The 72,089-nt window shown below is 34.3% G+C and overlaps 1 protein-coding gene and 1 pseudogene across 1 annotated transcript; one reads left to right on the top strand and one right to left on the bottom strand.

Annotated features, from left to right (window-relative positions):
• Nucleotides 1-52,029: 52,029 nt before the first annotated feature.
• LOC149783111 (E3 SUMO-protein ligase ZBED1-like) lies at nucleotides 52,030-53,362 on the bottom strand. The gene is made up of 2 exons (XM_089933348.1): nucleotides 53,099-53,362; nucleotides 52,030-52,920 (listed from the first exon to the last, which is right to left on the bottom strand). Exons 1-2 carry the CDS (start codon nucleotides 53,360-53,362, stop codon nucleotides 52,030-52,032), a joined length of 1,155 nt encoding a protein of 384 aa, XP_089789474.1.
• Nucleotides 53,363-68,068: 14,706 nt separating this feature from the next.
• On the top strand, nucleotides 68,069-69,775 carry LOC149783110 (uncharacterized; annotated as a pseudogene).
• Nucleotides 69,776-72,089: the final 2,314 nt, after the last annotated feature.

Here is a 72,089-nt window from a genome sequence, read left to right as displayed (position 1 = left end):
GATGTAAAATTTTACTCGTGTAGTAAAATGCATTCACTTAGGTAGCGAAATTATGGTGATAAAAAAGGGGCAGATATACAACTTATCTTTACAGTCCCGAAAGATACACAGGGTTTTACGAACCCCAAAATTAGCCCACGGCTAACAAATTACATGTATGGAGATACACTCCGTCATCAGTACACTGTTTAAGCTCCACGGCTGCTACAGTTCAGCTCCACAGCTGCTACAGACTCCGGACACTCGGAACACTCCGAAACGCTCGGACACTCCGAAACTCTCAGATACTCCGGACATTTCGACACTCCGGACGCTGGACATTATAGACAGCTTAAAATATATCCAATACCATGTACTATACATGACACGGGCATAATAACGTAATGACGTTATACACTGTAAGTTATATAGATTACATTATCAGCACAATAATTATAAAATGACAGGTTCAAAAATAAACCTAACCCTGCTCCATAAGAATCTTACTATATTAAACAGTTGTTAAAAAAATGTAACTTTACATTACTAATATAAATCCCTTGCTAAGTCGCAAACAAGAATAGAAATACGTGCATTATATTGCGTACACCAAAGCTAGATAGAAACATTCAAAAATAAACGTGGTAATGCAGTAGTTATAACTTATAGACTAGAAATTAATAAACTTACATACCTCTACAGCTGAAGATGTGCAAGTCCTTGAAGTAGACTGCCGGCTTACAAGACTATTCCGTATTGTAAAGAAATTTACGTACGGAGAGGTATTTATACACAAACATAGTCTGTGCATTGGGGCATTCGGTTCGTCCCATCGAGAGCACTTCGCACGTGCGGCATGGAATGAACCGAACTCACTATTTCAAAATACGACACAATATACATAAATCATCCTCGGGTATCGTTGTACACAAAATACGAAACCCGAGTACATGTATTTAATAAATAAAAATTTAATTCTGTGACAATACCTCCCCCTAAAAAGAAAGTGGTAAACACTTTTAGAGCAATCACGGAATGTGAAAATAGTTGTTAAAACTTCCAAATTGAATACCGAACGAAAATGATCTGCTAATTACACCCTACTTAAAAAATCAGCACCCACATTTTCCGATCCTCGAGTCGTCTCGATTCGTAAATGCAAGAACGGTTCGTCCAGTCATTCTTTCTGACTAACACAACGGGGGACGAGTACGGGGAACTGGAAGGTTCGATCACTTCCTAGTCTAACATTTTTCACACTTCTTCGTTGATTGTCTTCCGCACATTAAAGGGTATTGGATATTCTTTAATCCTGATCGGCTCAGAGGTATTCAACTTGATCTCGTGTTGAATCAATCCAGTACAGCCCGGTTTGTCCATAAACACGTCAGGGTATTGGGACAAAACCTCCAAGATCTGTGTACACTGACCCGCTGATAAATCCGGGCATACACTGATCTGGTCAATACCTTCTTTCCCTACGTCAATGGGGTATCGAGAGGCATTTCTGTACTGGAGACGAATTCCGATTCGTCACACGACCTATCTTCTATCGCCGCTACGCATACTACATTCAAGACCCCTTTATCAATATAAAGATGAACAATCTAGGATGGATAAAGCTTATATTAATAATAGGTATACACATAATCTTATTCATAGTAAAATACTAAATTTCAGACCACAAACCAATAGTAATAACTTTAAAATTGCAAAAAAAAAAACAAAAAAAAAACAAAAAAAAAAAAACAATGGGGAAATGGAACTTGGAAGATGAATAACTCTATACTTGATCTTCCTAAATACAAACAAGAGATAATAAATTTAGTACAAAACTTAGACTATAAATAGTCATACTATTACTGGGATGAAATCAAAAAGAATTTGCTGACATAACAAAGAAATATTCTAAAATGATTTTACAAAATAACAAACTCACTGAACAAGAATGCAAAAAAATAATTGAAAACCCTAACACACAAAATAATCAGAAAGAGACCGCACAAAAAATCTTAAATAAATTAGAAGAATACAAATTGCAAGGCACAAAATTAAGGGCAGGGAAATTTGACTGCCTATACGCAACAGGAAGAAACATATATTCAAAAAAGAAATAAAAAAAGCTACAGAAAGAAATATTTCAAAATTAATTGACAATAAAGAATTCTTGAAGGAAAACATGCACTCATACAATACAAATCTTTATACATTTCAAAACATTAGTGATGAAACAATTAAAAAATATTTGGAGAAAATTAACCTACCCAAAATTCCTAATGAAACTAAAGAAAATTGTGATTCCCCAATAAAAGAAATGGAAATCTCCACAGCAATAGACCAATTAGCAATAAATAAATCTCCAGGATCAGATGGTATTACAGCTGAATTTTATTTTAAAAAACTTGCGTTACATCTAATCCCTATCTTAAAAAATGTCTATGATACATCTTATTTTAATGGAGAAATGACCAATACAGTGAAAGAAGGAATCATAACCTTAATATACAAAAATAAAAGAATACCAGAAGATATAAAAGATTGGTGGCCCATCTCTTTGCTCAATCTGGATTATAAAATTCTAAGTAAATAACACCCTGTCAATAAAAACCATACTAGAATATATGGAAACAAACAAAGTAAGGGGAGCTCTAATTTTATTTCATCAGGAAAACGCTTTTGGTAGAAACAACTACATCATCAATGTTATAAAAAAAAATTGGCTTTGGCAATGGTTTTATAAAATGGATTATAACTCTTTATAATGATATAAACTCCCAAGTTCAAACAAATGGTGCTAAAACTCTTTTGAAATTTCAAGGTCAGTAAGGCAAGGATGCCCCACATCCATGCTACTATATGTATTAGGAATTGAAGTTTTACAAAGTGTGATTCATGCTACTATATGTATTAGGAATTGAAGTTTTACAAAGTGTGATTCATGCTACTATGTGTATTAGGAATCGAAGTTTTACAAAGTGTGATTCATGCTACTATATGTATTAGGAATTGAAGTTTTACAAAGTGCAATACAACAAGATAACTGAATTAAAGGAATCAAGATACCTAACATGGCTACAGAATGTGAAACATTTCAACCTGCAGATGATTGCTCTAATATAATAACAACAAAAACATCTTACTTTTATTTAGTTAATCAATATACCAATTTTGGAAAAGCCTCTGGCTCTCAATGAATGCAACTAAAACAGAAATCCTACTAATTGATAATTGGAAACATAATTCCACAGGTCTCCCAAATGAACAAATTAGGCATCAAGTGAAAGTACTTGGAATCGTTCATGGGAAAGACAGTAAAATACTCAATTAAATACAAAAAAAAAAAAAAAGAACATCATAAAGAAATTTGGACTGATAGAAATCTTAGTTTTGCTAATAAAATTCAAATTGCTAAAACATATCTGTATAACTATATGGTATCAATTCAATGTAATAGACTTTGAAAAACTATATCTTGGCAAATTGGAATCAATAATGAAATTCCTATGAAAAACAATTCATAAAATATCAAAAGATACACTACAAAAAAGACCAGAGTTGGGTGGACAAGGTCTTCCTAATTTAGTACAAAAACAACAAACCAACATAATGTATAGGCTAAATAATTTATCCCACCTACTACTGGCAAGGACTATTGGTTTGGGAAATTACTAAAAAAACAGAGCTGATATTCAGTAAAAATAACATTTCAGGAATGACAGATAAAACTCCTCCCAGATGTGCATACAGAATAACCTTGACAATAAAAAAATTTCAACCAAATACAGAACTATGGCAATCCTTAGAAAAAAAGTTGATAGAAAAACAAATTTCAGACATAACTATCTCTAAACCCAATCATATTGAGACTCCTTCTTGAGAAGTACAGTCTGTTGTTGTGACGAGGCCACCCCCAATAACCAGGATTTTTGAAAGAAAATTCATAGATATCTATATTTCAAAATTCCCACACGAAATCCCTCTCTCAGTCTGTAGAGAGGGTTTCGAGCAAAGGACCAAAATCCCAGTTCTCGACATTAGAAGAGACACATACAAAGCCATGACGGGCCTCCATAATGGCAAAATAGTAATCAAGATAGAGGCCCAAAACGCACCAAAAGTGGCAGAATTCTTTAAGATATATGGAATACCTATTACTACATGGTTTTACAATTGTCACAAAACCAGAACATGTACTACATGCAACAATATGGGTCACAACAAGTGGAATTGCCCCCACAAAAACAACAACCAACAAAACAAAGACCCAAACACACCACCAACATATGCACAAACAGTAGCAAACCCAAACAGAACAAACAACACTGATAGTTCAGAGGAAGATGACTATGAGGAGGAGATGGATATCCATCCCCCCTTGCCCACATTATCACGTTCATCCTCACCAACACCACCCACATCACCTTACGAAGAAACACAAGACATACAAAATACGAAAGATTCAGAATCTGACGACACACTACCCCCCCCACAATGAGGACTCTCAAACACAAACATTTGAAAACATGCAACAAGAAGCCATATAAATACCACAAAACACAACATCCAGAAGGAGGAAGAATAAAAAATGAAAAGCAAACTCTCCACAATCAAACCAAGCAAAAAACCCCTCACGTACACCACAACAACTACCCACACTAAAGCTATCAAAGGACTCCTACAAAAGCTTACCATCAAACATATGCCTGCAACTGCAACACCACCACCACCACCAACAACAACACTGTCTAAATCCATCACCTTCACTACTGACACACCACCACCACCACCAATACCACCAAGTACACAAACACAAAACCCATAACACAAAAAGGACAAACCACCTTTCACTACCCCCCAACAAACCCTCAAAGACAATCCAAAAAGACAAACAACAACAACAACAAAGAACCCCCAACAAAGAAATCAACTAACAACAACAACCAAACACCAATGACAACATTAACACCACCACTATCAACAATGACAACCCAAAGTATACCGTACACATAAATCATAAATAATCTAATATATGCAGACTCTAACCACTTCCAATAACGGAAATGGAAACTGAAACCAAACTGAAAATTCTGTCCATCAATAGTAATGGACTAAATCTCAATAAAGCCAACAAACTTATTGACATTGCAAAAAACTATGACCTGATATGTATACAGAAACTTATTGACATTGCAAAAAACTATGACCTGACATGTATACAGAAACTTATTGACACTGCAAAAACTATGACCTGATATGTATACAGAAACTTATTGACATTGCAAAAAACTATGACCTGATATGTATACAGAAACTTATTGACATTGCAAAAAACTATGACCTGATATGTATACAGAAACTTATTGACACTGCAAAAACTATGACCTGATATGTATACAGAAACTTATTGACATTGCAAAAAACTATGACCTGACATGTATACAGAAACTTATTGACACTGCAAAAACTATGACCTGATATGTATACAGAAACTTATTGACATTGCAAAAAACTATGACCTGATATGTATACAGAAACTTATTGACATTGCAAAAAACTATGACCTGATATGTATACAGAAACTTATTGACATTGCAAAAAACTATGACCTGATATGTATACAGAAACTTATTGACATTGCAAAAAACTATGACCTGATATGTATACAGAAACTTATTGACACTGCAAAAACTATGACCTGATATGTATACAGAAACTTATTGACATTGCAAAAAACTATGACCTGACATGTATACAGAAACTTATTGACACTGCAAAAACTATGACCTGATATGTATACAGAAACTTATTGACATTGCAAAAAACTATGACCTGATATGTATACAGAAACTTATTGACATTGCAAAAAACTATGACCTGACATGTATACAGAAACTTATTGACACTGCAAAAACTATGACCTGATATGTATACAGAAACTTATTGACATTGCAAAAAACTATGACCTGATATGTATACAGAAACTTCTTGACATTGCAAAAAACTATGACCTGATATGTATACAGAAACTTATTGACACTGCAAAAACTATGACCTGATATGTATACAGAAACTTATTGACATTGCAAAAAACTATGACCTGACATGTATACAGAAACTTATTGACACTGCAAAAACTATGACCTGATATGTATACAGAAACTTATTGACATTGCAAAAAACTATGACCTGATATGTATACAGAAACTTATTGACATTGCAAAAAACTATGACCTGACATGTATACAGAAACTTATTGACACTGCAAAAAATTATGACCTGATATGTATACAGAAACTTATTGACACTGCAAAAACTATGACCTGATATGTATACAGAAACTTATTGACATTGCAAAAAACTATGACCTGATATGTATACAGAAACTTATTGACACTGCAAAAAACTATGACCTGATATGTATACAGAAACTTATTGACACTGCAAAAAACTATGACCTGATATGTATACAGAATCTTATTGACATTGCAAAAAACTATGACCTGATATGTATACAGAAACTTATTGACATTGCAAAAAACTATGACCTGATATGTATACAGAAACTTATAGACATTGCAAAAATCTATGACCTGATATGTATACAGAAACTTATTGACACTGCAAAAACTATGACCTGATATATATACAGAAACTTATTGACACTGCAAAAAACTATGACCTGATATGTATACAGAAACTTATTGACACTGCAAAAACTATGACCTGATATGTATACAGAAACTTATTGACACTGCAAAAAATTATGACCTGATATGTATACAGAAACTTATTGACATTGCAAAAAACTATGACCTGATATGTATACAGAAACTTATTGACACTGCAAAAACTATGACCTGATATGTATACAGAAACTTATTGACATTGCAAAAAACTATGACCTGATATGTATACAGAAACTTATTGACACTGCAAAAAACTATGACCTGATATGTATACAGAAACTTATTGACATTGCAAAACATTATGACCTGATATGTATACAGAAACTTATTGACATTGCAAAAAATTATGACCTGATATGTATACAGAAACTTATTGACATTGCAAAAAATTATGACCTGATATGTATACAGAAACTTATTGACATTGCAAAAAACTATGACCTGATATGTATACAGAAACTTATTGACATTGCAAAACATTATGACCTGATATGTATACAGAAACTTATTGACATTGCAAAAAACTATGACCTGATATGTATACAGAAACTTATTGACATTGCAAAAAATTATGACCTGATATGTATACAGAAACTTATTGACATTGCAAAAAACTATGACCTGATATGTATACAGAAACTTATTGACACTGCAAAAAACTATGACCTGATATGTATACAGAAACTTATTGACATTGCAAAAAATTATGACCTGATATGTATACAGAAACTTATTGACATTGCAAAAAACTATGACCTGATATGTATACAGAAACTTATTATCATTGCAAAACATTATGACCTGATATGTATACAGAAACTTATTGACACTGCAAAAACTATGACCTGATATGTATACAGAAACTTATTGACATTGCAAAAACTATGACCTGACATGTATACAGAAACTTATTGACACTGCAAAAACTATGACCTGATATGTATACAGAAACTTATTGACACTGCAAAAACTATGACCTGATATGTATACAGAAACTTATTGACACTGCAAAAACTATGACCTGATATGTATACAGAAACTTATTGACATTGCAAAAAACTATGACCTGATATGTATACAGAAACTTATTGACACTGCAAAAACTATGACCTGACATGTATACAGAAACTTATTGACATTGCAAAAACTATGACCTGACATGTATACAGAAACTTATTGACACTGCAAAAAACTATGACCTGATATGTATACAGAAACTTATTGACACTGCAAAAACTATGACCTGATATGTATACAGAAACTTATTGACACTGCAAAAACTATGACCTGATATGTATACAGAAACTTATTGACACTGCAAAAACTATGACCTGATATGTATACAGAAACTTATTGACATTGCAAAAACTATGACCTGACATGTATACAGAAACTTATTGACACTGCAAAAACTATGACCTGATATGTATACAGAAACTTATTGACACTGCAAAAACTATGACCTGACATGTATACAGAAACTTACTGACATTGCAAAAAACTATGACCTGATATGTATACAGAAACTTCACCAAATAACACAAACAGTTATTAAACACATAGAAAACAAATTAAATGTATTATTTCTAACTAACTAACACAAAAGAAAAATATTCAGTAGGTATTATAATAAACAATAAATGGATAACCTCTAACTGGAAAATCCTTGAAACACCACATGACTTAAAAGGAATTAGAATTATCCATCCATAACCTATGATGTTATAAATATATACGCACCAACTCAAACAAAGATTGTTATATTACAACAAATTAACATGATATACACAAACGTATAGTGCAGAGTATACCTTGATTTTGGGAGACTTTAATCCAGTAGCTGAAGATGTTGACAGAACCATGGGTTTGTCACGCTACGACATAAAACAACGTAAACAAATTAAAGAATTCATAACTAATAACAACTTAATAGACACATATGGAATAAAATACCCTCAAAATAGAGAATACACCTATATATACACAGCATTAAGGAAATCACGAATAGATAGAGCATATATAAATAACCAGTATAAGGGAAACCTAATTGAAAGCAAAATTCTAGACACACAAATTTCAGGTCATAAGCCAATTGAAATAAGTCTCAAATTAAATAAACAAAAAAAATGGGGAAATGGTACCTGGAAACTAAACAATTCGATTTTAGAACTACCCAAATACAGAGAGGAAATAGTCAATTTATTACAAAATCTAGACCACAAACATATATACTACTATTGGGGTGAGACAAAAGAAGAAATCACAAACATAACTAAAAAATACTCGAAAATGGTACAACAAAATAATAAAATTGTAGAACAAAAATGTCAAAAAATAATTGAAAACCCCAACACATCCAGTAACCCAAAAGAAACCTCACAAAAAAATCTTAAACCACATAAAGAAATATAAAACACATGGCACCCAAATAACAGCAGGAAAATTTGATCCATTATATACCACGGGAAAAAACATATACTCAACAGAAAACTTAGGAGGGCTTCGGAAAGAAACGTAACCAAACTATCTGAAAACATAAAAATAATAGAAGACAAAAAAATCCATTTTAAACCATATCCACTCCTACTATACAGATTTATACACATCTCAAAATATCAATAATCAAACAATAAATGAATATTTAGGAAAATCTGATTTACCCAAAATCTCGGATGAATCCAAGAAAACCTGTGAATCAATAATTACGGAAACAGAAATTGCCACAGCAATAGACCAACGGGCCCCAAAAAAATCAGCAGCAGCAGATAGTCTAACAGCTGAGTTTTCAAAAAAATTCAAGTCCCAATACTAAAAAATATATATGAAACAGCCCACATTAATGGCGAACTAACAGACACAATCAAAGAGGGCATTATAACCCTAATATACAAAAAAAAGGCCTACCGGAAGACCTTAAAAAATGGCGACCAATATCACTGCTTAATCTAGATTACAAAATACTAAGCAAAATATTAGCAAATTGAATTAAGGAAACGATGGAAGAAATAATAAACCCCCACCAAACTTGTGGAGGGAAGAAAATAATATAATAAAACATTCTAGAGTACTTGGAAAATAATAAAAAAATAGGAGGTGCACTTATTTTATTTGACCAGGAAAAAGTAATCGATATGATAGAATTCAACTATATTAATAAAGTGCTAAACAAATTTGGATTTGGAAATTTTTTTATCAACTGGATAGACACGCTTTACAATAATATAAACTCAAGAGTACAAGTAAATGGAAGAAAAACAAAACCCTTTAAAATACTACACTCAGTAAGGCAAGGATGCCCAATATCTATGCTACTCTATGTTATAGGTATTGAGGTCCTACAAAGGGCAATCCAACAGGATGATAAAATTAAAGGAATTAGGATACCCAACATGGAAAAAGAATGCAAAACCTTTCAACATGCTGATGACTGCTCTAACATCATAACAATCAAGGCATCATACACCTTTCTCATAAATCAATACAATGAATTTGGTAAAGGATCTGGATCCAAAATCAATACAGACAAAACAGAAATCTTATTAATAAACAACTGGAAAAATAACCCAACAGGACTACCAAAAAACCAAATATTAAATTACATGCATGTAAAGAAGAAACTAGACCACCACAAGGATTTTTTTGTTGTTGTTGTAGGGTTTAATGCCATTTTTCAGCACAAGATAGGCTATACATGGCGGCCAGTATAATTGGTGGAGGAAGAACCCTGGAAAACCCCGGGAAGAACCACCGACCCATGAGAAGCTACTGGCAGGCTTTCTCACGTACCAACATTAGCCGAGGCTGAGACTCGAACTCACTCAGACAGAGGTGAGATGGCAGTGATCCGTAACGGTGAGCGCTTTAGACCACTTGGCCACTCGGGGCCCCCCACCACAAGGAAATCTGGACAGACAGAAATATCAGCTTTTCACACAAAATACAAGTAGCCAAAAACAAATTTATATAATTTATTATGGTATAACTAAAAACAATAGAATTTGAAAAAATGGATCTCAACAAATTAGAATCAATTATAATGAAATTCCAATGGAAGAAAGTACACAGAATAGCGAAAACACACGTTAAAAAAAAAGAAAAAGGGGGACAAGGACTCCCAAACTTAATCAACAGACAGCAAACATAATGCACAAACTAAACAATCTAACCCCAAACCCAATCTTCTTTTGGCAAGACTTATATATATACTGTTCAGGAAACTACTCGACCAACAAAATGAAATACAAAAAAATTCCCTTCTAGAAATTGACTAATGAAAAAACCAAGATACTTTACAAAATATACCTTCTAATTAAAAAATCCCAACAGAAAGCAGAAATATGGCAAACGACAGAAAAGAAACAAGTAGAAAAATACATATGTGAACTAAACAATAACAAACCAAATAATAAGAGAACAATAACAATGAGAAATTTTTTAACTGGACGAAAATTTGGACACAATGCAAGGGAATAAAAGAACCCGCCAAACAAGGAAATATATACCTCTATCTACACAATGCATGGTGGACAGGCGAACATGCATACCTAAAAAAAGTAATACCCTTTATTCCAATATGTCATTTATGTAAATCTGCAATAGACAGCAAAAAACATATTATAGAATGTAAATAGTTCTCGGATACAAGACAGAAACTAAAAAATGAAATCATTAGGAAATTTTTTTTTTTACCCATCTAACCGTAGACCAAATTTCAGATAAAAAACTATATTCAGATATAACTAATTTTATTAATAAAGCAATAAATGAAAGTAGGAATAAGAAATGGACAAATGAAACTCTACAATAACCCTGGAAAGCTGAAATGGCTAGTTTGAGAAGAAAGAAAAAAAAAAAACCAAAAATACCACAAGACCAAAAGGATGTTTTCCATCACATCCGCGTGATGGAAAATTTCAACCCTCTCACAAATGTAAAACCATGTAATGAATATGTGGCTTTGTCACCGAATACCAAACTAATACATATACACATTTATTCAGTGAAAGAGGAGCATTACTACACCTGCGAATAGAAATTATTCGCCGCTATAGCCTCCCCATAATACAGGGTCCTTAGTACATGTGTATTTCTTTCAAGACCATCTCAACAGCCATATAGATAAAGATGAGGAAATTAGTGGCAGAGTATAGTAGTGGAAAAGTCATACAGTGACACCCAAATGGGCCCCACACACACACCTCCAATAAAAAATAACAAACTCGGATCCAAATTCAAAATTATACATTCAAAATATGCAATTACCCCTTTGCTTATTGATACAATTAAATATAATGGAAAAGGCGGAGTTTTCCAACAGAGATGTCAGACTTTGACTCCTATAAAGGACTCTGTACAAGATCTCTCCACTACTAACCATTAGAAAAATACTATCACAATAAATATTTACAATGAGTACAATCTAACAAATTTAGAACAACACAATTAAAATAGTGGAGACCTCAGATAAAGATGTCAAATTTGAACCCTGTCAAAGATTTCTCCATTATTATTTAAAGAAAACTCTCCAAAAATTAACTGAAAACTTTTCAGAAATTATAAACTAACTGAAATTTCTATACACTTTCTACTCTTGAATGAAGAATACAGATACCAAACAATAAGACAAAACGTGAATGTTTTCAATCACGTCCAAGCCCGAGGTTATTTCAATCCGTTTTTGGATTCAAGCTTGAACATAAAAGAAATGTTACTAATTTGAGAAAAATATAGTGGAGGCTTCAAACACAAGGTCAAAGATGACGCCCTATAAGTGATCTGCCTTTGGAATTTCCACTATAATATCACAAATTTCATAAACTATCCAAATTCAAAATTACAACACGAAAAGAATTAATAGCAACCGTGATAGTGGAGTTTTCAAGCAGAAAATCAAGGATGACTCCCTATAAGGGGTCTGCATTTGGAATCTCCGTTGTATTTCCATTAAGATCTACAAATTATCCAAACTCAAAAACAAGAGTATAAATTTTAAATACAGCAACTTCAACTTAAATGATTTTAAAAGATAGAAACAAACAAGGATAACCCCCAAATGACCAATCCAAACAACGGATACTTCAAATGAATAGCAAAGTGCCAAGGCGCTAACCCTCTTCACACAAACCAAAGATGAAAAAAGGAATAACAACCATATGCCAAGGGATATCCAAATTAAAACTTAAATAATAACTGAATGTTTTGCATCACGTCCGCGTGTTTGGAAACTTTCAATCTCCCGCGCTAGACCCAAACCATGTGCCATGGCACATTCAAGTAAAACTAAAAGATGGGATGTTTTCTAACCATACCTGTGCGATGGAAAATTTTAATCCCAAACCCAGAATAAAAGTATCCAAAACCCCAATATGCTAAGGCACATATATTACTATACAGACACAGAACACACACTCACAAGAACAATTAAACCACATTAGTCACTTCTTATTCTTGGGAACCATTAAGAAAAGATTTTTAACTCTAACGATATGACCTTAGTAAGCCGTCCGACATAACAACAACATAAGATATCAACAAAAATAACACTAAACAAACATACGGACAGTTGACTCTGGCAAAGTCACTTTTAAACAAATATAACAATAAACCAAGGGAAGGAAACTATCCGATGGTTGAAAATGGGATAATAGTACAACCCTAAATCTGATGGAAATTAAGACCCACTGTCAGCCTGGACAAAGAGAAGAAAGTACATCACTTTATGGAATAAAAAAACTCAAGTATTTGATGGATAAAAAAAAGAGAAAAACCCTGCTAAATTGTATACTGCATTATTGTTTTAAATACAAAAACACTTACAGACCTTATGGAAAGACAAGGGAAACATATAGCACACCCATATTTTGAAAAACAGGGTGTCATTTCTAGGTCTCTAACTAGCCATATATGCTGGGATGGGGCAAAGGAGTGTCAAGAAAACTTACACAATGCATGGTGGACTGAACTGCAAAAGGTATTGTATTGCAATCAACATGCCTGGACGTGGAAAAGGAGGAGAGTGAGAAAACTGAAGAACACAGACCTACATCCAACTATCAACCTATCACATCACTCTAGACATCCTAATTCATCTACCCCAAAGAAAAGGAAAAATTGTTGCCAGAAGGCAATATAATTATCCATAATCAGGTAGGGGAATATTTCTCATCTACCCAAAAAAAGAGGAAAACTTGTTGCCAGAAGGCAATACAGTTATCCATAATCAGGTAGCAAAAGTTACTAAACCTCCTCCCATTACTAAGTTAATAGAAATAAAATATACTGACATCTATCTATCCAAGTTTCCCCATGAGATGCCCCAATCAGTATAGAATGGTTTGAAAAGAGATTACAAAGAGGGGTCTGAACAGCGTCTACAAATTCAAGTTCATGACATAAAACGGGATACATACAAAACAATGCCAGAACTGCATAATGGCAAAATAATATTAAAGATAGATGCAAGACAAGAAAGCAAAGTCCCAGAATTTTTTAAGATTTATGGGTTACCAGTTACCTGGTTCCACAGTTGCCACAAGTGCAGACCATGCACTAATTGTAACAACCTTGGACACAATAAGTGGAAATGTACAAACACCACTACTCCAAACAACACAACAATATAAACCTATGCACAAATAACCAATACAAATATGCAAGGCCATACAGACAGTGATCCAGAATTCAGTGAAGAGGAGATGGAAATCATGCCATCTTCACACACTAGCTCAAGATCAAGAACACCATCAACCTCACCAGCCATCTCACCCGAAAGGGAAACAACACCACCCACCATGACAACACCAACCATGGACACACAACCACAAACCACACAATCTGATGATATCATACAACCTACACCAACTACTACTCCTCCCAAGAAACAAAAAAAAAGGAAGGCATCAACACCACAAGCGAACAAAGCGAAAAGACACTCACCACAACAACCAGAACAGCAACAACAGGACACACCCAACACCAAAACCATCAAGTCACTACTTAGAGAGATGACACACAACCAAATGAAAAAGAAAACACTACATCACCCCCCACATAATCCACAACTCCACTACCACTACTACTACACCAGCACCTCCAACCTTTGACCAGGAGAAGGCTTTTGACAGGATCGAAACTAACTATACTATAAAAAAATTGGATTTGGACAGGGTTTTATTATATGGATTTTAACATTATATCAGGACAAAGTGAAAAGACACTCACCACAACAACAACACCCACACAGGACACAACACAGCAACAACCAAAACAACAAACCCAAAACAAACCAGGAACCTCCAAAATAGGAAAACAAACCTTCTCTACCCAACCCACTAGCCCAAAGAAAGAAATCACAAAAAAAGCCCAAAAAACAAACAAACAGGAGAAACCATCTCCACTAAACAACCTAACAGCAACAACAACAAAAACTAACCAAGTAATTATAACCTTATTCATATCCTGCCAATAAATTTTTATATTTGATCTTGAACTCTAGACATACCTCCCCCCTGATGAGAAATGGATTCGAATTCTGAATTTAACATTATTTCCCCTAACAGCATGGAATAGACTCATTTAAAGCGGATAAAATAATTGAATTAGTACAAAACAATGACATTGTCTGTATACAAAAACTACACCTAGTACCTTCCAAAACAATTAAATACATAGAAGACAAATCAGAATCAATCTTACAGCACCAATCCAATAGAAATCAAATCTGGGGTAGGAATAATAATCAATAAAAAATGGATAAATTCCAAATGGAAAAGATTTGACACTCCTAATAACCTCCAAGGGAGACTACTATGCCTAAATATAAATAATACAAACATAATCTCAATTTATGCTCCTGCAAAAGGGAAAATAAAAAATCCATTCTAAAAAAAACTAAACTCATATATACAACCCTTCAATACAGAAAACACTATACTTATTGGTGACTTCAATAACATAATTGAAGACTGTGACAGAACTAAAGGCCTAACAAAAACTGACAAGCAATTTAACAAAAATATCCAAGAATTTGTCATCAAGAATAACTTTGTAGATACCTTTAGATACAAATATCCAAATAGAAATGAATTCACCCATGCATATAAGAATGAATAGTCTAGGTTACACAGAGCGTATATAAATCATATAAGAATGAATAGTCTAGGTTACACAGAGCATATATAAATCATATAAGAATGAATAGTCTAGGTTACACAGAGCATATATAAATCATATAAGAATGAATAGTCTAGGTTACACAGAGCATATATAAATCATATAGGAATGAATAGTCTAGGTTACACAGAGCATATATAAATCATATAGGAATGAATAGTCTAGGTTACACAGAGCATATATAAATCATATAAGAATGAATAGTCTAGGTTACACAGAGCATATATAAATCATATAAGAATGAATAGTCTAGGTTACACAGAGCATATATAAATCATATAAGAATGAATAGTCTAGGTTACACAGAGCATATATAAATCATATAGGAATGAATAGTCTAGGTTACACAGAGCATATATAAATCATATAAGAATGAATAGTCTAGGTTACACAGAGCATATATAAATCATATAAGAATGAATAGTCTAGGTTACACAGAGCATATATAAATCATATAAGAATGAATAGTCTAGGTTACACAGAGCATATATAAATCATATAGGAATGAATAGTCTAGGTTACACAGAGCATATATAAATCATATAAGAATGAATAGTCTAGGTTACACAGAGCATATATAAATCATATAAGAATGAATAGTCTAGGTTACACAGAGCATATATAAATCATATAAGAATGAATAGTCTAGGTTACACAGAGCATATATAAATCATATAAGAATGAATAGTCTAGGTTACACAGAGCATATATAAATCATATAAGAATGAATAGTCTAGGTTACACAGAGCATATATAAATCATATAAGAATGAATAGTCTAGGTTACACAGAGCATATATAAATCATATAAGAATGAATAGTCTAGGTTACACAGAGCATATATAAATCATATAAGAATGAATAGTCTAGGTTACACAGAGCATATATAAATCATATAAGAATGAATAGTCTAGGTTACACAGAGCATATATAAATCATATAAGAATGAATAGTCTAGGTTACACAGAGCATATATAAATCATATAAGAATGAATAGTCTAGGTTACACAGAGCATATATAAATCATATAAGAATGAATAGTCTAGGTTACACAGAGCATATATAAATCATAAATACATATATAATCTTATTGATAGTAAAATACTGAACTACACAGATCATAAACCAATACACATCACTATTAAGATAAAGAAATCCAATAACTGGGGAAATGGAACTTGGAAAATAGACTGGCCCAACATTTGGAAACATTGTAAAGGAATAAAGGACCCCATTAAACAAGCAAACATCTATTTATATTTAAACAATGCTTGGTGGACAGAAGAAGAAGCATTTAAAAGGAAAATTTTACCTAATATCTCTAAGTGTTACCTATGCAAAAATGCAATTGATAGCAAAAACCATATTATTCTAGATTGTACATATCTAACTTATCATAGACAGAAATTGACTAACCAACTCATCAGAAAACAGGGTAACTACAACGCCTTGCAACTACTGTATACTGACCAAATAAATGATAAACAGCTATATATAGATACAATCAACTTTATAATTAGAGCAATAAATGAAAGGAAAATAAAGAAAGGCTTTCAAACATAATCCAATCTGGAGAGCCCAATGGCTAGTTTTGATGACACCAGAAATAAATAAATTATTATCACAACACATACAACAAACTCTGGAGAGCCCAATGGCTAGTTCTAGTGACACCAGAGCATGAGTCATTCTTTACATCACATGTCATAATTTAATCCAATCTGGAGAGCCCAACGGCTAGTCGTACTGACACCAGTACTTTAACTTTGACTTATTATTATAATTACCCAGTGGAACCAGGAAAAATATAAGAATCACACACAGACTTTTTCCTTGAAAGCCAATGCAATTGTGGAACCAGGAAAAATATAAGAATCACACACAGACTTTTTCCTTGAAAGCCAACGCAATTGTGGAACCAGGAAAAATATAAGAATCACACACAGACTTTCTCCTTGAAAACAAATGCAATGGGTACTATGGAACCCACCGCTGCAGCTTTCAGTAGGGACAACTTTTGGACTACAACCAAGTTAGAATAAACCGAAAATCCATGAAGACCAACAAAAAAAAAAAAAAAAAAAAAGGGCGGGGCTGGTGTGGGCAGGTCAATAGTGACTCCTATAAGGAACCCACTCTCGCTTCTCCATTTACAACTCAATAAATAACAACAAATATGACGCTTCAAAATTTTTAATAAAATGAGTCCTATGTTCAGGACTGCAACAATAATAGAAACATATATATATATAGTAGTTTGGGGGATGGATCTTGCACCATTACAATATATACCCATCACATGTATTGTCGTCAATTTAAGACAAATTTGTCTAAAAGATACGAAATGAAAAATCTTTGCTTCCTGGTCACAGAATTATCCTCCTTTAAAGTTGTATTTCAAGTTCAGATGAAGAATGTATTGAATCTGACATCAATTCTTCACAGAGAAATAGTTTAGGTAAGTATAAGTGCATTTCAAAGCACGTATGTTGTGTTCTGTGCAAGGAAGACAGTGTGAAATTATGGTTGAGAAACACATTTTTTAGCACAATTTTTAACACGAAGTTCTCTCTACAGCATGGATGTTTTCAATCACATCCGCACGCCACTATATGTACACTATAGGTGACTCTGTGTTAACTTGTTATTCTGTAAGTGCCTGTTATTCATATCGGACGTTTCCATAATGGCAGATACCGCAACAGCTCCTGCGCCAGCTGCCACTGCCCCCTTGTTGTAGATGCCAAATTAGTAAGGAATCAGAAATAGTTATTGATTAGCAAGAAACGACAGGTATCTCTTCCCTTTCTTCTTTTACAATACATTACACTACACACTAGGTTTTGCGCCAAATTTTCCCGTGCCCACGTAGTGAGTCCTTGTAAGGACTAACAAATATTCAAATAAACCGACTAGAATCATTTCAAATGGCTGAAGCCATTAATAATCTTGGAGAGGAAATCCTCTCTAAATTCTTCCAGATGGAAGAAGAAGAAATTGACAAAGGCAGACCCATAAAGGCCTTCAGGGCCCCATGGGTACAGGCCCTTGATTTTTCAGATGTTCATGCCTCAGAGAGACCCACAGCAGCCCAAATAGTAGCAGCTCTTGCTGCTAGAGGTCTAGCAGAGAAGATAGAGAATGTAAACTCAATAGGTAGAGGAATTTTCCTAATTTACCCCAAGAGTCAGGAAAAACTATTACCTGAAGGGAACATAATTCTACAAAATAAAATAGGGAAAGTAGTAACCCCTCCTCCTATCACCAAACTCAAAGAGAAAGTATGTAGACATTTACTTAAAGATCGTCGTGCACGAAATTAAGAGAGACACATACAAAGCAATGCCTAATGTACACAATGGCAAAATTATATTGAGGATTGATGCCCAACAAGCACCAAATGTGCCTGAATTTTTTAAAATATACGGTTTACCCGTAATGACATGGTTCCATAATTGCCATAAGTGCAGGGCCTGCACTACCTGCAAAATTATAGGCCACAACAAGTGGAAGTGCCCCACCACAACCACACCCAGCAGCAACAAGGCTACTACCAAAACATACGCAGCAGCAGCACACAACAACTTACCAAATACACAAACAGACACAGATACAGAACCAGAATCAGAAAACAGTGAGGAAGAAATGGAGGTAACCATAACCTCCACCCCCAAATCTAGGTCAAGAACACCCTCCACATCACCTGCAATATCACCTGTCAGGGACATCACTCCAGAAGCTTCCAACACACAAACAACAGCACCCATGACTGACACCAACCCACCTACACCCAACTCTGTCTCCCCCAAAAATGGAAAAAAAAAGAGGAAGGCATCAACACCACAACAAAAAAAAAGCTAAAAAACGCACACCACCACAACAACAAAAAGAAAAATTGGACACTCCAAAGACAAAAGCAATTAAATCACTACTTAGAGAAATGACAATCCAACAACAAGACATATCTGACCCCCCCCCAACTATCACAACACCTACAACAACAAAAACAGAACCACAACAACAAACCCAGCAAACAAATGCAGACAAACCAGGACCATCACAAATGGAAACTCCAAACCTTCCAAAACCTCCAAACAAGGAACACAAAGGAGATCCCAATCCAACAAGCACACAAAAACACCCCCACAAGCAACAACTAATACCACAACAACAACTAATACCACAACAACAACACCCCCACAAGCAACAACTAATACCACAACAGCAACTAATACCACAACAACAACACCCCCACAAGCAACAACTAATACCACAACAACACCCCCACAAGCAACAACTAATACCACAACAACACCCCCACAAGCAACAACTAATACCACAACAACAACACCCCCACAAGCAACAACTAATACCACAATAACAACACCCCCACAAGCAACAACTAATACCACAATAACAACACCCCCACAAGCAACAACTAATACCACAACAACACCCCCACAAGCAACAACTAATACCACAACAACACCCCCACAACAACAACTAATACCACAACAACAACTAATACCACAACAACAACACTCCCACAAGCAACAACTAATACCACAACAACACCCCCACAAGCAACAACTAATACCACAACAACAACACCCCCACAAGCAACAACTAATACCACAACAACACCCCCACAAGCAACAACTAATACCACAACAACACCCCCACAAGCAACAACTAATACCACAACAACAACACCCCCACAAGCAACAACTAATACCACAACAACACCCACACAAGCAACAACTAATACCACAACAACAACACCACCACCACCAACAACAACAACAAACAACTAATTATGCATACCATTATCTACTACCTGTTAACCAAACACCCCAATACGGAAAATGGATTTGAACTTGGAATTTAACATAATTTCGTTAAACAGCAATGGACTAGACCAAGCCAAATCTGATAAAATTATTTAATTAACTAAAACAAATGACATTGTATGTTTACAGAAGCTTCATTTAATACCCACTAAAACTATAAAATACATTGAAGACATGTCAGGAGCAATCCTAATTACAAGTACCAACCCAACAGATGTTAAATCTGGAGTGGGTATTATACTAAATAAAAAATGGATTAATTCAAAATGGAGGAAAATAGATACCCCTGACAATCTCAAAAAAAGACTAATACATTTAAATATTAATAACCTAAATATAATTGTTGTATATGGACCTGCTAAAGGGAAAAAGAAAAATCCATTCTACAAATTATTAGACAAATATATACAACCATACAATACTGATAACACAATACTTATAGGAGATTTTAATAATATAACTGAAGACATTGATAGAACAACTGGCTTAACAAAAAACGACAAAACAATTCAATAAAAAATTCCAGGAACTTATCCAAAAAAATAATCTTATGGACACATTTAGACACAAATACCCAAATATGAAAAAATTCACACACAAATATAGACAAAAACAATCTAGACTTGACAGGGCATATATAAATAAAAAATACATGCACACCCTTATTGATAGTAAAATACCTGACTTCTTAATCTCAGACCACAATCCAATTCAAATTTTGGTTAAGATCAAAAAAGCTAATAATTGGGGAAAAGGATCATGGAAAATGAACAATACAGTACTTAGTTTACCTAAATATAGACAAGAAATTTTAGATCTACTACAAAACGTAAACAATCAATATGCATACTACTTCTGGGAAGAAATAAAAAAAGAAATTAAAAATATTACCAAGAAATATTCTAAATTCTTACAAGAAGATAACTCAAGAAGAATGTGAGACAAAAAAGTACTACAAAAAATTGAAGACTATAAAGTTCAAGGTTTAAAAGTCAGAGCGGGGAAATTCGATTCACTATATAACATGGGAAGAACCATATATGCGAAGGAAGAATTAAAAAAAGCAACCGAAAGAAACGTTTTAAGATTAAAAGATAATAACACTATCTTAGAAGGAAAAAAAACCTATACTGGACTACATACACACATACTACCAAACACAAAACATTAGTGACGAAATAATAGATAAGTATCTAGAGGAAATTGACTTTCCTCATATTGAAAAAAAAAACACACAAGAAATAGCAAACGCAACTGACTAACTAACTACTAACAAATCACCAGGATCTGATGGAATTTCACCTGAATTTTATAAAAAATTCAAAAATGAGCTGCTACCAATTATACAATACTTCTTTCATATTTCATGAAATGACTGATTCTATGAAGAAAGGAATAATTACTTTAATTTATAAAAATAAAGGATCCCCTGAGGAACTTAAAAATTGGAGACCAATTTCTCTACTCAACATAGATTACAAAATTCTAAGCAAAATCCTTTCTAACAGGATTAAAGAGTCTATGGAGGAAATTATTAATAATCAACAAACATGTGGAGGAAAAAATAGAAATATAACTACCAATACATTATCTATAAAAACAATAATTGAATATATGGAAGCAAAAAAAAATAGGAGGAGCACTACTCCTTTTCGACCAAGAGAAAGCATTCGATAGAATTGAAATTAATTATTGGGAGGGACAAGGTACAAATACACCATAAACAATTTAGATATAAAAGGGTGTCACTCTAAAGTCGCAACCAGCTATATATGCTGGGACGGGACTTAAGGGTGTCAACAACCCCACGGCCGCTTTGTAAAGAAACATAATTGAAGAAAACTGAAGAAAAACTGAAGTATATGAACAGCAACTAGGACATTTGGAAACTCCAGAAAAAAAAACAAAAGGAAAGGTATTTCTTACTCTTCCACTTTACAGACAACAACACACACACTAGTTTCGTGCCAAATTTTCCCGCGCGTTATAATAGTGAGTCCTTGTTAGGGCTACCGTAATCCAAACACAATGTGGCAGAAGCCAATAATATGACCGGAGAGGATTTCCTCTCCCATCTCTTTCAATTAGAGGAAGAAGAAATAGAAAAAGGAAAACTGATAAGAGCATTTAGAGCCCCATGGGTCCAGGCCCTAGACTTTTCTAATGTACAGGCTCAAGCAAGGTCTACAGGTGCCCAAATTATTGCAGCCTTGGCTGATAGAGGCCTTACTGAAAAGATAGAAAACCTTCACTCCATAGGAAGAGGCATCTTCCTGATTTACCCAAAAGACCAGGAAAAACTTTTGCCATAAGGCAACATCATAATACATAATCAAGTGGCCAAAGTCACTAAACCTCCCCCAATTACGAAACTAAAAGAAAGAAAATACATAGACATCTATCTGTCCAAATTTTCACATGAGATTCCCCTCCAAGTGTGTAAAGAGGGTTTTGAGAAAAGGTTACAAATCCAATGTACACGACATTAAGAGAGATTGCTATAAAACAATGTCAGGCCTCAACTACAGGAAGATAATTCTAAAAATTGACGCACAACAGGCAAACAAAGTCCCGGAATTTTTCAAAATTTACGGCCTCCTGGTCACAACCTGGTTCCACAATTGTCACAAGTGCAGACCATGCACTTCGTGCAATAACTTGGGACATAACAAATGGAAATGTCCCAATACTACCACCCCTTGTAGTAACACCACAGAGAAAACCTATGCAAAGGCAACACAAAACAACATACAAGAACAAACAGACAGTGAACCAGAAAATAGTGAGGAGGAAATGGAAGTGATGCCATCCTCCCATTCTAGAACACCCTCAACCTCACCGGCTATGTCACCCGAAAGGGAAACTACAACCACAACTACAACTCCAATAACAACACAAACCCTAGAATCACAACACTCAAACATGCAAACAGAGGACATCATCCAACCCACTCCCAACTACACTCTACCCAAGAAACAAAAAAAGAAAAGGAAAGCATCCACACCACAATTAAACAAAGCAAAGAGACGATCCCCGCAACAACAAAAACAGCAGCAAGACACACCTAGCACCAAAACCATCAAATCACTGCTTAGGAAAATGACAATACAACCTAACAAACAACAGGATACAAAAGAAAATGCCACACCACAACCAACACATTCCATAACATCAGAAACACCCACCTCCACAACAGACACATCCACACCCCCAGCAGATACAGCACCACCACCAACAACAACAGTAACTGCACAAAAAGTTACACAACAACAACCCAAAACAAACCAGAACCATCCAAAATAGGGAAACAAACCTTCTCCACCCCCCCCACTAGTCCAAAAAAAGAAACCACCCAGAAAATTGAAACACAAAAGAAATCCAAAACAAACAAACAGGTGAAAATACCCCGGCAAAATAACACAACTGACCCCACAACAACAACAACAAATTAACCATGTGGAATAACAACACTCATCCCCTGCTAACAAATTTTAAAACCATAAATTAACACTCTCCCTGGAAAAATGGATTTGAACCCTGAATTTAACATTATTTCCCTAAATAGCAATGGACTAGACCTATCTAAATCTGATAGAATAATTGAAATGATAAAAACTAATGACATTGTCTGTTTACAAGAACTTCACTTGGTACCTCCCAAAATAATTAAACACATAGATGACAAATCAGGATCAATTTTTCTGACAAGCACCAACCCAACAGAAGCTAAATCAGGAGTAGGCATAATACTTATAAGAAATGGATAAATTCCAAATGGAGGAGATCTGATACTCCTAATAACCTTAAAGGGAGATTACTACACTTAAACATAAACAATACAAACATAATTTCAATTATGCACCTGCAAGAGGGGAAATGAAAAACCCATTTTACAAAAAACTTGACACGTACATACACCCCTTTAACACAGAAAACACAATACTCATAGGAGACTTCAATAACATAACTGAGGACAGTGATAGGTCAACAGGTTTAACAAAAACTGACAAACAATTTAACAAAAACATCCAAGAACTTATCCAAAAGAATAATCTTATAGATACTTTCAGATATAAATACCCAAATAAGAAGGAATTTACACACAATTACAGGAATGAACAATCCAGGCTAGATAGAGCAGATATAAATCAGAAAATTTTACACAGTCTTATTGATAGCAGAATAATGAACTACACAATCTCAGATCACAAACCAATACAAATCACTATCAAGACAGAAATCTAACAATTGGGGAAACGGCACATGGAAAATGAACAATACAGTTTTAAACCTACCTAAATACAGACAAGAAATTTTGGAGTTACTGCAAAACCTGGATACACAATATGCATACTATGTTTGGGAAGAAGCAAAAAAAGAAATTAAGGATATAACAAAAAAATACTCTAAAATGATCCAAGAAGACAACAGATTGATAAAATGTGAAAAAAATATTAAATGATCCCCAGATACCACAGGAACAAAAAGAAATTACCCAGAAAGTTTTGGACAAAATTGAGGACTACAAAATTCAAGGATTAAAAGTGAGGGCTGGAAAATTCGACTCCCTGTACAACACGGGGAGCAGTATATATGCAAAAGAGGTATTAAAAAAAGCCTTAGAAAGGAACATTTCTAGACCCAAAGACAATAATACAATCTTAGAAGGAAAAAGACCCATATTGGAGTACATACACTTATATTATAAAAAACTATATAAATCCCAAAATATTAGTGATGAAATAATAGATAGATATCTAGAAAACATTGAAATTCCTCAAATAGAAAAAAACTCTAAAGAAATTTGCGATGCATTAGTAACAGAAATAGAAATCTCAAATGCCATAGACCAACTGACCCCTAATAAATCCCCAGGATCAGATGGGATAACACCTGAATTTTACAAAAGATTTAAAAATAATTTAACTCCTATCCTAAAAAATATTTATAATACTTCTTTAATGTACAACGAAATTACTGACTCAATGAAAAAAGGAATAATCACCCTAATATATAAAAATAAAGGGACCCCAGAAGAACTCCAAAACTGGAGGCCAATTTCATTACTTAATATAGACTACAAAATTCTAAGTAAAATCCTTTCCAATAGGATAAAGAAAACTATGGAAGAAATTATAAACACACAACAAACATGAGGAAAAAACAGAAACATTGTTAATAACACACTCTCCCTAAAAACTATTATAGAATATATGGAATCCAAGAAAATAGGCGGTGCCTTACTTCTATTTGATCAAGAAAAAGCATTCGATAGAATTGAAATCAACTATATTATTAAAGTTTTAAAAAAATTTGGATTTGGACAAGGCTTTATAAATTGGATAAAAACTTTATATAATGATATAAGCTCTCAGGTACAAACCAATGGAGCGAAAACACTTCCTTTTAAAATAACCAGATCTGTGATACAAGGATGTCCAATTTCCATGCTTTTATATGTCATTGGTATAGAGGTACTACAAAAAGCCATCCAACAGGACCAAAGAATTAAAGGGATAAAAATACCCAATAATGAAAATGAATGTAAAACTTTCCAACATGCGGATGATTGTACCAACATTATTACCACTAAGGCTTCATTCCAACATTTAAAAAATCAATACTTTGACTTTGGAATTGCTTCAGGCTCACAAATTAAACCTAATAAAACTGAAATACTATTAATTGCAAATTGGAAAAACAACCCTCAAGGCTTACCTAATAAATCAATCAGACAACAAGTGAAAGTCCTAGGAATCTACCTAGGAAAGATCAGAAAATCATAAATTATGAACAAATTTTAAAAAAATTGGAAAACATAGAAACCTGGACAGATAGAAACTTAGGCTTTGCACTTAAAATACAAATTGCAAAAACATATCTCTACAACTCTATATGGTATGAATTTAACACCATAGATTTTGAAAAGATTTACTTAAATAAGCTTGAATCACAAATTCTGAAATTCATATGGAATAAAGTATATAGGATATCTAAAGAAACTCTTTAAAAAAAACATGAAAGGGGAGGAGTGGGCTTGCCCAATCTATCTCTCAAACAACATGCCAATATTATTAATAGACTTAATAGCTTGTCAACTAAACCAATCTATTACTGGCAGGGACTTTACATTTACTGATTTGGGAATTCCATACCAAAGAATACAAAAATATACCAAGATATCCTTAAATTGAAAAATCTCAAAATGCAATACCAAACCCCCCCAAAAGAGTACCTATAAAGTAACCTTGACAATAAAGAAATTTTTCAATAACACAGAAGTTTGGCAAAAAATGGAAAAGAAAGTCCTAAAAACAAAATTGGAAGAACTACTTAACTACGAACCCAATAATATAGAAACTACAATTACCAATGTAGATTGGATTAATATTTGGAAACACTATAAAGGGATAAAAGATCCCACTAAACATGCAAATATCTACTTATATCTAAATAATGCATGGTGGACAGAAGAAGAAGCATTTAAGAGGAATGTATTACTGAATATCTCTAAATGCTACCTATGCTAGAATAGCAAAAATCATATTATATTAGATTGTACATACCAAACATATTTTAGACAGAAACTAATTAACCAATTTATCAGGAAACAAGGCAGCTACTGTATAGTGACCAGAACTATATACAGATACAATTAATTTTATAATTAAAGCTATAAATGAAAGGAAAAAAAAAAGAAAGGTCTAAATACATAGCATATTCCATCTGAAGAGCCCAATGGCTAGTTTTGGTAACATCCGTATATCACGTTTGTGTATAACTACATGTATTTTCTAGCAATGGACACTGAGTATTAGACACAGTTTGGTGCCCTTCCATGATGTATATCATAATATTTTGGCAATGATGTTTATTGTGTTTTATACCTATTTTAAAAATGCTTTTCACTTGAAAGTGTGTGCATGATCGACACTGAAGTTGAAAATAGTAGTTTGGGGGATGGATCTTGCACCATTACAATATATACCCAACACATATATTGTCGTCAATTTAAGTCAAATTTGTGTAAAAGATTATGAAATGAAAAATCTTAGCTTCCTCGTCACAGAATTATCCTCCTTTGAAGTTGTATTTCAAGTTTTAGATGAAGACTGTATTGAATTTGACATCAATTCTTCGCAGAGAACTAGTTGAGGTAAGTATAAGTGCATTTTAAAGCATGTATGTGGTGTTCTGTGCAAGGAAGACAGCGTGAAATTATGGTTGAGAAACACATTTTTGATCACAACTTTTACCAAGAGGTTCTCTCTACAGCACGGATGTTTTCAATCACGTCCGCATGCCGCTATATGTACACTATAGGTGACTCTGTGTTAACTTGTTATTTTGTAAGTACCCGTTATTCATATTGGACGTTTCCAAAATGGCAGATACTGCAACCGCTCCAGCTCCCACGGCCACTTTGTAAAGAAACATAATTGAAGAAAACTGAAGAAAAACTGAAGTATATGAACAGCAACTAGGACATTTGGAAACTCCAGAAAGAAAACAAAAGGAAAGGTATTTCTTACTCTTCCACTTTACAGACAACAACACACACACTAAGTTTCGCACCAAATTTTCCCGCGCGTTACAATAGTGAGTCCTTGTTAGGGCTACCATAATTCAAGCACAATGGCAGAAGCCAATAATATGACTGGAGAGGATTTCCTCTCCCATTTCTTTCAATTAGAGGAAGAAGAAATAGAAAAAGGAAAACTGATAAGAGCATTTAGAGCCCCATGGGTCCAGGCCCTAGACTTTTCTAATCTACATGCTCAAGAAAGACCTAGAGGTGCCCAAATTATTGCAGCCTTGGCTGCTAGAGGCCTTACTGATACGATAGAAAACCTTCACTCTGTAGGAAGAGGCATCTTCCTGATTTACCCAAAAGACCAGGAAAAACTTTTGCCAGAAGGCAACATCATAATACATAATCAAGTGGCCAAAGTCACTAAACCTCCCCCAATTACGAAACTAAAAGAAAGAAAATACATAGACATCTATCTGTCCAAATTTTCACATGAGATTCCCCTCCAAGTGTGTAAAGAGGGTTTTGAGAAAAGGTTACAAATCCATGTACATGACATTAAGAGAGATTGCTATAAAACAATGTCAGGCCTCAACTACAGGAAGATGATTCTAAAAATTGACGCACAACAGGCAAACAAAGTCCCGGAATTTTTCAAAATTTACAGCCTTCCAGTCACAACCTGGTTCCACAATTGTCACAAGTGCAGACCATGCACTTCGTGCAATAACTTGGGACATAACAAATGGAAATGTCCCAATACTACCACCCCTAGTAGCAACACCACAGAGAAAACCTATGCCAAGGCAACACAAAACAACATACAAGAACAAACAGACAGTGAACCAGAAAATAGTGAGGAGGAATGAAGTGATGCCATCCTCCCACTCTAGAACACCCTCAACCTCACCGGCTATGTCACCCGAAAGGGAAACTACAACCACAACTACAACTCCAATAACAACACAAACCCTAGATTCACAACCCTCAAACATGCAAACAGAGGACATCATCCAACCCACTCCCAACTACACTCCACCCAAGAAAGAAAAAAAGAAAAGGAAAGCATCCACACCACAATTAAACAAAGCAAAGAGACGATCCCCAAAACAACAAGAACAGCAGCAACAGGACACACCTAACACCAAAACCATCAAGTGACTGCTTAGGAAAATGACAATACAACCTAACAAACAACAGGATACAAAAGAAAATGCCACACCACAACCAACACATTCCACAACATCAGAAACACCCACCTCCTCAACAGACACATCCACACCCCAGCAGATACAGCACCACCACCACCACCACCAACAGTAACTGCACAAGAAGTAACACAACAACAACCCAAAACAAACCAGGACCATCCAAAATAGGACAACAAACCTTCCCCACCACCACCCCAATTAACTATGTGTAATAACAACACTCACCCCCTGATAACAAACTTTAAAACCTTAAATTAACACTCTCCCTGGAAAAATGGATTTGAACCCTGAATTTAACATTATTTCCCTAAATAGCAATGGACTAGATCTATCTAAATCTGATAGAATAATTGAAATGATAAAAACTAATGACATTGTCTGTTTACAAGAACTTCACTTGGTACCTCCCAAAATAATTTAACACACAGAAGACAAATCAGGATCAATTTTTCTGACAAGCACCAACCCAACAGAAGCTAAATCAGGAGTAGGCATAATACTTATAAGAAATGGATAAATTCCAAATGGAGGAGATCTGATACTCCTAATAACCTTAAAGGGAGATTACTACACTTAAACATAAACAATACAAACATAATTTCAACCTATGCACCTGCAAGAGGGAAAATGAAAAACCCATTTTACAAAGAACTTGACACGTACATAAAACCCTTTAACACAGAAAACACAATACTCATAGGAGACTTCAATAACGTAACTGAGGACAGTGATAGGTCAATAGGATTAACAAAAACCGACAAACAATTTAACAAAACCATCCAAGAATTTATCCAAAAGAATAATCTTATAGATACTTTCAGATATAAATACCCAAATAAGAAGGAATTTACACACAATTACAGGAATGAACAATCCAGGCTAGATAGAGCAGATATAAATCAGAAAATTTTACACAGTCTTATTGATAGCAGAATACTGAACTACACAATCTCAGATCACAAATCACCATCAAGACAAAGAAATCTAACAATTGGGGAAACGGCACATGGAAAATGAACAATACAGTTTTAAACCTACCTAAATACAGACAAGAAATTTTGGAGTTACTGCAAAACCTGGATACACAATACGCATACTATGTTTGGGAAGAAGCAAAAAAAAAAAATTAAGGATATTACAAACAAATACTCTAAAATGATCAAAGAAGACAACAGATTGATAAAAGAAGAATGTGAAAAAATATTAAATGATCCTGAGATACCACAGGAACAAAAGGAAATTACCCAGAAAATCTTAGACAAAATTGAGGACTACAAAATTCAAGGATTAAAAGTTAGGGCTGGAAAATTCGACTCCCTGTACAACAGAGGGAGAAGTATGTATATGCAAAACAGGAATTAAAAAAAGCCTCAGAAAGGAACATTTTTAGACTCAAAGACAATAATACAATATTAGAAGGAAAAAGACCTATATTGGAGTACATACACTCATACTATAAAAAACTATATAAATCCCAAAATATAAGTGATGAAATAATTAATAGATATTTAGAAAACATTGATCTCCCTCAGACAGAAAAGAACTCTAAAGAAATCTGTGATTCACTAGTAAAAGAAATAGAAATTTCAAATGCCATAGACCAACTAACCCCTAATAAATCACCAGGATCAGATGGACTAACCCTTGAATGTAAAAAAAATTTAAAAACACCCTAACCCCTATTTTGAAAAATATTTATAATACTTCTTTGATGTACAACGAAATGACTGATTCAATGAAAAAAGGAATCATCACCCTGATATATAAAAATAAAGGGGCCCCAGAAGAACTCCAAAACTGGAGGCCTATCTCATTACTTAATATAGACTACAAAATCTTAAGTAAAATCTTCTCTAATAGGATAATGGAAGAAATTATAAACATACAACAAACATGCGGTTGAAAGAATAGGAACATTGTTAATAACACACTCTCCTTAGAAACTATTACTGAATATATGGAATCCAAGAAAATAGGCAGGGCCTTATTATTATTTGACCAAGAAAAAGCATTTGATAGAATTGAAATCAACTATATTATTAATGTTCTAAAAAAAATTGGTTTTGGACAAGGTTTTATAAATTGGATAACAACTTTATACAATGATATTAGCTCCCAAGTACAAACCAATGGAGCAAAAACACTTCCTTTTAAAATAACCAGATCTGTGAGGCAAGGATGCCCAATATCCATGCTTTTATATGTCATTGGTATAGAAGTGTTACAAAAAGCCATTAAAACAGGACCAAAGAATTAAAAACTACCCAACACTGAAAATGAATGTAAAACTTTCCAACATGCAAATGACTGTACCAACATTATCACCACCAAGGCATCATTCCAACATTTAAAAAACTTTGACTTTGGAATAGCTTCAGATTCACAAATTAACCCCAATAAAACTGAGATATTACTAATTGTAAACTGGAAAAACAACTCACAAGGCCTAATGAATCAATTAGACAACAAGTGAAAGTTCTAGAAATCTACCTAGGAAAGGACCAGAAAATCATAAATTATAAGCAAATTAAAAAGAAAATAGAAAAGCATATAGAAACTTGGATAGATAGAAACTTAGGTTTTGCACTAAAAATACAAATTGCAAAAACATATCTCTACAACTCTATATGGTATAAATTTAACACCATATATTTTGAAAAGATTTACATAAATAAGCTTGAATCACAAGTTCTGAAATTCATATGGAATAAAGTATACAGTATATCTAAAGAAACTCTTCAAAAAAGACCTGAAAGGGGAGGAGTGGCTTTGCCCAACCTAACTCTCAAACAACATGCCAATATTATTAATAGCCTTAATAGCTTGTCAAATAAACCCACTTATTGTTGGCAAGGACTTTATATTTACTGGTTTGGAAAATTTATACCAAGAAATCTTTAAATGGAAAAATCTTAAAATGCAAATCCAACCCCACCCCCAAAAGCACATATAAAGTAACCTTAACACTAAAGAAATTTTCCAAGAACCTTGAAATTTGGCAACCAATGGAAAAGAAACTCTTAGAAACAAAATTAGATGAACTACTAAATTGTAAACCCAATAATATAGAAAGTAAAATCAGAAATGTAGACTGGATTAATATTTGGAAACACTGTAAAGGAATAAAGGATTCCACTAAACAAGCAAATATTTACTTATATTTAAACAATGCTTGGTGGACAGAAGAAGAAGCATTTAAAAGGAATATCCTACCAAATATCTCTAAATGCTACCTATGCAAAAGTGCAATGGATAGCAAAAGTCATATTATTTTAGACTGTACATATCTTACGTATTATAGACAAGTCATATTATTTTAGACTACATACCTAACGCATTATAGACAAGTCATATTATTTTAGACTGTACATACCTAACGTATTATAGACAAGTCATATTATTTTAGACTACATACCTAATGTATTATAGACAAGTCATATTATTTTAGACTGTACATACCTAACGTATTATAGACAAGTCATATTATTTTAGACTGTACATACCTAACGTATTATAGACAAGTCATATTATTTTAGACTGTACATACCTAGCGTATTATAGACAAGTCATATTATTTTAGACTGTACATACCTAACGTATTATAGACAGAAACTGATCAAACAATTTATCAGGAAACAGGGTAACTACAATGCCATGCAACTACTGTATACTGACCAGATACATAACAAACAACTTTATATAGATACAATTAACTTTATAATTAGAGCAATAAATGAAAGGAAAAAAAAAAGAAAGGCTTACAAACATAATACATGACAAGTACTCAAGCATATTCCAACCTGAAGAGCCCAATGGCTAGTTTTGATAACATCAGGAATGAATAAACACCCATCATTACAAATACAACATACACCCTGGAGAGCCCAATGGCTAGTTATGATAACACCAGGAACAAATAAACAAATATCACAATAAAAGCAATAAAACTCTGGAGAGCCCATAGGCTAGTCCTTGTGACACCAGAGTAAATCCATAGGCTAGTCCTAGTGACACCAGAGTAAATCCATAGGCTAGTCCTAGTGACACCAGAGTAAATGTCACTTCATACATCACAAGTCATAGTCTAAATTAATCTGGACAGCCCAAAGGCTAGTTGTACTGACACCAGTACATTTAACTTGACCTTATTTATAGTTAAAAAAATCCTAAGCAACTGTGGAACCAGGAAAAAATATATATAAGAATCACACACAGACTCTCTTCCTTGGAGCAGATGCAGCTGTGGGTACTACGGAATCCACCGCTGCAGCTTTCTGTACGGAATTTTTGGATTAGAAATCAGATTTAAATTAAAATGAAGAAAAAAGAGAAAGGAATTGGCAGGGTGGGTGTGGGCAGGTCAATAATGACTCCTCATAAATAACAACAAATATGACGTTTCAAAATTTTATTAAACGAGTCCTATATTCAGGACTGCAACGATAAAAAGGAATATATATTAATTGAGCCTTCAAAAGACATAAAAAGACATGGGGGATGCGCAGTAGGGAGGTCAAATACTGACACCTATATGGAACCTACTAGCGTGCCTCCTGTGTCTTATAAACATCAACGCTAATAACATTTACTGTTTGTTTACATTTCCAAGACATGGATGAGCGGGGGGTGCATAGGGGGTCACACCGGACTTCTATATAGCGCTTTTCGCTCATTCTAATTAAACAAAGTAATTATAGATTTAAACCTTTTTGAACATTCGAATATTCATAAAAGTACATATATCGAAAATTTAATCTACTTGAACTTTAAAAAAGTAATAAATAAAGAAATAGGGGATGCGCAGTAGGCACCGATATGGAACCTATTAGCGCGCCTCTTGCGGCCTATAACTATTAATATCACTAACTGTTTACAATTTCTAATGACACCAGTGAGCGGGAGGCGCTTAAGGGGTTATACCTGAGCGCTTTTCTCTCATCCTATTTAAACAAAAATCCTTTTTCTCTTTTTCAAACACTTGAACTTTTTTGGACAAATTAACATTTGGAATTTCAACTCAAGACTAATAAATAATTCAAATTTTCAAAACTGGGTCAAAAAATTCAAAATTCAAGGAAAACAATATATTCAGAAAAGTTCAAAACTTTGAAACTCAGATCTCTCTCTCCTGGAAGCTGCGTCGGATTGATGATATATTAAGGACATATGACTCTGGCAAAGTCAATCAACCAAAACAATTAACACGGAAGGCAATTAAACCTAGGCTTTAATAGCCCAAGGGAGAAGAGTACGACCCTAAATCCGAAGCTAACTGGTAGAAATCAACTTTATGTCAGCCCGGACAATAAGTGGAAAGTACACCACCTGCTTCCATGGGATAATTAAAACTAAAGAGACTTGATGGATAAAACAAAAATCAACCCTGCAAATTTTTTTAAAACGCATTATTGTTTTTATAACACAAACACCTACAGACCTTTGGGAAGGACAAGGTACATATACACCATACACATTTTAGAATAAACAGGGTGTCACTCTAAAGTCACAACCAGCTATATATGCTGGGATGGGACTTAAGGGTGTCAACAATCCCACAGCTGCTGTGAGAGATTAAGAAAACCACAGAAAACTAAAGAAGTACAGCCAAGTAGACAGAATCGTGAATGGAAGACACAGACAGGAAAAAAGAAAGGACAGGTATCCTTACTTTTCCACTGCATAAACAAATTGCATACACACTAGGTTTCACGCCAATTCACGACTGCGCGCCATATTAGTGAGACCTTGTTAGGACTATTCTATTCAATAGAAACAAGTTTAAAATGGCAGAAGCCATCCGAATGAGTAGAGAGGAATTCCTCTCACACTACTTTCAGCTAGAAGAGGAGCAAGTTGATAAAAGCTTTTAGAGCTCCCTGGGTCCAGGCCCTGGATTTTTCTAACACTAACATTCAAAAAAAGCCAACGAGTGCCCAAATCATAGCAGCCCTGGCTGCCAGAGGACTTTCAGACAAAATTGAAAACTTTCACTCCATAGGTAGGGGAATTTTTCTAATCTACCCAAAAGAGGAGGAAAAATTATTGCCAGAAGGCAACATAATCATCGACAATCAAGTGGCCAAAGTCACACCCCCCCATTACAAAACTAATGGAAAGGAAATACATGGACATATACTTATCTAAGTTCCCCCACGAAATTCCCTGTTCAGTCTGTAAAGAAGGGTTTGAAAAAAGGTTACAGATTTATGTCCATGACATTAAAAGTGATTCATACAAAACCATGCCAGGCTTGCACAATGGCAAAATAATAGTTAAAATCAACTCTCAACAAGCAAGTCCCAGAATTTTTTAAGATTTATGGTTTACCAGTCACAACCTGGTTCCACAATTGCCACAAGTGCAGACCATGCACTAATTGTAACAACCTTGGACACAATAAGTGGAAATGTCCAAATGCTACAACCCATAACAACAACACCTCCAACAATACTGCAACCAAAACCTATGCACAAATAACCAACACAAACCTACAAAGTCCCACAGATAGTGAGCCAGAATTTAGTGAAGAAGAGATGGAGATCATGCCATCATCACATACTAGTTCATGATCTAGAACACCTTCAACCTCACCAGCCATCTCACCCGAAAGGGAAACAACAACACCACCCACCATGACAACACAAACCATGGACACACAACCACAAACCACACAATCTGATGATATCATACAACCTACACAAACTACTACAACTCCACCCAAGAAACAAAAAAAAGGAAGGCATCAACACCACAAGCGAACAAAGCGAAAAGACACTCACCACAACATCCACAACAGGACACACCCAACACTAAATCCATCACTACTTAGGGAGATGACTATTAAGCCACACACACAAATCACATCTCCAGAAACACCTACCCCCACCCCTTCTACTACTACACCATCACCACCACCACCTTCAACACCAACAACAACAATAGCAACACCCACACAAGATACTAACCCTATGGACTCAACACAGCAACAACAAAAACAACAAACACAGAACAAATCAGGAACCTCAAAAATAGGAAAACAAACCTTCTCTACCCCAACCACAAGCCCCAAAAAAGACAACTCAAAAAAGTCTGAGACAAAAAAAAAACAACAAAAAAACAAACAAAACAGGAGAAACTACCTCCACTAAACAACCAAGCCAACCTAACAACAACAACAATAAAAACTAACCATGTTTCACATAACCTTAATCAGTATCCTGACAATATTTTTAAATTCCTGATCTTGAACTTTAGACATACTATCCCCCTTGAATAGAAATGGACTCAAAAACTGAACCAAACATTATTTCTCTTAACAGCAATGGAATAGACTCATTTAAAGCTGACAAAATAATTGAATTAGTACAAAACAATGACGTTGTCTATACAAGACTTACACTTAGTACCTTCTAAAACAATTAAATACATAGAAGACAAATCAGAATCCATCTTTCTTACAAGCACAGACCCAACAGAAATCAAATCTGGGGTAGGAATAATAATCAATAAAAAATGGATAAATTCCAAATGGAAAAGATTTGACACTCCTAACAACCTCAAAGGGAGACTACTACACCTAAACATAAATAATACAAACATTATCACAATTTATGCACCAGCAAATGGAAAAATGAAAAATCCATTCTATAAGAAACTAAAATCATCTATACAACCCTTCAATAAAGCAAACACTATACTTATTGGAGACTTCAATAGCATAATTGAAGACTGTGACAGAACTAAAGACCTAACAAAAACTGATAAGGAATTCAATAAAAATATTCAGGAATTTATCACCAAGAATAACTTCTTAGATACCTTCAGACACAAATATCCAAACAAAAAAGAATTCACCCACACATATAGGAATGAACAGTCCAGGCTAGATAGAGCATACATAAATCATAGATACATAAACAATCTTATTGATAGCAAAATTATGAATTACATAATATCAGATCATAGACCAATACACATCACTATTAAGGGTAAGAAATCCAATAACTGGGGAAAAGGCTCATGGAAAATGAACAATACAATCCTAAATCTACCAAAATATAAGCAAGAAATAATAGACTTACTCCAAAACCTAGACACACAATATGCTTATTATGATAGGGACAAGACCAAAAAAGAAATCAAGAAAATAAAAAAAAATACTCTAAAATGATTCAAAAAGATATCAAATGATAAAAGAAAAATGTGAAAAAATAGTCAATGATCTCCAGACATCACAGGAACAAAAAGAAATTACCCAGAAAGTCTTAGATAAAATTGAAGAATACAAAATAAAAGGATTAAAAGTTAGGGCTGGAAAATTTGACTCCCTGTATAACACAGGAAGAAGCATTTATGCAAAAGAAGAGCTTAAAAAAGCTTCAGAAAGAAATATCTCTAGACTTAAAGATAACAATACAATTCTGGAAGGGAAACAACCCATATTAGATCATATACATTCATATTACAAAAAACTTTACACATCTCAAAACATCAGTGAAGAAGTCATAAACCAATACCTAGAAAATATAAACCTTCCTCAGATAGAAAATAACTCCAAAGAAATTTGTGACTCAATAGTAACAGAACTAGAAATTTTGAATGCCATAGATCAATTAACGCCCAATAAATCCCCTGGTTCAGACGGCATAACGCCTGAATTTTATAAGAAATTTAAAAATACTTTAATTCCAATTTTAAAAAATATTTATAATACTTCATTGATGTTACAAAGAAATGACTAGTTCCATGAAAAAAGGAATTATCACCCTAATATACAAATACAAAGGAGCCCCAGAAGAATTACAAAACTGGAGGCCCATCTCATTACTCAATATAGATTATAAAATTTTAAGTAAAGTATTATCGAATAGAATAAAAGAAACCATGGAGGATATTATAAACACACAACAAATGTGTTGGTAAAAACAGAAACATCATTAACAATACACTCTCAATCAAAACTATTATAGATTATATGGAATCAAAGAAAAATAGGTGCCTTATTATTTGATCAAGAGAAAGCATTTGACAGAATAAAGATTAACTACATTATAAATGTCCTAAAAAAAATACGGCTTTGCACAAGGATTTATCAACTGGATTTTAACTTTATACAATGACATTAGCTCCCAGGTACAAACCAATGGGGCAAAAACACTTCCCTTCAATATAACTAGATCAGTAAGGCAAGGCTGCCCAATATCAATGCTTTTGTATGTCATAGGAATAGAAGTACTACAAAAAGCTATTCAACAGGACTCCAGAATCAAAGGAATAAGAATACCTAATATTGACAATAATAATAATAATAATGACCTTATTTAAAGAGGGTAACACAATTAGCTAAAAACTAATCTACCTTGAGGCCCTCATACAAAGGAATTTATTTATTTAAGCTGCATCTCTGAAGCCACTGAATATATTGGGTTTGGAAGAAGGAAATAGAGTGGGCATTTCTAATCTCAGCTGGAATACTATTCCAGAGCAGAGTTCCAGAGTATTGGAAACTTTTTTTAAATAACTCCTTATTTGGTTTGGGAATTTTATACTGTTTGGTAGACATGGATCGCAGGTGGGGAGTATTACCAGGTAGCCTATACTGGAATAGTGATTGTAAATATTCAGGAGCACTATTCTGAGATATCCTGTACATTAATTTGGCTTTTCTCAAACAGATTCGGTCTTTAATAGGTAATATTTTTAACCTACCAGCTAAACTTTCCTTGCTTTCTTTCTGGATTGATATTAGCCCAAATGCTCTTTTTTGAAGATGTGCCAGCTTTGCTATGTTTTTATCATTTGAATTACCCCATACTGTACTACAGTAGTCCAAATAGGGTTGTATGTAACTGTTATAAAATAGTTTCCTGTGCCTTTCAGGGAGAAAATGTCTTATCCTACTGAGAAGCCATAAACTTGAATTGACTTTTTTACTGGTATGTTTGATATGTTCAGTCCATGATAGGTTATTATCTACCAGAACACCAAGTAGCCTATCATGACAGACTATTTGCAGATTTGTATCCTTCCATGTCAGACATAGTTCATCACTATCAAGATTTGTCCTTCTCTGCCGTGTTGAGATAAGTAATATTTTAGTTTTACCAGTATTTACCACCATGCCATTACATGTGCACCAGTTTTCCAGTTTGTTTAGTGCATTCTGTAAAGAAATTTCGAGCTCATGCTTTGTGTTTTGGATGTCTGACAATGTTGTGTCATCTGCATAGAGATCTGTAGATGATATTGAGTCTCTTAGTAAAAGTGGTAGGTCATTAATAAATAAAATGAATAGTAGTGGACCTAGAATTGAGCCTTGTGGTACTCCATATCTAATTGTTTCAGGTTCAGACGGAACATTATTTATGTAAACATGTTGTGTTCTCTCATTTAAGTATGAAGTAAACCATCTAATTGTTCTTTCATCACACTGGTAGATTTTCAGTTTCTTCAAAAGGATTTCATGATCCACCATGTCAAAAGCTTTCCTGAAATCTACAAATACAGTTCCTATTATTCTACCTTGGTCAAGTGCTTGAAGCCATTTATCAGTTAGGGAGATCAAGGCAGTCTCACAGGAATGGTTCTGTCTAAAGCCTGATTGATTAGGGTGTAACAGCAAGTGTTTGGTTAAATATGACATGAATGAGTCATGGACATGTTTTTCAATCAATTTTGACAAGTTTGGTAGTATTGAAATTGGTCGGTAGTTATCAGCATCATCCTTAGAACCAGATTTGTGAATAGGAATTACTTTTGCAGTTTTCCATATTTTGGGGACAGATGAGGTTGCAATACTTAAATTAATTATGAATGTTATGCTATCTACAATAGCAAAGGCAGAAGATTTAATGAGTCGTGGACCAATCTGATCAAGTCCTGTAGCTTTCTTGGTATCAAGTTCACTGAGACATTTTTTAACAAAGTTTTTTGACACTGGTGGGATAGAGAAACATACTTCCTTTGAGATTTTACTGCAGCAGAACTTTTTCAGTTCATTAAAGTTGTTTTCTATCACTGGCTCTTTTAACTTTGTGGTAATGTTGATGAAAAAATCATTGAAAACATTTGCAATGTCAGTTTCATCAGCGACTATGGTGTCATTTACCAGAAGTGAGTGAATTTTATTTGTCTGTTTTTTGTGCGTTCCTCCAGTGAGTTCATTGAAGACTTTCCAAATGGAGTTTGTGTTGCTCTTTTTGTTTTCAAGTAATGATTGATAATAAGTTTTTTTAGCTTTTTTGATCATACTTGTTATTTTATTTCTCCATACTTTATATTGTGCATGGTTTTCCATAGCCTTGAATTTGTCTCGTGTTTTCATAGCATCTAGGATTTCAGTAGTAAGCCAATTAGGTTGAAAATCAGTCTTTACTCGATGTACTTTCAGTGGTGCATGCTTAGATACTACATCCATAAAAAGGTCAGTCCACACCCTCATGGCTTCATCTATGTCATCCAAATTTTGGATCATACTCCATGGAACTTTATATAGGTCATTGAGAAATTGTTCTTCATTAAAAGTTTTGAACGATCTGTAAGTGATCGTTTTATGTGTATTTTTCTTATTTTTCTTGCATTTAACCTTTCTTGTCAAAAAAGTAGGATAGTGGTCACTAAGACCAACATTTGGTACATTAACACAAGCCACATTGTCTGGTAGATTAGTATAAATGTGATCAATAAGAGTGCTTGATTTTTCTGTTACCCTTGTAGGCTCATTTACCAGCTGGTCTAGGCCTAATGATTCAATAAATTCCATCCAGTTGTTCCTTATTTGAGTATTGAGAAGGTCCTTATTTATATCTCCGAGTATATATGTTTCTTTCTCCTGTGCTAGAACACTTTCTATTTGTTTCAAAAAGTTATCATTCCAAAATGCTTTGGAGGAAGGTGGTCTATAAATGAAACCAGCTAGGAAAGATTTTGCATTATTTTGAAAAATTTCCACCCAGATACTCTCAATTTCATGTGACTCCAAGTCAAGTCGCCTTTTTACATTTACATCTTCCCTAATGTATACAACAAGACCCCCCCTGCTGTCTCTCTGTCCCTACGAAATGGTTTATTGTAGCCTTGACAGTGAAATAGATCATCATTGTGGTTAGCATTTAATTTGGTTTCAGTGAGTCCTAAAACATGTATATTATTTTCCATGGAAGACAACATTAACTTAATCTGGTCTATCTTTCCCACTATACCTTGTACATTTAAGTGACCTATGTTAAAACCTTTTGTATTTAGTTTCATATCAATTACATGTATGTCATCATGCAATGGGGTACTCACTGAGATTGTCTCCATACTGCTTTTATCATTCTGACATCCTATTTCTATATTTAAATGTTCATATATATTAGCATCTTCAAAGTCACATACAAACCCTGAAAATCCATTTACATTTGCATCTACAATAGTGTCCATTGAATAGTTAGAGTCAAGAGTCCCAATGGGTACATTTAGTTTTTTTGTAAATGAAGCGTTGGCATTCTCCTCTTTGCCAGCTTCCTAATATGTATACATTGATGGACAAAGTCTTTGTTTGTGTCCATATTTATGGCACCTAAAACACTCGATCTGTTTGCCATGATGGCATACCTGTGTCAAGTGCCCAGTTTCTCCACAGTTAAGACAACACTCTTCATTAAAGTGCTTGAAAATAGGGGCATACATGTTAATATTTCTCAGTAGCTGAGAGGTTCCTTTTCTGCTTAGATGAATTTTGTCTCTGTGGTAGAGACTAAGGTTGACATCCTGATTCTGAATGAAGAAAGATTTGTATTGTGGAATGTACTGTAGGTTGAAATCTTCACATAAGTCAATTATCAGATCATTTATTTCTTTGGCCTTGGTGTCCACACGAGGAGGTAGTCCCGATATCATTAATTTACATGTATTTGGGCTGCAATATCTAGCAGCATACAATAAACTTTCAAAATCTGTTTTGAGTTGATTTAGTGACCTTCCCTCACAGGCATCATTTCCACCTACTAAAATAATAATTTGTTTGTATTTGGTTAGGTCACTGTTCATTATTCTGTCAGTGATGTTGTTGATTTTTGCACCTCTTAAAGTCTGTACATCTGTTTTAAAAAGTCTCCTTGGTATTATACTTTTCAAAATTGAGGAGCCAATTATTAGAGTCCTATCTTTTCTGGCTTGTGATGTCGTGTGTTGGACTCTGGATTGTATTTCAGACACATATCTTGGAGGAAGGGGTGCTGAAATTGGTGTTTCAGTTGTGTGAACTACTGTTGTTGATTCAGACACATTTGTCTGAGCACTGGGAAATGCAGTTGTTGGTGAAGGTAACAGACTTGTTTGAACTGCGGGCCATGGATGTACACTTATTGCTGTTGCAGGTGTGTCACATGACTGAGAGGGGGATACTGTTGTCTGCAATGCAGGATTACTTTGGGCATCAGTTTTTATTTGCATGGTCATTTTACATTTTCTTTTGGCTGGTACTGGGACTGTCTGTGTCTGAGCATCTGATACTGTTGATATTTGGGAGTCTGTCTGAATTGCTATTTCACATGAGGTTACTTGCTCATTAACCCTTCCCTGTGCTGATTTAATAGCATGTAACTGTAGTTTTAATTCTTCGATTTGGGTCTCCAATTTCCTAATTGTTTTTTGATGTACACACATGGAGAAATCATTAAGGCTTAAGCCATCACTGCTGTGGTCATGATTTATGGAGCGTGTAATTGCCTGACACTCTGGAGGGGTGTTAATTTTATTGCCTGAGTCATTTAGGTCAAAGACTTTAGGAACTGTTTCATGTTTGGTACAATGAATGTAAATCTTTCCAACATGCTGATGACCATGCTGATGACCAATATCATAACTACTAAGGCATCATATTATCATTTAAAAAATCAATATATTGATTTTGGAATAGCATCAGGCTCACAAATTAATCCCCAACAAAATGGAGATCCTCTTAATTGGAAACTGGAAAAATTGAATTTTTCAAAATTCATGGGCTACCAGTAGTCACCTGGTTCCACAATTGTCACAAGTGCAGCCCATGCACAAACTGCAACAATCTTGGACATAACAAATGGAAATGTCCAAATGCTACAACCAACAACAGCAACACCTCCAACACTACTGCAACCAAAACTTATGCACAAGCAACCAACACAAACATACAAAGTCCCACAGATAGTGAGCTAGAAAACAGTGAAGAAGAGATGGAGATCATGCCATCATCACACATAAGGTCATGCTCCAGAACGCCTTCAACCTCACCAGCTATCTCACCTGAAAGGGATCCAACAACAACACAAACCATGGACACACAATCACAAATCTCACAATCTGAAGACATCATACAACTACTAAGACCCCACCTAAGAGAAACAAAAAGAAAAGGAAGGCATCAACACCACAGTCAAACAAAGCTAAGAAACACTCTCCTCAACAACCAGAACAACACCAACAAGAAACACCCAAAACCAAGACCATCAAATCCCTACTCAGGGAGATGACCCTTAAGCCTAATACACCACCGAAGGAAACAGAAAAACATCCAACACCCACAACACAAGCTACATCTCTAGCAACACCTACCCCTATCCCCTCAACTTCTACATCACCACCACCACTACCACCAACATCAACAACAATGGTAGCAACACCTATGCAAGATACTAACCCTATGGACTTAATACAGCAAGAACAACAACAAACTCAAAACCAATCAGGAACCTCCAAAAAGGAAAACAAACCTTTTCTACCCCACCAACAAGCCCCAAAAAAGAAACTTCAAAAAAAATCTGAGACACAAAAAAGACAAAAAAAACAAACAAACGGGAGAAATTCTCTCCTCTAAACAACAAATCCAACCTAACAACAACAACAACCATGTTTCTCACAACTCTAACTAGCATCATGACAATAATAATAAATCTCTGACTTCGACCTTTAGATATATCACCCCATCTTTTGAATAGGAATGGACTCGAAAACTGAATTAAACATTATTTCTCTTAACAGCAATGGATTAGACATAACCAAAGCTGACAAAATAATTGAATTAGTACAAAATCATGACACTGTCTGTATACAAGAACTACACCTAATACCTCCTAAAACAATTAAATACATAGAAGACAAATCAGAGACAATTTTTCTAACAAGCACAAACCCAACAGAAGTTAAATCTGGGGTAGGAATAATAATTAGCAAAAAATGGATGAATACTAAATGGAAAAGATTTGACACTCCTAACAACCTCCAACGGAGACTACTACACCTAAACATAAATAATACAAACACAATCACAATTTATGCACCAGCAAATGGAAAAATGAAAAACCCATTCTATAAAAAACTAAACTCATATATACAACCCTTCAATACAGAAAACACCATACTTATTGGAGATTTCAATAGCATAATTGAAGATTGTGACAGAACTACAGGTCTAACAAAAACTGATAAAGAATTTAACAAAAATGTTCAGGAATTTATCATCAAGAACAACTTTATAGATACTTTTAGACACAAATATCCAAATAAAAAAGAATTTACCCACACATATATGAATGAACAGTCCAGACTAGATAGAACGTACATAAATCATAGATATATAAACAACCTTATTGATAGTAAAATTTTGAATCACACAATATCAGATCATAAACTAATACACAACCCTATTAAAATTAAGAAATCTAATAACTGGGGAAAAGGCTCATGGAAAATGAACAACATAATCCTAAAATTACGAAAATATAAGCAAGAAATAATAGACCTACTCCAAAACCTAGACACACAATATGCTTATTATTGTTGGGACGAGATCAAAAAAGAAATTAAGAAAATAACAAAAAAATATTCTAAAGTAATTTAAAAAAATAACCAACTAATTAAAGAAGAATGTGAAAAAATAATTAACAACCCTCATACACCTAAGGCACAAAAAGAAATATCACAGAATGTCCTAAATAATATAGAAGACTATAAAATAAAAGGAATAAAAGTTAGAGCTGGGAAATTTGATTCTCTCTACAATACAGGGAGAAGTAGTTATGCAAAAGAATTAAAGAAAGCAACAGAAAGGAATATTTCAAAACTCAGAGATAATGATAAAACTCTGCAAGGAAAAAAACCAATATTGGAATATATTCACACTTATTACAAGAACTTGTATACATCTCAAAATATTAGGGAAGAAACAATTAATAACTACTTAGATAAGATTAATTTACCTCAAATTGATACGGACTCTAAAGAAAACTGTGACTCTATGATAACAAAATTAGAAATTTCTACTGCTAAAGACCAATTAAGACTTAACAAATCACCTGGTTCAGATGGTATAACTGCAGAATTCTATAAAAAATTCAAAATACATTTTAATTCCCATTTTAAAGAATATTTACAATACCTCTTTTACTAATAATGAAATGACCAACTCCATGAAGGAAGGGACCATCACTTTATTATTAAAAAATAAAGGTTCACCAGAAAACCTACAAATCTGGAAACCTATTTCATTATTAAATATTGAATATAAAATTCTTAGTAAAGTTCTAGCAAATAGAATAAAAGAAACGATGGAGGAAATAATTAACCCACAAAAAAACCCAGAAATATTGTAAACAACACCCTTTCAATAAAATCCATAATGGACTACATGGAATCTAACAAGATAGGAGGCGTGTTATTACTCTTTGACCAGAAGAAGGCTTTTGACAGGATCGAAACTAACTATACTATAAAAAAATTGGATTTGGACAGGGTTTTATTATATGGATTTTAACATTATATCAGGACATGAGCTCCCAAGTTCAAACTAACGGGGCTAAAACCAAAACATTTAAAATCCTAGATCAGTGAGGCAAGGTTGCCCAATTTCAATGTTATTATATGTTTTAGAAATAGAAGTGTTACAGAAAGCAATTCAACAAGATAACAAAATAAAAGGAATAAGGATTCCTAACATGGTTTCTGAATGCAAAACTTTTCAGCATGCAGATGATTGTTCCAACATTACAACAACAAAACCATCATATTTTTATATCATGAACCAATATATTAATCTTGTGGTTCACAAATTAATATGAACAAAACTGAAATACTTTTAATTGGTAATTGGAAAAATAACCCACATGGACAACCCATTGAACAAATAAGACATCAAGTCAAAGTATTAGGAGTATTTTTAGGAAAAGACAACAAAATAATTATGAACAAATTAAAAAGAAATTAGTAAAACATACAGAAGTATGGACAGACAGAAATATCAGTTTTGCTAATAAAATTCAAATTGCTAAATCTTACTTGTATAACTCAATTTGGTATGAATTCAATAGATTTTGAAAAGATTTATTTAAACAAGCTAGAATCCCAAATTTTGAAATTTATCTGGAACAAGGTATACAGAATATCTAAAGAAACTTTACAGAAAAATCCTGAATTAGGGGTGGGGGTAGGCCTTCCCAATTTAGTACACAAGCGAAAGACTAATATCATACATAGACTCAACTGCAAAACTCAACTTTTATTGGCAAGGTTTATATATTTATTGGTTTGGAAAATCCATACCAAATAAAACAAAACTTCACATGGAAAAAAGTCTGAAAATGTTAATTCAATCCCCTCCGAAATGCACATATAAGATAACTCTAACAATTAATTTTTTTTATGCTAACAAGGATATATAGTATATTATGGAAAAGAAATTAATAGAAAAACAGATATTTGATTTGTCTAACCACAAACCCAACCATATTGAAACAAAAATAACAAACGTAGACTGGCCAAGTATTTGGAAAGACTGTAATGAGATCAAGGAGTCCAATAAACTAGCTAATATATATCATTACTTACATAACGCATGGTGGACAGAAGAAGAAGCATATCAAAGGAAAATTTGACCAAACATATCTAACTGCTACTTATGCAAAACTGCGACCGACAGCAAAAACCATATAATATTGATTGTACATTCTTAACCTACCATAGACAACAACTTATAAACCAATTCATTAGAAAACAAGATAACTTTAACCCACTACAATTACTCTTTACTGATCAAATTAAAGACAAACAATTATACATTGAGACTATTAACTTTATATTTATGGCAATTAATGAAAGGAAAAAAAAAGAAACTATAATTAAAAAAACCTGGACAGCCCAAAGGCTAGTTTAGAAAACACTAGTTCTGCAAAAACACAGGATGTTTTCCATCACGTCCGTTTGATGGAATATTTCATTCCCTTTCTAGCTATAGCTAGACACTGTTATAGAATCAGGTGGCTAATATTAGGTGACAAACTCTATTCTAATGAATTCACCGCTGTAGCCCTCATAATGATACATGAATGAAAACTGTAAATTGGTAGAAATCAGGCCCACTGTCAGCTCGGACAAAGGGAAGAAAGTATACCATATAGCTTCTTTGGGATAAATTATAACTCTAATGATTTCATGGACAAAATAAAAAATCAACCCTGCAAAAAAAAATTAATCTTGCATTATTGTTTCCAAACATAAACAACTAGAGACCTACTAGGGAGACAGGGGAAACCCACACCAAAACATAGGAAAATCAGGGTGTCACTCTAAAGTCCTAACTAGCCAAATGTGCTAGGATGGGGCTTAAGGGTGTCAACAAAGCACTGTCAGCCCCAACAAAGGGAAGAAAGTACACAGATTATGTTTCTTGGGATAAATAAAACTCAATATGATCTGCTGGACAAAAAAAATCAACCCTGCATGCTAAAGTCAGTAATACCTCATTATTGTTTTTTAACAAACACACTTACAGACCTTACAGGATGACAGGGGAAACCCACACCATAAACACTTTTAGAGATAAACAGGGTGTCACTTCTAGGTCCTAAACAGATATATGTGCTGGGATGCAGCTAAGGAGTGTCAACAATAGGCAAGGGATTTTGAAAGGAAAATACCAAGGAATATCGAGAATACGGAACTAATTATCACAAAGACTTCACAGTATCATCGCAAAAGGATAGGTAATCTTATCTTTCCACAATTTACAGACAATTTTCAGACACATTTCAGAACTCCGCACGAAATTTTCGCGCCATTACGCGCTAACCATAAGATTCTTTATTAAGGCTACTACACAGCATTATATCATAACTCAATAATGGCTGAGGCCGCTAATGTAAGAGGAGAGCAATTCCTCTCCAATTACTTCCAAACAGAAGAGGAACAGATCGAAAAAGGTCGATTAGTCAGAGCTTTTAGAGCCCCCTGGGTTCAAGCACTTGACTTGGCCCAAATAAATGTACATGAAAGACCAACCAACATCCAAATATTAGCAGCACTAGCAGCTAGAGGTCTCTCAGACAAAATAGATAACTTCAACTCAATTGGAAAAGGTACCTACCTAGTATACCCAAAAGAAAACACAAAACTACTGCCCGAGGGCAATATCATCATAAACGACCTAGTCGTGAAAGTAACTAAACCTCCACCTATTACAAGACTATTTGAAAAGAAATTCACTGACATCTATCTGTCTAAATATCCCCATGAAATTCCCCTTGCCATGTGTAAAGAGGGCTTTGAACACAGATGACAAATACAGGTGTACTATATGAAAAGAGATACCTACAAAACTATGCCCAGACTACACAACGGAAAAATAATAATAAAAATTGACACCAAGGACGTGCATAAAGTACCAGATTTTTTCAAGATTCATGGATTACCAGGAACCACCTGGTACTATAACTGCCACAAATGCGGACCCTGCCCAACTTGTGGCAATCTAGGACATTAACAAATGGAAATGTCCCCAAAAAGCAGCAAACAGCATGGGAATTAGCGACCCTAACACAATTAAAACCTATGCACAAGCACTTAGAAAACACACAAACAGACAGTGATGATAACCCAAGTAGTAGGGGTGAAACGATACGCCTGTGCCACGTATCGATACGATACACGATACACAGCCTATGATACGATACATATCGATACATGTATCAAACTGAAAATGGGATTATCACAGTACATTTGATTAATCATGTGAATGTATATGTTGAATGGTATTTTCAAGTTCAAACAGTGTCAAATATGCAATGTATCAGCAGTGAGTCACCTTGTTAACCTGTTATGTATAATGATAACAGAGAAAAAAATTGAATCAAGATACAATGTCACGACTACTAACATTGTTGTTCTGTGTAACCAAATAAAATATAACAAAATCTTTGATGTGTTTCTTTATCCTTCATTCAATAAAAATGAAATGTTACAAGTTTTGTGTCTGATTCATCATGCAACAACATACTAGAACAAAATAATATATTAAAAAGTACACGTAACACAAAAATACAACAAAAATTTAAAATGCTTAGGATTAGGAAATCATAATTATGCAACCTTTTCTAAGCTGTATACTTTCCTCCTTTCTTCAGTTCAAGAAAGATCATCTTAGAAAATACAAATGATAAACTTCACTGCAGCAAACACTAATTAATTTCACATAAATTGCCATGTGTGTAATTGAAGTCTATAGATGAATTAAAGAAAGTTCCTAATAACTTAAGATGATATCCTCATCAACTTAAATGCATCTTCCAGCAAATGAATAAATCTTCTTAAGTCACAAACTCAGTGTTCTAAAACTAGCTGACAATTGTGATGACTGTAAATGGCATAAATGAACTGAATTAGATAATTCTGCCTAACAGATGCACAGGACTATTACAAGTTTTGTGTCTGTTCATCATGCAATAACATACTGCAACACAATAACACACTAAAAAGTAAATGTAATACAAAAATACAAAATAAATTTAAAATTATTGGGATTCAGAAATAATAATTATGCAGTGTTAAACCTGAGATCTGTTATATCAATCTATATCACACAAACACCCAACTGCAGTGTAAAAACTGAGATCTGTTATATCTATCTATAACACATACAAGCACCCAACTGCAGTGTCAAACCTGAGATCTGCTATATCAATTTACAACTTGCAAGCACCTAACTGCAGTATTGAACCTGAGAGCTGCTACATCCATCTTTATCACACAAGCACCCAACTGCAAACAACGTTAAGCCTGAGATCTGTTATATGAATCTATAATACACAGCACCTAACTGCAAACAACGTTGAGCCTGATATATGCTATATCAGTCTATAACGCACAAGCACCTAACTGCAAACAGTGTTAAATGTAATTTCACATAAATTGTCATGTGTATTTGAATTCAATAACTGAATTAAAGAAAAGTTCATGATGATTGAAAATGATATCCTCATCAACATAAATGCGTTTTCCAGAAAATGAATGAGTCTTCTTAAGTCACAAACTCATTGTTCTAAAACTATCTGGCAATTGTGATGACTCTGTAAAAGGCATAAATGAACTGAATTAGATCATTCTGCATAACATATGCACAAGACTGTCAGACTACTCGTCACAACTTTCAAAGTTTCATATTCTTCTTCAAAAAAATCAAAATATCCACATTCTCCCCAGTCAGAGAGGCTCTTTGTGCTGATACAACATCTCCAGCAGTTGAAAAGACTCTTTCAGATGGCACTGATTTTGCTGGAATAGTCAACAACATCTTGGCTAGTTTGGCCAGCAAAGGGAATGATCTTTCATTGAATTTCCACCACATCAGTGGGTTGACACCAATATGTATACTAGATGTCTCATTCCTATAACGTGTTATCTCTGTGTCATCCCTCTGAAAGAGGGACTTTGATGGCTCCACCTTGACCACGTACACATCTCCAAAAAGATCTTCAAGTGCACCCTTTTTCACTGGAGGCTCATCAACTTCAACCTTCGCTGTTGCTGCTGGTCTGTTATCTCGTTCTGTAACTTGTACTGCAGGAGGCTGTGGTAGTGGGGGAAGACTAGATGGTAGTACATGAGTGAGTTCATCAGTCTTCTCTGTCTTCACTAATGTTTCACACTGTAATAAAAATCAAAATTATATAATATGTACTCCTTAAGTTAATACGAATCTCGCAATTTTATGTTAATTAACATTTTAGCATTAATTCACTGGCATTTAATATAAATAAAACAACATGATTTTATCAATATAAGATCAATATTGAATATTAAGAAATATTTGTGTATATGAAGTTATGAACTTCAAAACAATGAAGTTATGTAATAGTTTGTGTGTTTGCTCTATGTGTGTGTGTGTGTGTGTCAGTGTTTCAGAGGGAGATGGAGAGAATCGGATGACATAAGAACTTTGAAGGTGACTCTGGGGCATACCAAGATCAGTGGTGCATCTAGGGTAACTTTTGGGGACAAGTGTCCAATTTTAACTACCAAAAGAAATTTCATATATCCTTAAAATCTTGAAAGGGGACAATAATATTATGTTATACTTCAATTGCTGCACGTAGATAACACAACGATACTCATATGTAAATTTTTGACTTACCTCATTGACCTTCACTGTTTGCATGACAATGGAAGCATATATTTGGATCCTTGTAGCATCGTCTACATCAGTTAGAGCCCTAAATCTTGGATCTAGGGCACAACTCTGCAACAGAAACTGCTGCGCGTCCTTGTCATTGTATCTTTTGTCTAGGTCTTGGGAGATTGCCACCTTGACTGCCTTCACAAGTGCGAGTCACTTTCTTGCACTTCCATTGCACTAATAATACGATGTTTAAGAGGAAAAATCATTGATATGGTAGGTGCTGCTTCATCACACAATATCGTTGTAATGGTTTCCATTGGTTTGAGCAGTTTGAGAATATCCTCTGCATTTGATACATCATCCTCTGATAAAGTGTTTAAGTCCGTCTCCCTCTGTCTGATTTCCTTACTTAATAGAGTACCTACAATGGCACGCTGCTGCTCTAAAAATCGATCAGTCATATCATAAGAACTGTTCCAACGTGTCTGGACATCTTGGATAAGTTTGTGTTTAGGAAGCTGCAACAGCTCTTGTTTGGATTTCAGCAGGGTAGTAGCAGTTGTACTGCGATGGAAAAACGAGACAATGTGCCAGATCCTCCCAAGAAGGCGTGACATCTGATGAACTTGCAACCCTCTCTGGGTTGCTAGATTTATAGTATGTGCAAAGCACTTGATATGTGGTGTGAACTTTGCCTCTTGAATAGCAACATCCATGTTAGCAGCATTATCTGTTACTATGGGGAGTAACTTGTGGGGCCTTTCCAGTTGCCATTCCTTACTGGCATCAACTAGTACTGCTCCTATATTTTTACCAGTGTGAGACTCGTGTAAAGGTCTCGTCTGAAGAACAAAGCTTTTCATGCACCATTCCTTATCAATCAAGTGAGCTGTGATTGTTATGTAACTCTCTGTAGCCCCTGAAGTCCAACCATCTGTAGTAATGGCCATTGATTCTGCCTCTGATATGGTGCTTTGCACTTCTTGTCTGGTGTGAAAGTATAGGTCTGGGATAACTTTCTCTGCGAAGTGTGTTCTTGGTGGGATGATGTAGCGAGGCTCCAGGGTACGAATCAGAATTTCTGAAACCTAGCGAATCAACCACTGAGAAAGGGCACATATCATGTGCAATAAACATCGCTATATGCTTAGTGATTGTCTGTGATCTTTGCGATGATGGAATTAATGGAGACTGAAAAACTTCAGTCAATCTGAGCTGACCAGTGGTTATTGGATGTGATGGCTTAGGAGTAGGAGAAACACTGACCTTGGGAGCTGAAATCTTGTCATCTTTAAAAGGAATTCCAATGGCAATGGTTGGGTGGTGCTGTTTTAAATGTGTAGACATATTTGTGGTGTTTCCAGTATTCTTAAGAGCTGTAAAACAAAGTTTGCAAACACACTTGGACTTGTCTACTTTTCTTACTCCATTCTCATACTCCACAGGATATCTAAAATAGTTCCAGGCCGATGATCTTCTAATCGCAGGTAACTCGAGTTCAATTTTTTCGGCCTTTTGTGTCTGCTCCATTTGACCAGATGTTGGAATCACCTTGGTCACCCCGCTGTTTGTAGTTCATGGCATGAAAGCATCCCAAACGTCTTAGTGATTAAGAATAATCATAAGTTCTATCACCGGTTCCACACCCATACTGATAGTTTAGTCCCACACAAAGAGAAAAGAATTGACACTTACATTATTATAATAATTTTAAGAAAAAATTTTTCCTTCAGAAACTATTATTAATTTATGTCTTTGATTATATTTTTAAATTATGGTATTATTTAAAAAACAAAAAATAATGTAATTTCCTAGTACAAGGAAACTCTTATCTATAGAACTGGTCCGGGTGCGGGAACGGAGATGACTAACTGAATCTCACACGCTATACTTCCTGTGTATACAAAACAACTACCGCGACGGTTTGGTCTAATGAGCTCCTAATTTAATTATCATAACTGCTGAAGATTTATGTAGCTATTATAAGGTAGATATCGTTTTGTATCGATTCTTCACCTTGTGTATAGATATGTGTATCGAAATGGCAAAAGTATCGATGCATCGATGTATCGATGAATCGTTTCACCCCTACCAAGTAGTGAGGAGGAAATGGATATCCCATCTCCACCTAACACTAGGCCCCCATCCAGAACACCATTCACATCACCTCTCACCAGAAAGAGAGCATTTCACACAAGATATAGATATATCAGAACCAGAAAGCAACACACTCAGTGACAAACCAGAAACACAAGCACAAACACAATCAACACAAGACACCACACAAACTACACCTACATCAACCCCCAATACATCACCCAGAAGAGGCAGAAAAAAGAGAAAGGCAAACACACCACAAGCAAATAAAGCCAAAAAGCATTCACCACAGCAATCAAGACACACACAAAAGTCATCAAAACACTACTTAAGGACTTAACTATTAAACCCACCACTCAAACACTGGAAAAACCAATAACAAACCCATTACTAACAACACCACCACCCCATTCAACACCACCAACAACAACAAAACATCACCCCCACTGCAATCAATGAATCCAAAGAAGACCCCCAAACACAAACAACTCAAAACACCACAAAAAAACACGCTTTCTCTACCCCCCCCCCACAAGCCCTCAAAAACCCAGCAAACCAACTGATGCACCAAAAAAAACCCCAAAAAACAAGCAAGGAGGAGAACCTTCAGCCTCCTCTAAAACACCACCAACTAACTCAACTAAAACAAACAAAATCAACAACAACAAGAAAACCAAATAAGTAACATGTAACACATTGCAACATTTTTCTGTTTAGAATTTTAGAATTTGAACATCCTTTAGAAAGGAAATGGAGAATATAATAACTTTGAATTTTTTATCACTCAATACAAATAGCTTTGACTCCACAAGAACCTGATGAATCAACACACAAAATAAGAAATACCACAAGATACCACAACACATGAATCCATGCAACAATCAGAAAAAACACCACCTAGGAGAAACAGGAAAAAGAGAAAAGCTAATACTCCACAAGAAAATAAGGCAAAAAATCATTCACCCCAGCAATCCAACAATGAACAACAATTAGACACTGACACGCCAAACACTAAAATCATCAAAAACATACTAAAGGAACTGACAATCCAACCTAGAATCACACCTACAACACAACCTACGACCAGTAAAGAAGCAGAACAATCCTCTGACCAAACACCAAACAACGACATCAACAACACAACCACTGAAAACACCCAAACACAACAATCACCTAAACAAAAGAAAAAGCAAACATTCTTAACACCACCAAGTCCCCACAAATCAAAAAAGAATCCAAAAACATCTGAGGCATAATTTAAAAAAAAAAAATAACAAAGATGAAACTCCATCCACTAAAACTCACAACAACAAACAAGTAATATACAATACACTATATTATCACACTTCCAGCTGTTCTATTTTACACTTTTAAACATCTTTAAAAAAATAAAAATGGAAAACAAAATTACCCTAAACATCTTATCACTTAATACAAATGGTTTTGATCTTTTAAAAACAAAATTATTGACATAGCACAAAAATATGATTTTATTTGTTTACAAGAGCTACACCAGTATCTTCAAAAAATATCAAACACATAAAATATAAATTAAATGCTCTCTTTTTAGTTAAAACAAATAGAAAAGATTTATTTTCAGGTATGGAATAATTATCCATAACAAACGGACACACTCCCAATGGAAAAATATTGAAAACACCTGTAGACTTTAAGGGGAGACATTTAAATCTTAACAATTTACATATATTTAATGTATATGCACCAGTTAATAAAAATAAAGATAGATTACAACAACTTAATAAAATATCTACAACCATATAGTATGGAAAATACTTTAATAATAGGACACTTTAATAATGTTACTGAAGATTGTGACAAAACCAACGGACTAACAAATTATGATAAAAGATTCCAAAAACACAAGAAAGATTTCATAACAACCAATAGCCTAACTGACTCGTATAGATACAAATATCCTAGGGGAAAAAATAATTTACACACACTTATAGAACTGGACAGTCCAGAATAGATAGAGCCTATATTAATAAAAATTAATACTCTTATTGACAGCAAAATACTACCCACACCATTGCAGACCATAATCCAATAGAAATAATTTTAAAATTACGAAAACAGACTAAATGGGATAAAGGGACCTGGAAAATGAATATTCCACGCTTGAAGTCCCTAAATATAGACATGAAATAATAAATATACTGGATATAGATTACCAATACACCTATTACTATTGGGAAGAAATTAAAAAAGAAATAGTTAATTTAACTAAAAACTATCGTAAAATGATCTAACAAAATAACAGACTCATAGAACAAGAGTGTAAAAGAATTACTGGAAACCCCCATACATCCAAGGAAGAAAAAGAAAATTCGCAGAAAATTCTTAAACAAATAGAAGAATATAAGCTTCAAGGCATCAAAATAAGAGCAGGGATGTTTGACTCCCTATATAAAACTGGAAAAAATATATATATGCAAAGGAAGAACTTAGAAAAGCCACAGAAAGAAATATAACAAAATTAATAGATAATGACAAAACCATAGAAGGAAAGAAACCCATTTTAGAATACATACATACTACAAAAATTTATATAAATCTCAAAATATTGAGGAGACAATTGCCCAGCTGTACTTTTTCCATCATATACTCTGGAAAAGGATGGAATACGATAGAAAAACATGGAAAACCCTGGAAAACTATGAAATATTCTGCAGAATTTAGCATGGAAACCCTGGACATTGTGCATGGAAAATGCTGGACATTTTGGACTCTGAATTTTTTTCAGCATGGAAAACCCTAGAAAAGCATGGACAGTTTGGACTTAGAATTTTTGGGATAAATTTCAGCATGAAAAACCCTGGAAAAGAACTTAGTCAATTTTCAAGATTGGTACTTAGAATTATTTTTAATTACCTAAAGAAAGAGCAATCATGACTAAACCGCACTGTAACACAGATTTTTCAACTTGAAACTAAACTATTATTTCAAACCTATGATAAATATATACTGAGAAATAAAGAACAAGTCAAATAAACAAACGAAACCACACAAACACACACACTTGAACCCTGCTTTAAAAAGACAAACCACAAGTGTTGAAGTAGTACATCATTTGTTGTATGTACCACATATGTAATTAAATGTTCATTATCAAAAGAACATCACTATACAAAAATGTTGGTGTAAAACAAACTATACATGTATGAAAAGATATCCTGAAAAATTAGTTAAATCCTGACCAGAAAATATCTGGTGCATATAAAATCATAAATATGTCCAAATCTGTTCACCACATGAGCTTGACACTACAGTGTATAAGTATGAAATTCTGCTGTGCAATGGTGAGAGCCATTTTAGTCCTTTTCATGCTGATTGCGGAGAACAGCACCATGTCATTTCCAATTTCAACGACAATAATAGGTTCTCGAAGACACTTGATCCTAACTATTTTTGATGACGAAAGGAAGTCTTCTTTCTTGTTGGAGCTAACTTCATTCCAAAGAGATGTTTGCTCATAATTATTAGTTGCACCTGTACAGCCCCCAGTTTTACATATTTCTCCTTTATCTGAGTACAATTTTTTGCAGATCTCACAATAAAAATTGTATTTCAGATACTCCTTATTGAATTCACATTTTTCCTTCAAATCTTTGACAACTGTCAATCCTGTGTTTGCTGAAGGAAGATGCAAATGAATCAAGTCCGACAAGTCGCCTATTTAGCATTTGACAAATTATGTCTCGTTGGCAAAGCCCCAAGGGCAATAACATGTTCAGACTTTGTGATTTCACTACAATATATATCTTGTTATGGGGCTATGACATGAAGTGGGGGATCTGTGACATGGGATGGGTAAGACTGAGTTGCTTCATTCACCTGATGATACTGTTCATCGTCTGAACTTGATTAAAACTCTATACTTTCTTCTGAGTCAGATGAAAAACTCGTGTCACTGTCACCATATCTAGTTGGTTCATCTGTTGATATTCTCATTATATTTGATGAGTTAGTATTACTTGCACTCATACAGTCACCAATTTCATAATCTCCAAGACCAACAGAACTGGATTCACAAAGGTCAACATCACTTTAATGAGAAATACAAATTTTAGTGAACACGTATAATTAATATCTTGACATTCAAACATTATTGTTTTGTTGTGTGAACTGAATTCGTACAGTTAACATTACACTGTTACAGTAGTTTAGTTCGACAAATCCAATGTTAATGCATGCATCATTTCAACTTGGGTAATTTCTAACATGATACACAATGAATGCATGTAAATGACAAGTAACTGATACACAATAATATACTCAATCATACAAAGTACATGTGATACAATATACACTTCATAAATTTATGTGATGTTTTAAAAAAAAAAACTCAAGTTTCATAACGTTTAAGGGCGTTATAAGAAAAATGAAAGTAAAAATTATATTTAACATTTTAAATAATTAAAAACTGAAGTATGATTAACTGACAATGCATAACATTAAATTATTATATTTTGTTCTGCAAGAATCAATATTGATCAGATATTTCCTGAAATTTCTGTAATTGGCCAAGTTGGTTGTGTATGGTGTACATTGGGCATATATTGTGTATGGAATGTTGGATAACCCATACAGAGTGAATGTTCTGTTCAAACATGCACATTGAATATTCTGTCTGTAAATACTGAATTATTTCACCATATACTCGGATTTTGTTGAACTCTGAAAAGTCCATTTAGTATTGTATAGTGAAATTTGTTTATTCCTTAAATTAGTGATATGGTAATGAAACTGTGTTTAAGATATGAGCCATGTTAAGCTGTGAATGTACTAGGTGAGAACAAATGTATAAAGGATAATGCTAATCAACACACAAATAACCAATGTTGTGGGAGACAGATGCAGACATTATTTAAAATGTGAAACAACTCTATACTACTCCTGGAATTACCATTGTTTTCTCTTCCTCCAGTACATGGTGCTTTTAGGAATGGACTTTGTGGAATTAACTTCATACTGCTTATATATTTTGTCCTGAACGCCAGTACCTGCAATACACAAACTGCATTAAAATGTTTACAGACTGTACAGTCAGACTGATTAAAACATTAACATATCGTTCAAAAATCATCTTCATGGTAAAACTTGGTTAATTTTAATCTTGCTAAGATTAATGTGAAATTTTTGATTTTACTTATATATGTAACATTCTGATAATTTAGCTGTAACAAGATAACCGGGTGGGATATTTCGGATTAACAACAGAACACGTTTTGACGACACATATATATGGTTTAATGTGATGATTTATATGAGTAGTGGATTATGAAGATGTGTGCGTATTTATAATCCAAATATTGGATCTATTTAACATAAAAACGCACAATTTCAAAGATGGAAAAAATATACAAATAAATTAGTTCAGTAACCCTAAAACACAGGATAAATGATTTCACAAATGATTCAATAATGGAAAGATGAATATAGTTCACTCAAATAGTAAACGATGTAAATCTTTACACATAGTAAAAAATGTATTCACTCAGGTAGCGAAATTATGTCACTAAACACAAGACGGATATACAATCTATCCTTCCAGTCCTGAATAATACACTGGGTCTTACTAACCCAAAATTAGCATACAGCTAACAAAATGCATGTGCGGAGATGCACTTCGTTACCCGTGCACCATATCCGCTCCACAGCTCCTCCGAATCAATTTCACAACTGCTATAGACTCCGGACCCTCGGAATACTATGATCACTCGGAACATTAGACCCTCCGGACAATTGAAATATTAGACCCTCTGGACCCCCGTGGTCCTTTGACGGCTCAACAGCTGGGTCACCTTAGTCACTCTTGACATTAGACACTCCGGACGCTAGACATTAGACACTCCGGCACCTTAAATGCTCCGGACAAACGGACGTTTCTACACTCGGACAACACCGGACACCCCGGATATTCCTACTCTCAGACAACACCGGACACCCCGGATATTCCTACCATCAAAAACAGCCCTACAGCTGGAGTTGTGCGAATCCTTTAAGCAGGCCGCTTGCTGACAAAACCATTAGTATTGTAAAGGTCCTTTACATGCAGTAACGTATTTATACCTTTAGAATTTTCGTTTTACCTTATCGAAGGCACCTTGCACGTGTGGCATAGGACGAATCATACTCACGATTTCGAAATACATAGACCATATATATAATCACTATCGGGTATCGTTGTACAGCGAAAAGAAACGAAACCAGAGTACATGTATTTAATGAACAACATTTACACCATTCCGTGACATTAGCAGTAAAGACCTTTTTGGACTAGATCTACAAATACTCAAGAAATTCACAACTTTATCATAATACCAGAGCAGTCCCTGTTTGGGCTTACATGTATCACTGTAGTTAACATTTCCAAGACTGACAATTACAAGGTTATGACTGTTAAAATAAAAGACAGGATAAAAGAAACCATGGAAGAAATTATTAACCCCCACCAAACATGTGGTGGAAAAAACAGAAACATATTAAACAATACCTTATCAATCAAAACAATTTTAGACTACATGGAAGAAAATGAAATAGGAGGTGCCCTTATCCAGATTGACCAGGAAAAGGCCTTTGATAGAATTGAAATAAACTATATTATAAATGTACTTAAAAAATTTAGTTTTGGAAATGGTTTTATTAACTGGGTTAAGACCCTCTACTATGACATAAGTTCAAAAGTCCAGACTAATGGTGCTAAAACCAAATCTTGTAAAATTTCAAGATCATTGAGGCAAGGCTGCCCCATTTCTATGTTATTGTATGTACATGTATTAGGCATTGAAGCCTTACACAGAGCTATTTAGCAGGATCATAATATAAAAGGAATTAAAATACCTAATATAAATACAGAATGTAAAACTTTTCAGCATGCGGACGATTGTTCCAACATTATAATAACAAAATCATCTTATTTTTATTTGATTTTTCAATACATTAATTTTGGAAAAGCCTCAGGCTCACAAATAAATGCCAACAAAACTGAAATCTTACTAATTGACAACTGGAAAAACAACTTTACAGGATTACCAACTAAACAAATTAGACACCAGGTCAAAGCACTTGGCATAAATTTTGGGAAAGACAGTAAAATGCTTAATTTTTTTACAAATTAAATGAAAACAAGATCAACACAAAGAAATATGGACAGACAGGAACCTTAGTTTTAGTCCCAAGATTCAAATAGCTAAAATATATTTATACAATACATTATGGTTCATATTTGATGTTACAGAATTTGAAAAATTACATCTTGACAAGATGGATTCACTAATAATAAACTTTATGTGGAAAAGAATTCAGAAAATGTCTAAAAAAAACTTCACCAAAAAAAAAGAACTTGGAGGACAAGGTCTCCCCAATTTGGTAGACAAACAACAAACACAATGTATAGACTAAACAACTTAACCCCAAAACCTACCTATTATTGGCAAGGTTTATACAACCTACCTATTATTGGCAAGGTCTATACAACCTAGAATAATAGGAACTGTATTTGTATATTTCAGGAAAGCTTTTGACATGGTGGATCATGAAATCCTTTTGAAGAAACTGAAAATCAACCAGTGTGATGAAAGAACAATTAGATATGGAGTACCACAAGGCTCAATTCTAGGTCCATTACTATTCATTTTATTTATTAATGACCTACCACTTTTACTAAGAGACTCAATATCATCTACAGATGTCTATGCAGATGACAACATTGTCAGACATCCAAAACACAAAGCATGAGCTCGAAATTTCTTTACAGAATGCCCTAAACAAACTGGAAAACTGGTGCACATGCAATGGCATGGTGGTAAATACTGGTAAAACTAAAATATTACTTATCTCAACATGGCAAAGAAGGACAAATCTTGATAGTGATGAACTATGTCTGACATGGAAGGATACAAATCTGCAAATGGTCTGTCATGATAGACTACTTGGTGTTCTGGTAGATAATAACATATCATGGACTGAACATATCAAACATATCAGTAAAAAAGTCAAGTTTATGGCTTCTCAGTAGGACAAGACATTTTCTCCCTGAAAGGCAAGAAAACTATTTTATAACAGTTACATACAACCCTATTTAGTCTACTGTAATACAGTATGGGGTAATTCATATGATAAAAACATAGCAAAGCTGGAACATCTTCAAAAAAGAGCATTTGGGCTAATAACAATCCAGAAAGAAAGCAAGGAAAATTTAGCTGGTAGGTTAAAAATATTACCTATTAAAGACCGAATCTAATTGAGAAAAGCCAAATTAATGAACAAGGTATCTCATAATAGTGCTCCTGAATATTTACAATCACTATGCCAGTATAGGCTACCTGGTAATACTCCCCACCTGCGACCCATGTCTACCGAACAGTATAAAATTCCCAAACCAAATAAGGAGTTATTTAATAAAAGTTTCCAATACTCTGGAACTCTGCTCTGGAATAGTATTCCAGTTGAGATTAGAAATGCCCACTCTATTTCCTTCTTCCAAACCCAATATATCCAGTGGCTTCAGAGATGCAGCTTAAATAAATAAATTCTTTTGTATGAGGGCCTCAAGGTGGATTAGTTTTTAGCTAACTGTGTTACCCTCTTTAAATAAGGTCATTATTATTTATTATTATTATTAACCTACCTATTATTGGCAAGGTCTATACAACCTACCTATTACTGGCAAGGTCTATACAACCTACCTATTATTGGCAAGGTCTATACAACCTACCTATTATTGGCAAGGTCTATACAACCTACCTATTATTGGCAAGGTCTATACAACCTACCTATTATTGGCAAGGTCTATACAACCTACCTATTATTGGCAAGGTCTATACAACCTACCTATCATTGGCAAGGTCTATACAACCTACCTATTATTGGCAAGGTCTATACAACCTACCTATCATTGGCAAGGTCTATACAACCTACCTATTATTGGCAAGGTCTATATATCTATTGGTTTGGAAAACTATTAAATAATAAAACTGAAATCCAAAAAAATAAAAACTTAAAAATGTCACTAAGGAACACCCCTAGATGCGCATATAAAAAAAACAATGACAATTAAAAAAAATTTAAATTTTTTTAAAATTTAATACAAACATATAGCAAACTTTGGAGACATGACAATTAAAAAATTTAAATCTAATACAAACATATGGCAAACTTTGGAGAAAAAAACATTAGAAAGACAAATATCAGAAGTATCCAACCCTGAACCTAACCACACAGAAACCAAATGCATAACCACACAGAAACCAATGTAGATTGGCATAACATATGGAGACACTGTAAAGGGATCAAGGAGCCCAACAAACAAGGAAACATCTACCTTTATTTACACAACGCTTGGTGGACACAAGAAAATGCCTACAATAGAAATATTACACCTTATGCCTGTTATGTGACATTGCAAATGACAGTAAAGAGCATATCATTCTGGAATGTAGATACTTAAACAATCCCAGACAAAAAATAATAAATAAAATTATCAATAAACTAGGCAACTTCAACCTGCTAAACCTACTTTACACAGATCAGATTAATGACAAACAACTATACTGTGCAGTAATTAACTTTATTTATATGGTATTAATGAAATAAATTTTAAAAAATGGACTACTGAATTAGAATAAAAAATATGGAAAGCCTAATCTCCCATCTCCCCCCAAACATAAGGTCCTCATCCAGGACACCATCTACATCACCAGCTATATCTCCAGAAAGACCACATACAACACAAGACATGACAACACCAGAACCTGAGAAAATGACAAATACTCTCAGTGATGAAACACAGACACAAACACTACCCATACAAGAAAACACAAACAGAAATCATGCAAACACCAACCCCCAACATATCACCTAGGAGAAACAGAAAAGAAAGGAAGGCAAACACTCCACAAGCCAACAAAGCAAAAAGACAATCACCACAACAACCAGACCATACTGAACAGGGCACTCCTAACACCAAAGCCATCAAGGCATTGCTAAAAGAACTAATCCACCAAGCCTTCCGCACAAACAGCAGAAGCTACAGAAACACCATTAACAAACCCACTACCAACACTAACAGCAACAATAACAACACCAAAACCAATTACTACTACAACCAACATATCAACAGAAAATCCCCAAACACAATCAATTCTCACACACACCAAAAAAAGAGAGAAACAGGCTTTTTCTACCCAGACCAACACTGAATCACCCAAAAAACAAAAACAAGGAGAGAATCTTCCTCTTCCAAAACAGAGCAAACTAACTTCAAAAAGACAAAGAACAACAACAATGGCAAACAAACATCAACAACACTAATAACAACAAAACATCACTTCTCTAATGTAATACTTTTCAATTTCAGTTTTTAACATTTAAACCAATTTTAACCACTCTTTAGGGAATCAAATATACCAAAACTGACAAAATAATTGCAAAAAAATTATGACTTAACCTGCATACAAGAACTACATCATATAACTTCAAAAACTATTAAATATGAAGAAGATAAATTAAATACCATTTTCTAACTAGGAACAAACTTGATACCCCAAATACCATTTTCTAACTAGGAACAAACTTGATACCCCAAATACCATTTTCTAACTAGGAACAAACTTGATACCCCAAATACAATTTTCTAACTAGGAACAAACTTGATACCCCAAATATAATTTTCTAACTAGGAACAAAGTTGATACCCCAAATACCATTTTCTAATTAGGAACAAACTTGATACCCCAAATACCATTTTCTAACCAGGAACAAACTTGATACCCCAAATACCATTTTCTAACTAGGAACAAACTTGATACCCCAAATACCATTTTCTAACTAGGAACAAACTTGATACCCCAAATACCATTTTCTAACTAGGAACAAACTTGATACCCCAAATACCATTTTCTAACTAGGAACAAACTTGATACCCCAAATACCATTTTCTAACTAGGAACAAACTTGATACCCCAAGTGAACTTAAAGGCAGATTAATACAAACTTGATACCCCAAGTGAACTTAAAGGCAGATTAATAAAAACTTGATACCCCTAGTGAACTTAAAGGCAGATTAATACATATAGTTTTTAATAATCTTCACATAATTAATAACCTTGACAAAAGCCTTGTGGCATACTATTGACTATACAAGTAAGACATTGAAAAAGAAAAAATGCGTGATTGAATGTTTTCAATCACGTCCGCGCTCACAATGATTTCAATCCGTTTTTTTCTCACTACGCTCTATTACGGATAAATGACTTATTACTAAGCAGAATATGGTGGAGATTTAGCAGAAGGTCAAAACTGACTCCCTATAAGGGATCTGCATTTGGAACCTCCACTGTAAGTTTATAATTTCTCAACTTTAGATAAAAAAAGAAAATTAAAGGTACCCAATTTGGAAAACATGTGCTATGGCACAATCAAGTAAAACCAAAATATTTCACAATCAAGTAAAACCAAAATATTTAATGATGTTATCATCACATCCATGCAAAGAAAACTTCTAATATGAATTACTACAACCAGATGCTATGGCACATTCAATTAAAACCTAAAATACATAGATTTCTTCATTCATGCTTGCATAATGGAGAACTTCCTATCCTTAATTGTTAAATAACTATGTGCTAAGGCACAATCAATTAAACTCTTAACAACAGAATACTTCCTATCCTTAATTGTTAAATAACTATGTGCTAAGGCACAATCAATTAAACTCTTAACAACAGAATACTTTCCACCACTGTGTGGAAAAAAATGTCAACACCTTATATGCTAAGGCATATATCTCAAATACAGATGCACTACATACATGCAAAAACAATAATACAAACTCAAAGTTATTATTTTTGGGATACATTAGATAAAAACAAAACTCACCAATTTGACTTAGATATGCTGTCTGACATCTAGCATACACATACAAGACACATCTCTCAATCAAAATGGAAAATACAACACAGAACGGACATATAACTCTAGCAAAGTCACTTCTAAAAATAATATATAAGGGAAAAGGGAAAGAAATTAGCCCAGGGCTAAGTAGCCTTTTGGGTAATAGTACAACCCTAAATCTGAAGCTAATTTGGTAGAAATCAGGCCCACTGTCAGCATGGACAAAGGGAAGAAAGTATACCAAAGGTACTTCTTTTTGGGATAAATAAAAAACTCTAATAATTTGATGGGGAAAAAAAGAAATCAACTCTGCAAAATTTTATATCGCATTATAACACTTACAGACCTCTAAGGGAGACAGGGGAAACCCGCACCAAAACAAACTTTTAGAAAAACAGGGTGTCACTCCAAAGTTCTAACCAGCTTATATATGCTGAGATGGGGCTTAGGAGTGTCAACAAAGGGAGAGCATGCATTCTGTAGAAATATTATATCCTATTTTCCTAAATGTTTACTCTGTGGAACTGCAACTGATAGTAAAGAACACATAATATTAAAATGTACTAATCCTAGACAAACACTAATAAATAAAATTACCAGAAAACAAGGTAACTTTAACCCACATAATTTACTTTATACAGACCAAATCCATGATAAACAATTATACATTGAAATAATTGATTTCATAACCATGGCTATCAATGAAAGAAGAAATAAAAAATGGGCCACTGAACTTAATTAAGAAAAACTTACATTTCTGGATATCCCTGCTTATAATAATACTAGAACAGTCTGGAAAGCCTTAAGGTTAGTTTAAAAAACACCAGGCTTGTACATTGTTACAAGAGGTTTTCCATCACATTCGTACATTGAAACAAGAGGTTTTCCATCACATTCGTACATTGAAACAAGAGGTTTTCCATCACATTCGTACAATGAAACGAGGTTTTCCATCACATTCGTACAATGAAACAAGAGGTTTTCCATCACATTCGTACAATGAAACAAGAGGTTTTCCATCACATTCGTACATTGAAATAAGAGGTTTTCCATCACATTTGTACAATGAAACAAGAGGTTTTCCATCACATTCGTACATTGTTACAAGAGGTTTTCCGTCACATTCGTGTGATGGAAGATCTCAATCCTATTCTAGCTGTTAGCTAGAAACAAATATCTAATGAACCAATGCCTAGCAACACTGCACACATAACACATATTTCTTCTATATAAAGAGAGGTTTACTACGTTATTCACAGCTGTAGCCTCTCTTTCATACACATCACTTCAAATGTATTACTAAATTTATAGTGGCAGAGTATACTGCATGGGGACCAGATATCGCCAGCGACCACTTACCGCCAACATCATATTTCTCGCGCTCACGTGCGTTTTTTTAACGTTCCTGCATAAAGATAATTTTGCAAGGCCAGTTTCCTTCATTCCAGTGAAGAAAAATAATTTCCAGCTATAAAGGTAAGAAAAATATTACTGGTGAACTCCAGTGACCTAAATTCGATTATGTAAACATCATGAGGGGGGGGTAATTTTTTTCCATAAATGTCACTTTAGTATGTACGTAAGCTCTATGACAAAACAATTGGATATGGGGCCTCAGATCCATGCAGACGACATTTCTATTGAAACGTTTTAAAAACTTTTATTCATCCATAAATGTATCCTCCAAAAATAAAATATCCACTTGAAAGTCATTGTTTATAATATACACACCAAAGGATCTCTCGAACTTACACTACTATGACCGCACCAACAAATGATGTAGTACAGCGTTCCTATACGAATGTAACTCGGGTCATGAGTTATTCCTAGTATAGGGGTCATCTCAAAACTATCTATTTTAAAAGGGATGTAACCGTAACAAAACACCAGTTTATTAGTAATTTTTGCTTCCCATTTATTATCACACACCTCTCCCTCTCTATATATTTATATACCAAACCATACACTATAATTTATATAACTGTTGATATTGTTTAATACTTATTTAATGAAAGTAAATAAATAAAATGCAGCATGGTCTTGTCATCACAAATATATCTCACCTTTGAATGAAATAGAATAGTGATTGATAGCCCCCACCCCCTCCCTGATTAATATATATATATATATATATATATATATATATATATATATATATATATATATAATGTGATTTACAAATGAAACACTACATTGAATTAATTAATAATTTATTGTAGAAAAATGGCAAAGCGTTTAAAGTATCTCCAAGAAGATCTATTGTCTGCCGTCTTGTCTGTGAAGAAGTTACAGCTCACCTGTAGTCAGGCCTCCAGGGAATACAATATTCCAAGGAAGACAATTGAAGATGCTCTGAAAGGTCGATATTTGAAACATGTCCCTGGACCAAACAGAATGCTGGATGCAACAGAAGAAGATGTGTTAGTATCATACATGAAGTATATGCTACAGCAAGGTTTCCCAATGACAAGGGCTATTGCTAGATGGTATATCATATCCATTATGAAGAAAAATGAAAGAACATCTCTATTCAGCTCCAAGAAAGGTCCCTCAAATAAATGGTTTAGAAAGTTTTTCAGCCGACATCCAGAACTCAGAGAGAGAGAACCAGAACGACCTGATAGGGGGAGGTCATGCATGTCCAATGAAAATGTCATGAACAGTTATTTTGCCATTTTGATGTACACCACAAAGAAACTTTGCTTAGAAAAGGCCCCAGGCAGATATTTAATTGCGATGAGACTGGTTGGAGTGGAAGGGAGAAGCCACGACAAAAAGTCATTGGCGTGAAGGGCCATCACACATATCAGCAAGCTCTGTTATCATCTGGACATATCACTGCCCAAATTTGTATTGCTGCAGATGGTAGAGTCCTTCCCATGTTTCTAATTTTTGAAAAATCTTTCCCCCATACAGCCTATAAAGATGGTGTTCCAGGTAACTGGCTGTTTGGAACATCAGAGTCTGGATACATGGACAGCTATCTTTTTCTGACATGGTTTAAAGACCTGTTCATTCCAAATTGTGGGAAATATCGCCCAGTGTTACTGGTTATGGATAACCATGACAGCTATATCAACCTGGATGTAGTTAAACTGGCCAGAGAAAACAATATTGAGCTGATTGGACTTCCTCCACACAGTACACACATTTTGCAACCTTTAGATGTTGGAATCATGGGGCCTCTAAAGATGAAATTCATTTCCATCGCTCTGAATCTTGGATTCATCAATCAGCATCAAACTAGCTATCAACAAAGCTAAGTTTCCAGTAATTTTGTCATATGCAATTGATAATGTGTGCTCTCCAGCCAAAATTAAGGATAGTTTTAAGAAGTTTGGCCTTTATCCTCTGAATCCAGATGCAATTGACAAAACGCAAGTTATGCCATCAGAGTTCATCTACAAAGTCAACTCTAGCCAGTTCCCACTGACATCATCCCAAACTGTCGCATTAAAATATCCAGATCTGAATACTTCCACATGTATAGAAGCAAAACCTTCAACATCTTTGATTACAACTTCATCATCTGCATCCAATTATTCTTGTGACAAGTGTGGATCTTACTTAGGTGGTAATCCATTAGTGAAGGAAGGCATTATTCCCAAAGCTTTGTCTGATCTTTTCCCCCCAGTACCTGCAAAGCCCCAAACAGCAAAAAGAAGATGCATCATTGAGGCAAGAGTGATAACTAATGATAAATTTTATCAGCATCTTCTTAACAAAACTGAAGAAGAAGAAAGAAGAAAAGAGATTGAATGCAGGAAAATACAAAGAGAGGAAAGAAAGAAACAGAGAGAAGTAGAGAAAGAATATAAAGGAAAATACTATGGAAAGGGGAGAAAATCATCAAGCAAGAAAAAAAGAATGATGTATGTGGGATATGTAACAAGGCCGAACCACCTACTATTGATGACGAGTCAAATGTAAATTGGATTTGCTCTGACTTATGTGAGAAATGGTACCACCTGGCCTGTGTTGGTTTAACAGATGAGGAAAATGTTGACGAAACTTACTTTATTTGTACCTATTGCTCTACAAAATCTAATTAAATTGAAGGAAATGCACATTTAATACATGTTTTAATTGACAATTTAAATGTTCATTTGTTACTTTTTGTTAACTTGTTTGTAAACTACTGGAAGAAAGAGAGAGAGCCATTGGAATATAGAATTTATAGGTATGTGCAACTTACAAATGTATACAACCCTCTCTCTGTCTCTCTCTCTCTGTCTCTCTCTCTCTCTCTCTCTCTCTCTCTCTCTCTCTCTCTCTATATATATATATATATATATATAAAGCTGTTTTAAGCTTTCCAATAACTGATAATGAAAATGTAATTCTTAACTGATGAAGAAAAGATTAAGTTTTTAAGAAGTTATACGTACAAAGCAAATAATTACTGTAAATGCAAGTGGTGTATACGAAATCGGTTCTAAATTTTAAATAAAATAAGGTTTTGATACAAACCCTATTATGATGCTGGTCGTCATTGTGACGCATGCGCGATTCGTAATGTCGGTTTCCGTCAAAACTACCGAGGTGCAAACTATTGGTTGCTTTGGTTGCTAATTGTACGTGAAGTAGAATTTTCCTTTTGAAGAAAGTGAATTCTGCGGCATGAAATATGAATGTTTTGTTGTTATTACGCAGAAATAAATCATATCTCAATTTCTAATCGTCAATAACGGTACTGGCGGTAACTGGTACTGTCACTGCGAAAGAAGGGACTCGTTATTATGGTTACTTTACAATATTCTGTAAGGCATGACTGTAAGTTTTTCATTACATTTTTCTTTTGAAATATTCGTAAAATATGTCGAGACTAATTGGATAGAATTACAACTTTCAAATATTTCTGATTATTAAGAACGCGTTGAGAAACTTGGATAAAGTGGCGGTAACTGGTCCCTTGGCAGTAGTGATGGGAAAGTCATACTTGATACCCCAATGGGACCCACACGGACCCCTCCAGTAATAACTAAAAGAACAATTATGGCTTGGAATTCAAAATTATATTCCAATACAAATACTTTTTACAATAATATTTCAACAGACTAAATTTACACTTTTGAATGATGGTAGACTCGTACTAGGGATGTCAGTCATTGACACCTATTAAGGACCCTATTATTAACAAATAATTAGAAAACATTCTTTTGATAACACAGAATCATAGAATTAACATTTTGAGAAACAAAAAATATGGTGGAGACTTCAAACAGATATGTCAGATATAGACTCCTATCAAGAACTGTATCTTTGCATTTTCCATTATAATTGAAAATTCAAAACTTAAATAAAAAAAGTTGATGGATATGTCTCTGTATGGAAGACAATATTCGGGCGTAGAACCATCTGCATCCTTGTGCATTTAGATGCACACCGTCATGATCCATATATACACAGCGGAAACCTTCAATTCTGCAAAATATAAACCGGCTACTTGCTGCAAGACTCTACAAAGTTCCAAATTAACCCTCCGTCCATACTGTGATCGCGTCATCCCTCAAGGGCGAGGAAACATCGATCCAATTAGAACACCCTGCTCCAACAGCTGTAGATTTAACTGAATCAACTGGCTTACAATTATATTGGGCTCAAACACCCCATATCATTCTCACCTACCTTTATGAATTCAACATCCGGTAGTGGATCCAATGATGTAGGCTGTATAATAATAAGTAGAAACTCTTGCCCCCCGGGCGTCCATCCATGGTGATAACCATATCGCCCGGCTGATGACATAAAGCTGGTAGCTATGGGTACCGAACCTATCGGGCAACAAAGCTTTGGCCAACAACATGAACACTCATTCTACAACATGAAGACTCATTCTAACTCCAAAGTTAACGGCGCTCAAATGAAACAATCCAATAGAGATACACAATAAAACCCAAAACCCACCAATCATATTAAAGGATACATCCACATTGACTACTTTGCGCTACGGAGCTATATTCTACAAAGCTAAAAGGAAAAAACCAAATTTGGAAAAAGCTATGTGCTAAGGCACAATCAAGTAAAACCTAAAATACCCAAATGTCTGCATGATGAAACACTACAATCCATGATTAATAACAAACCACGTGCAACGGCACATTCAAGTATATCTTAAAACAGGATGTTTTCCATCACGTCCGTGTGATGGAAGATTTCAATCCTATCTAAACAACAAAAGAGTATCCTAGCCCCCCCCCCCCCATGCTAAGGCATATATTTTGATACAGACACACAACATACA

The sequence above is a fragment of the Sinohyriopsis cumingii genome, chromosome 14 (assembly GCF_028554795.1).
Source record: "Sinohyriopsis cumingii isolate HCF-2022 chromosome 14, ASM2855479v2, whole genome shotgun sequence".
NCBI classification, from domain to species: Eukaryota; Metazoa; Mollusca; class Bivalvia; order Unionida; family Unionidae; genus Sinohyriopsis; species Sinohyriopsis cumingii.
Note: the sequence above shows the minus strand (reverse complement) of the source record. Positions and strands in the feature narration are given on the sequence as shown.

What these genes read in the sequence shown, in the direction of transcription:
- LOC149783111 (XM_089933348.1), bottom strand. Translation starts at nt 53,362, where the DNA reads ATGGAGCAGACACAAAAGGCCGAAAAAATTGAACTCGAGTTACCTGCG. An exon ending in ACAAGATTTCAGCTCCCAAG is followed by an intron (nt 52,921 to 53,098) that starts GTCAGTGTTTCT and finishes TTGATTCGCTAG; the next exon opens with GTTTCAGAAATTCTGATTCG.